This window comes from Psittacula echo (assembly GCF_963264785.1).
Source record: "Psittacula echo genome assembly, chromosome: 5".
NCBI lineage: Eukaryota > Metazoa > Chordata > Aves > Psittaciformes > Psittacidae > Psittacula > Psittacula echo.
Window position 1 is genome coordinate 85,396,910 of NC_137739.1, and position 72,089 is coordinate 85,468,998.

The 72,089-nt window shown below is 48.2% G+C and overlaps 1 protein-coding gene across 1 annotated transcript; it reads right to left on the reverse strand.

Annotated features, from left to right (window-relative positions):
• Nucleotides 1–8,506: 8,506 nt before the first annotated feature.
• PRDM11 (PR/SET domain 11) lies at nt 8,507–35,012 on the reverse strand (the record flags this gene model as incomplete). The annotated part of the gene is made up of 7 exons (XM_080619458.1): nt 8,507–10,671; nt 11,504–12,154; nt 15,943–16,130; nt 32,094–32,161; nt 33,087–33,349; nt 34,245–34,348; nt 34,897–35,012. The coding sequence occupies 7 exons, from the start codon at nt 35,010–35,012 to the stop codon at nt 8,507–8,509; spliced, it is 3,555 nt and encodes a 1,184-aa protein (XP_080475584.1).
• Nucleotides 35,013–72,089: the final 37,077 nt, after the last annotated feature.

The following is a 72,089-nucleotide window of genomic DNA, read 5'->3' on the forward strand; positions in this document are numbered from 1 at the left end:
AGCTGCCAGGTAATGGCAGGGTGTTTGCAATACCTGGCCTGCTCGATGACTTTGAGGAAGTCACTAAAAGCAACTTCTTCTATTGGATCACTGATTTTGGGTTATTTCCACTTCTGAGTCTGGAAATAACCTCTCACTTCCAGTCCCTTGCTTAAAACTGGGGGGCGTTCACTCTGAAATCGAAGCTTCTGCACAGTCCATCACCCATGGGTCTGATGCATCCATACAACGCTTTCCCTTGGACCAGAGCCCTCTAAACCCAAATCTCTGTGAAAGCCAGAATTTGCACCCAGATTTCCTTTTTTTTGGGAGCACCAGCAAGCTGTAAAGCATTAGCACCTTGCAACAGTGGGATACAGCTGGACACCCAACCTATGGATGCTCAAGTGGGATACAGATGGGCACCTAACCTATGGATGCTCAAGTCCAAGACTATGAGCATCCATATGACAGTAGAGCCTCAAAGAGGGAGCAAACCCCTTTTTATGCATTAAACATTTGCTACAGGGCTAAACTGCTTGTCCACTTCATGTAACACGGACTTATCTGCTGGTATCCATTCATTCCCAGGTATCCATGCCCAAGATCAATTGGAAAACAGATCCCTCCCGACCCAGTTAAAGAGCCAGTACTGTTTATGACAGCTTTCACCTGTACTGAAGCTGAAGCTCATCAGTACCATCAGCATCAATACTTGCAGCACGCAGTGCATATACAGGATCCATGCAGTCAGCTGCACTGTTTTGCTCCTGTATGTCCTGATTTCCCCCACAGACACGTTTACAGCTGAGTGAGCAACTAAATGAGCTGGAAGGCGTTTTTCCTGCCTATGTTCCTCTCTAGCTGTGGCAGACACCCTATAGCATGGTTGGCCTAAACCTCTGCAATGTCCTCCCTGCCTGCACTGCCCTGTAAACCCAAAGTGAACCCAAAAGGAGCCAATGTTCTCAGCTTTGACAGTGTTTGGTCAGGAAACACAACTCACAGCCCAGTGCTAACCCATGGATACTCCAACTTAAGATGTTGCCTCTGACACCCATGCAGATTTAGGAGGTACAAGAACCTCCATGTCCAAAATGACTCTTATTTCATTGAACTGTATTAAATGTCGCACTTTTAGTTAAAGCCTTGTGGATTTGGCCTTAACCATAACCTTAACGTCAAAGAATAAGAATACAAAGTTAAACTTGCCCTTTCTTTTAAGGGTAGAAAAAGTCCAACTCCCCCAGGCTTTGGAGCACATAGAGCTCAGGAGAAGAGTCTCCATCCTTCAAATGTCAATGTGTGTTACAAGCACAGCCCACTACAGCAAACAATACCACCACTGCACCCAGCTAGAAAGGGAACTGCAAGGGCACCCATATCCTTAACCATAACCCTTATCCATAGCCCTTCCTCTGGGAAAACAACACTAACCCCCAAGCACAATGTAAAGAATGACCAACCCAACGTGATAAATTTAAATGTTTTTTTATTAACAAACATTTTACATTACAAGGATAATATGACAAAAGGAAGGTTCTCGTGTACATACTATGATATATCAACATAGCTCTATTCGTATCCAGTGTCCTAGGTCCTTTCACACAGGTACTATAAAGCATAGTCTGTAAAGTAATAACATTTTAATGTTCTCCAAAAGAGTGATATTAACATATTAATACATATGTAATAATAGACGTCTAGATATTTTCCTCTCATTTCATGTGTTTGTGTGTGTGTGTGTGGTGGGTGGGTGAGAGATCGTTTGAAACAGTTCAGCAGGGCTGTGCTTGTGGATATGGAGAGGTTCGGGACGAAACCTCCTGTTTTCTGCAAGTAGAAAATGCCTTTTTTGCCAACAGTCGGGTGAGTTTATGAGGATGCCATTGCCTGGCAGAAAAACTCCGTAGCCCTCCCATAGCATTCGGGACATTACAGCAAATGAGACATGGTTCCCTCACGAGGCCCAGCGAGCTTATTCGACATGAGGTGCAGTGCAGGGGGAGCCCCTCGCCGGGCTGAGCCTCCGTGAGTGTCAGTGGCATCCGAAGGAGAGGGCTGGGAGCGAGGAAAACCATCGCTGAGGTTCATGAGGAGCCGGGGGGCTCCCCATCGGCGCTGCATGGCCGGGATGGGGAGCTGCCGGCACGTGGGTTGTGGTGAGGTGGATTACCAGTTGTGTGGAGGACAGAGGCCGGGGAGAGGGCACTGAGGTGTGTGGTAGGGCTTGGGGGGAGCTTGCAGAGCTCAATGCGATACCAGTGTAATGAGTCGTTCCATTCGGCAAGGCGGAATTACAACCCATCCTCTTCCCAGCAGTTAAAACCAACGGAGAGGAGCGCACGGTTGGGTGGACCTGCAAAGCCAGACCTCCATGCCTCCCCTTCAACGCTTAGGGGGAAGCAGCGTGGTGATGCCAGCCCAGCCAGAGGAACCTCTTGGGTTGCCTCAAGCACCAGCCAAGGACTGCATCCCACAGCAGGGTCAGTGTCCTAACAGCGGTTGTGTGAAAGGAGGGATGGAGGGATGAGGCTGCTGTCCCTCCTGCAGGCATGGGCACTAACGGGAGGCTGATCCAGTGCCTGGATCCATCCCCAGTCCCAGCACAGAAACGCCTGTCATGCAAAACCAGGTTGGGCAAGAGGGGTGCACCCTCTGGTGCTTCAGCCTGGTGAGGTCAGCCCAAAGGCCACATGCACCACTGACCCCATCTTCTGCTCAATCACATCATTCCCTTCCCTTCAGAAAAGCCACCCTGTCCCCCACCCAGGCAGGATGCTCACCAGTGAAGAGCATCCATAAAGCCTGAGGGAGCGGAGGGGCTCCTGCAGCACAGCAGCGGCCAGCGGGGCCCAACAGAGCTGCACCATTGGGCTTACACACTCCCATCCTCACTGCTCCGAGCTCGCGGTCCTTTTTCATCCGCGCTCCTCCAGCTCCAAACACCATCCCTGTCACCTCCGACCGCGCAGCAGCGACCCTCCCTCTACTCAGGAATGCCTTGGCTTTCCTGCTGCCTTTATCCCAGTGCGTAGCTGTATCACTGACTGATGCCCAAGAGCAAAGCCATGCGCTCGCTGAGCCTGCCAGCACCAAGGAACACTGGGAACAACAGCAGAAAGCCCCATTCTCACGGCACCGGTTGCCAACCGCATCTGTGCAGAGAGAGCAAAGTGCATATGAAGGCGGGATATGTATCTGTGCAAGTGTGAACACACAGGGCCTCAGCCAGAGGCTCACTCGGGAGGAGACAAGGACACTCAAGCAATTTCCCCCCACCAAGGACATTCCCCTATGACACAAACCTTATTTAGCGCTTGGTTAACATGCCAGCAAGGACACCCCTTGCCCTAATCACAGCAAAGCCCCTCTCCATAGAGTGCTATACACCTAAATGCAGGCCTCAGTGTATGGCTAAAACTATCCCAAAGTCCAAAGTCTTCAGTGTTACGCGCCTTGTGCCAGAACACAGGGCCAGCCTTACACAAGGGTGGTTGAGTCTATCTCTATATTATATCTTTATATCTATTGAAAACATAGAAATATATAAATATATAGGATTTTATTTATAGATATATAAGCATGTGATTTTAATCTTTTTTTTTTTGTACTGTGTGTATATGTACTGGGATGTGCGTATATACAATATATAGACCATATGCATATGTACTGTATACATACACTAGCTTACATGCACACACATCATACGTGTCTCCAAGGGAGACAGGAATTGCATAGGCATTACTGCATTGAATACAATGGCTGGGGGAGCAACGTACCATTTCTCTGCTTTTAAGACCTCTTTCGACAGGGCTCAGAGGGCAGTCTGCAAAAGCAGAGGCTGTTGATGCTTATTTGCAAGCCGGCTGTCTAGGTTGTCTTACCCACTGGTCAAACAAACAGCAATCCTCATGAGATAAGAAAGAAAAGGGACCCCGAAGGACCCCGAGGGCGACCTGGTTGAGTTTGTGCTGTGAGAAAGAGATGGACTGAGCCTGAATCACGTCTGAGGAGTTGTATCAGCAAAAGCACAACAGCACATGGGGGGACATCGCCGCGGTCAGATGAGACCCAAGGCAGGCAACACATCAGGACCCTGCCCATCACGTCCCCTCTCAAGCCCCTGTGGCTCCCATGTGCTTTTGCTGGTATGGGAAGAGCTTTGGTCTCTTGTGAGGATTATCCCTGCTGAGTTCAGCCTCGTGGCCAGAGGGACCCCTGCGGCCACAGGCGAGCCCTGCAGAAGGACACGTCTGGATGTGCTTCACGGATTCCTGCTTCACAGCAGGGTGAAAGAGGCAAGAGCCTGAGCAAAGAGAGGGGAGGGGAGATTGGCAACAGAAAAGCCCACGGGCTAGAAACACAAACCCGAGGGTCTGCAGAAGTGTGCATTATTCACAGTCCAATGCCATAGCAAAGATACAGGGAGGGGGGGAGAACATAAAGAGCTCATCTGAAACAAATTAAACCCTTCTCTCTCTGCAGCCAAAGCAGTTCAAGATGCTGTAAGCAACACATTCAAAACAACCTCCTCTCACTCAGCACAGCAGGAAAGGCATTGATTTAACCAAAACCATGGTGATCTCCGAGCCAAAGAGACTTCCCCATACCTGCTGCTGCCCAGCCGGGCCCTGGGGATTGCAAACAGGGCACAGAATTGAACCTGCTCCTAGGAAAGGCCAGGCAGGCAGGGACTGGGAAGCCAGAGGCACTTTGCATTGGTATTCCTCCCTGTCTTGCTCGTGCTGGCAGTCACGTTTCCATGCACAGCCTATCCATGGGAATAACAGCTACAGATCGGAGATAGGCTGGGAAGGCTAGAGGGAAAGCTTGCAAAGCACCTGCGTTTGTCTAGGACAAAAGCCGGGAATTGTTTGTGTTGGGGGAGCTGGGATGGCTTTTTTCCCCATCCCTGACCTTTCCCATCGCAGGTATCCGTAACATCCCGTGGCAGGGAATCACGCTTCCTACTGATGCTGCTCACTGATGCACACAAAGTCATTTGCAAAAGAAACAAGCACTTTCCCTTTGCCAGCCGAGTGCCTGGAGGGAAAACCAGCACTGGTGCACGTTCCGCTCTGCCATGAGGAATGAGAGCAGCCGGTGAGAGCTGTCACTGAGGATGGGATTTGCAAATGAAGCAAAGGAGTGACAACTTAGAGGAATCACTCCTGGAGAAGCCTCTGGCAGCTCTTACTTGCCAACAAGGCAAGGCACCATTTACTCCCCAGTGGCAACAGCAGAAAGGCTCAGAGCAGTTGTAAACGGGCCTCTCGGGTGGCTCAGCACAAGCTCTGGGGAGCACTCCTGCCTGCAAAGGTGTCTGGACACTCAAGTGTCCCTTCCCTCCATGCAGGCCAGGCACTTTGGTGGGCCCCCGCGGCCACAAGCTTCCACTGCTGCAAACAGCATCATAGAATCAACTGGGTTGGAAAAGACCTTTAAGCTCATCAAGTCCAACCGTTCCCAGCACTGCCAAGGCCACCACTAACCCATGGCACTGAGGGCCTCAGCTACACGGTGTGTGAACACTTCCAGGGACGGTGACTCCAGCACTGCCCTGGGCAGCCTGTTCCAATGCCTGAGCACCCTTTGGGGAAGGAATGGTTCCTAATATCCAATCTAAACCTCTTCTGGCACAGCAAGGCAGGTGATTATTTCCCCCCCTTGCAAAGAGCTATGGAGTTGAGCAAAGAGAAAATGGAAGAAAAAGGGAGGAGGGAAACTGTCTTTACAGCCCCTCTGACGGCCAACACAGCTTGCATCAAACATCTTTGCTACTTGTTTCTTCTGCTGCTCGACAAGGAAGACTCTCCCCCACCTGCCTATTCCCCTCCGGTGCATCCAATCACTTCTTGTCTCCAGCATCTACATTCACCTTGCCCATCTCCAGGTCAGAGACTAATGGAGCAGCAAGTCCATCTTTCTTTTTACATCTCCAAAATGTTAGCTAAGGAGGGAGCCTGCCACCTCCCTACCAAGGAGCAGCTCTGAGGGCTTTGTGGCAGCACCCTGAGCAGAGCTGAAGCACCTTGCGTGGAGAGATCCCTATTTTACCATCAGGCAAACAACAGCCCAAGCCTGCCCAGCTGCAGAGGGTTTAATTTTTACCCCTCTAGATGAACGGGTCAATTTGATCACATCATTTGTTGGGAAGAAAATGCAAACGCCACCGTATTATTTTGCTTGCTAGGTGTTGCGTATTGCTCTGCAATGGCGCAATGCCCTGACCTAGCTCCCAACGTTGCCATCTGAGGTAAGGCAGAGGGGACAGGGAGTAAGTGCTACAGAAGGTATGCGGGGTCTGCTCTACACCCCTTGAACCGTCTGGCCCCATTTTACAGCAAAAGAGGCAGTCAGGACACAAAGACTGGCCACCACTAGTGCTTCGGGTAGGCTCAGTCCCATAGGGATAGAGGGAAAACGCTTCCAAAGCTCTGATCAACACCAGTCTAGCTGTTCCCATGGGATCTGAAAGCTGAGCCAGTCCACAGTGGCTTGGCCACACATCTCTGCCCAGTGCTGGCTGTGTGGTTCTGCTGGGGGCAAAGGGGTTTAGCAGGAGGTGAGCAAGACCTAGGTAGAAGTGCGTGTTTTCCGGGGAAGACAGTGCGTGAACCCTGGCAGTGAAAGTGACTCCGAGAGAGATCGGTTCCAAACATGCTACATCTCCATTGAAAACAAACAAAAAAGTTTAAAAAATAAAATAATATTTTATATATATATATATATTTATATAAATGAAAAGCTATCAACTAGCAGCAACGGTTCTAGAGATATCTTAGCACCAAGACCAAGGGCAGGGGGTAACAGGAGAAAGGAAAGGTTCAGTGTTGCTGATACCACCATCATGTTTCCAAACAACACAGCTTGGCACAAAGCTCATCCCTCTGGGGAGTGAGAACACATCGGACACCTTCTGGACAACATGTTCTCACCCCCACGATGATCTGGTCAGGTTGGTGCTGTCCATGCCACATCAGCAGGGCAAGGCACTAGCATCTGTGGAGTTTTTGCACCTTTTTGTTTGTGAGGGGTTGGGTTTTTTTTTGGTTAGTTTTTCTCTTTTTTTTTTCTCTTTTTTTTTTCCGCTTTTCTAACCTGAAGTGATATTGTGTGAATACCTGGAGCTCGTTTACTGTAGAAGAATAAAACAAAGAAGAACCCCAAGCCCACAGAACAATCTCAATGTGATGGAAGGTGCAAGTCCCCCATTCACATGTCAGCTGGGCTTTGCATCCCTTCGAGAAAGGACGAAGTATTTCACAGGAAGAAGCAGAGCAACCCCTTCTTCCTGCTGTCATCAGTCTGCTGTGCTGTGGAACATGTTACCTTGGTCACAAGAGAATACGTGAACCTTTGTAGAACATCATCCCATGAATATAATCCAAGATAATCTTGCATTGATAGCTCCTGCCACCAAACCGCAGCAGGTTTTTCTTTCAGTCATTCCAAAGGAAAACAAAAGGAAACAGAACAAAACCCCCCACAACAATCTAGGATTATAAAGACATAGTATAAATAATGTAAATTAGAATATACTTTTTTAAGCCTTTGAATCTCAAAGCCCATGGATGGCTCTTGACTCATTGGCTGTCTAGCTTCCACAGCAGCCCTGGTTTTCGAATGAATAGTTGTATATATATATATATTTATCTCCTACAATATAAAAATATAAATGCAAAAAATTTCCCCCTGCCTTCTCTAATTTGCTATTTTATAGTCTGCACATGACATCATGTTAGAATATATGCATGATAGACTGGTACTACTGTAATCAGAAAAGGAGCTGAAAGCCAAGTATTACTCTACAGCCCAAAAGGAAGGAGAACTGAGAAAGAGGCATCACAGTTTTGTTGCTAAATCAGAAGAAAAACCCAAAATCACATGCCCAGCCTCTCCCTCCTGCCAGTAATCTCTATGAGTGAAGACATCTCCCACTCAGCCAAGAGAACTGGATGGAGCTGGAGAACTGGGGACAACAGAAAAGCACGGGATGCTCTGTCAGGAATTAGAACAAAGGCTTGTCAACAAAAGGCTCAAATGGCTCAATAACCGGACTGAACAACGGAAAGAGAGGCAGAGATTCAAACTGAGGAGGAAAAAAACCCCCAACAACCAACCCCAAAACAAAACAACACAAAAAAACCAACCCAACAACACCACGCATACAAAAGAAACCGCCGGGAGGATGAGGCTGACAAAGACCCGTTGTGTAGCTTATAGAGAGTTAGGTTTGAACATGTAGAGTATGGCCCCAGCACATGCTTCTAAAGAATGAAATGTTGCCACCTACACTGCAGCTGCCATGGTTGGAGACACCAGTAAAAGTCTAAACGTTGTCTCAATCTTTAAAACTCTGCTTAGCTTCTATCAGACGCACATCGTCTTAAACTTTTAAACTTTCAGTGTGGGTTTCTCCTTAATATAGATTATATATATATATATTTTATATAATATATCAAAGTTTAGAGTATAGATTAAAAAAATTATTCAACAGCTTTCTGATCTGAGGCATTCCTTCCTAAATATCGGGGTAAAACTCAGAGCCGTGGTCCATGCTCTGCAACATCGGCTTCTGATCAAGGGACGACATCCTGCTCAGCATTTCAGCTGACAGAGCGTAGCTATTGCCCGACTTCTCCTCGAACCAACTATCTAGTGCCCTTTTGCAATCGAAGTTGGCAATGGGCGGCCCATTAACGGCAATGGTCAGAAGATCACTGAGCTGCTCCAGCGTGAGCCGGGAGCGGTTGTTTTTGCGCACTCTCTGCAGGGCAGCGCGCCCCTTCTCACAGCAGGCCGATGAGGTGGGAAGGACTTTGAGGATCTGAACTATTTTATTGAGGAGGGGGAATCTCTGTTTGTATTTACAAATGTGACTGAGCAAGTCTTTAAAACCATTTTTGGTATAATAATCCACCTTGAGTTCTCGCCACTCAATCAGCAGACTCCCGCGCGTGTCCATCCCCTCTCGGCAAACCTCTCTGGAAAAGGATGGGACCGTCTCCAGGTGTTCAAATATCTGTACCATATCCTCCTTCCCATAGCTCATGAGCTCATCAGTGCTTCTGGGCCACGCTGCAAGGTCAAATACCTGACAGGCCTTCACAAATGTCCGGCTACGGGAATCGAACCTTTGGGCTAGGATCACCTGGGTCTTCTGGCAGATCTTTTCTCGGATCGACTGGAATTTGGCTTCAGCCACTCGGAGGTTTTTCACAGCAATGCCATTAAAGCTTTCACGGAAGTTTTCCTCAAACTCCTGCAAGTATTCCCCAGGTGAGTCCGCAAGCCGGCTGATCTCTTGGATGGCCTCCTCTATCTTATCATCCACCTGCGACACAAGAAGGTATTCCCCTTGGAAGACATAGGCGAGGCGTGAAAGCACAGCAATCACATCCAGTAGGAAGTAGATGAGTTTAATCGACTGGTAGTCCATCAGGAACTGCAGGAGGGCCAAGGCAATGGCAGAAGCATCCGCCCTTTGGGTCTGGCCGCTGACATCTTTGAGATGGGCCACAACCTCAAGGTAATCCTTGATTAGAGCATTGAGCACATTCTGCTCGCCGATGATCCACTTCACTGCTCTAATGTCCCCCAAGAACTCAGTCTCTTCGCACAGAGTGGCTGCAGTGACCCTCAACTCGCACATGAGTCGGGGAGAGTAACGATAGAAACTGAGCAGCTGCTTCAAATTGTTTTCCAGCTCCTCCAGGCATGGCAGTTCCTTCCCACTGATTGCATCCAAAATTTCCAGGTGGGGCCTATGTACCATAAAGGGCAGGCAGAGAAGCCAGGGCAAGGTCTTTCTGATTGTCATGAACAAGTTGGCTCTCAGGCTGGCGGTAACGTTAGCACCATCGACTCCCAAGCCAATAGTTGGCTTCTCATCCTGCAATTGTATGCCAAGGCTGGAAAAGGCCCTGTCCAATGCTTGGAGGTAACTGTCTGTTGTTGAAAAGCCCAGTTCCTGAAGAGACAGGAATTCTGTTGCCGGAGGCCCATCGCTGCTTGTGTACTGCACATACACTGCCACAGTGTCTGCAAGCAGGTCATCACTCTGCCCATCTAAGATGATGCTGAGGAAGGGAGACTGTCGGATGCGTTCAACGAGGTCCTCTCGAAGAGCCCGGGCGATGTGATGGATTAAGATTTGGCAGTCTCCCTCGTTCATGTACTGATCCACCACCTTGAGCTCACACTTCCTCAGCAGTTCTGCCAGAGGCCGAAAGTCATAGTAGGGCCTGCCCTCCAGGGCCAAGTGGTAGGCTGTATTGAAGAGGAGGGTCATGTTCCGGCACATCTCTTCTGTCTTCTCCGGGTGCATCCTGAGCTTGTAAAGCTGCAGGCACTTCTTGTGGAGGTTGCTCTGGCTGTGAAGCTTTATGGTGTGTATCTTGAACTGCTTTGAGCCAATGATGAAGGCTGAAGTCCGAGAGGATTGCACTGTGTACTGCCTGCACACGTGGCACCACATTTCATTCAGTGTCGGGGAGTATCGCAGAAACCAGAACTTTTTAAGCCACTCTTGCTTGAAACGCCGTATCCTCCGGCCCGTCGCAGAAGACATCTTGGAAGGCTCATCTGTAGCAGCAATCATGTCATTGGAAACTGATTCATCAGCAGAATCTACCTCTTGGTCATCGTCCTCCATGATGGTGGGAACAGAGATGATGCTTTCTGAAGCTGTAACAAGAACAAAAACAAACAGAAAAGGTATTTACAAAGTTGCTGAGCTAGAGAAGCATCCTACTGGTGACAGTAGAGCATTGCCTGATGGGGCGGCCACAACCTGCCCTCTCCTGCCCCCACAGTGCACTACAGGTAGAATTTGAATCATGGCTTTGAAGGGAAAACAAATCAATGTTTCTGCATAGGAACTTTGTCTCCAACATGCCACAATGGACAGCAAGAAAGAACACTACAGCCTGGCCACTTACACAATACACGGTATGACCCACATATTCCCTTTGGTGAAGGTTCCTAGCTGCTCAACAACACATTCCTGAAGGAAATGAAATGTATCTTCAGAAAGGGACACATGGTTGTGTTAAGGCAATGGAGAAACAGAGAGGGCTTTCCAACAAGGGGCACAGCGGGACATCATTTCATACACAAAGAGCGCACATTTCAGTGTTACCACAGTCATTCAGACTTGTTTGGTAGCCCTTGAGGCACTGCGGAGGGGCTTCCGCTGGAAGAGAAGGCATCAAAAATACAGCAAGCAAACTGTCTGCAATGGAATGTCTTTTTTATTGGCAGTGCATTATCGATTACAATGGCAACAAAGAGCAAGTTGTCATACAGAGTCTTTCCCAAGACAGTGTTTTCCACTGTGCCCACAGCGTCAGCTCCTGGCCCACCCGTTCACAAAACCTGACAGCGAACCTTCCATGGAACCACCGTGTTCACCTGAATACTCAGAGCAAAAACGCTTTAGATGGGTACACAGCACACAGGCATCTCACTACTCTCCTTAGGCAGGGTTTGGAGAACGCTGTTACTCGGCAAGGCTTACCTGTGGGGTCTGAGAATTCTTGGAGCTCAGGTACCTGGGGCGGTAACACGGGTGGCTCGGGTAACTTCCCAGCTCTCAGCATGTCTAACTCAGCCTGCAGCTCCCGGATCTTCTTCTTCAGACGGATGCAGTTGGGGCAGAAGGAGGTGGTGGGGATTTCATGGGAGTTGCCTTGTGCAGAGGCCAGCGACAGCTCCGTTGGGCTGTCTGCTTTGAGTGACAAAGGCTCTTCTTCCTCATCTTCAAGGATTCCCATCTCTTTGGCAGAGCTGAAAGAGGAACCATGAGGGACCTTCCATTCCCCTTCACTCCGGTTTCTGCTGAGGCCCAGGGAGCCGTGCTGCATGGCACTGCCACACCGCTCAAAGATGTCTTCAGCCTGGTATTTAGAAGCTTTTCTGATGGCAAGCGGCGTACTTGTTACTAACTGGTTCTCTTCGAATTTGGCGGACTCCAAAGAAGCCTCCAGGACATCTTTGAAGATGAGGTCAATCTTTTTCTTCTTCGTTTGGGGGTGGGATTCTCCCTCCTCACAGCTGCGCTTGTAGGGGCTCTTCCCTTGCTTTAAGGTGGCGAGCTGGAGCGGCCCCCTCACGTCCTCTTGGTTCTCCATGTTCCTTTCCAACTTTTCTCTCTGTAACCTTTTGTCTCCTAGAAAGGAAAGTGAGGGGTGGGGATTATCACAGGGAACCCAGCAACATCCCTCAATCTAAAACTCAAATAGAAAATAGAACAAAAAGGCAGGCTGAATCCCTGCAGGTCTGCACGTTGCGTTCCAAACCAGGGAACTGACACAACCCAGTGGAAACCAAGGCTTGCGAGAGGAAGGAGCCCTGCTAATGGGCACGTCTGCAAAAACAGAGACAGTTTTGGGTAGCCACAGCGGAGCAGAACCCACACACTTTAAAGAGAAGAGCAACTACAGGCAGCTCGTTTAACCTAAAGGTGTAACCAACCTGCGCTGGAAGAGGACTACAAGGTGAATGACTGATCGCAGTGGAACCTAACGCTCAAAGCCCAAGCACCATTTTGGCTGGCTGGAAGACCTGTGCCTGTTTTGACTTGGTAAAAGGTATCAAGTGTACAGCAGTGCAGCGAGAGATTTGGACCATTTCATGACAACCATGGCACAAAGTTTGCAAGCCCCTTTACTCTCGTTCAGTTTGGAGGCTGCTCTAGGAATGCAAAGGTAAAGGAGTAAAAAACAACCTGCACTCTTAAACCCCAAAGGTACTCATTGTCAACTGAGCTACAGCGGGTGAATGCCCTCCAAGGATGGGGCATCAGTGGAGTCTAAGAGTGTGGCCATTCAGTGATAAAATGAAAATAAAATAAAAGCAACCTCATACAAAGTATTAATTGCTTAAAATAAATGGAATAGCCAGATTTCCTTACCTGGAAATTCAAAAGACGATAGGTTTGGCTCAATTTCCATCATTCTTCTATCTTGTAAATAACTTCAAGCATTGATGGCTTCCCAAACAAGACGCTGCTTTATGCTGATTTTTTGGTTTTGTTTGCTTTTAAAGTGTATTCATGCTTTCATAATTGTTACGGAGCAAAAGCTACCATTCCCTCTCTAAGGAGAGCAACGCTATGAATGCAGAAAAGATGCAAGACTTGAAACAGTTAGAGTAAGGCACTGTAAAAAAGGCTGGCCTGAAAGGCAGGGATTTTGCACTGGGTTTGGAGGCTGGCTGGCAACCCCAGCCTCTTCTGGAGTGAATCCGTAACAACAGATCTCATTTTCAACACATTGATGAGGATTTCTACAGGAAAAGCTTTTGAGCCTTGAGTACTGGTATTTGAGTCTTGGTTATTTCCCCTGTTACAGACTAAAACAACTGCTGGCAGAGGTAGGGGTTTAGAGAAAGGGTTCTTCTTCCCTAGTGATTTTTGACCCCAACCACCCAAGTGGTTCAGCCCTATGGAAAAGCTATAAATCACAAGATGATCCCTCACATTACTGTTCTCCACTCCATTGGTGGGGCAGGTCAGAAACTGCCAACAGAAACAAAACCCTGTGAGTTTAAAGCGTGCCACTTCAAGCATGGGGCTCATCTGCAGGGGATCTGAAGTCTGTTCAATAGAAAGTGACTCAAGAGGTCTTGGTGCTGCTCCCTGACCACCTCCCAGTGCCCTTCCAGCTGAGTTGGTGATGTCTCTTGCATGTCTAGCAATGGCCCAAGTGATGCTCCGTTTAACAACATCCCTGTGCTCCTTTCTGGAACGCAGGGTGAGCCCAACATGCCGCAGGATTCTCCTAGAATGTTCTCCATGGCCATGTAGGTTTCTACCTGAGTGGGTGGTATGGTGGGTCCTGGTGAGCAGATCTTCACTGCACTTGTAGCACAGAGCAGGCTGTGAGTGACCATTTTAAACCACGACACCGTGACAAACCATGACTAAAGGCATGTCTGTGTGGCAGGGCAGGAGCCTTGGTGCCTATCCAGAGCAGCTGCTCCAAGGGCACGGTCCTTCTCTTGCTGTGCTAACTACTAAGCCATCCGGACCACCAACGCGTGCATGTTGTGCAGCAAAATCACTGCAGCCTGGACCTAATCACTCAGTGATGTTCATTAACATAGAAAACCACATTCACACCAATGTCAATTCAAAAGTGGGAATTGCCCAAGTACAGCCATCAAGATGTGACACTGCAAGTGCATAATAACTCTAAGGTGAGAGAGGATAACCAGCTTTGTCAGGACATCTTGTCCACCCCATGATTAAAGAGGAGACACCTTTTACCAAGTCAAGGCAGTAAGAGCAGCTGTGTAATAATATACATGGAAATCTTAATTAGAAAGTTATATTTAGTGTGGCTGCTCCTCTGAGGCCCTGCCATTCTGTGGGTAGGCTTGGAAAGAAATGCCCTTAATTAACTTCAGGTATCAGCACTATACAGATGAAGAGATGCATTAAGAGTTTTTGCCTTCCTCTAAAGCTTCCTATATTGCTGACATTACACTGACCTAAAGGACTGCTGGGTTTGTTCCAGAATGGCTACTCCTTAAGATAAGAACAACTTTTATCCAGGGAGGAATCAGTGTGACAAGAACCAAGCCTCCTGTATGTTGTACACGCACTCAAAGGTTGTGAGACTAAGGAGTCTCTAGCTGATGTCGCGCTGATCCCAAATTATCTCTCTGAAGAAAGAGGAGATAAATTAAGCGAGGAAAATGGACATACAAACACACCGCGGAGATCTCTCTTTCTTATGCACACAATACCAGATGGAGACTGCTAAACAGGCTGCCCAAGGAGCCAGAGGAAGCAGCATGTTCAGAGGTAAAACCTAATGCTGTCTGTAGGATCTCCAGCCTGGCAATCTTCAGGCTGGAAAGTCTTGTGTTAGAGGAGCTCTTTGATCCCTGGGCTCTGCATCAGGCTCTTGCAGCACACACATGACAAGACAACACATGACATGACACAACATAGCACAAATCTCTTTCATGATGTCTATGACAGTGATTATCCTATTCTTCTTGTATACCCATTCATCCATCCATCCCTCCATCCATCCATCCCTCCACCCATCCATCCCTTCACCCACCCATTCATCCATCCATCCATCCATCCATCCATCCATCCATCCATCCATCCATCTATCCATCCATCCACCCATCCATCCATCCATCCACCCATCCATTCACCCATCCATCCATCCATCCACCCATCCATCCATCCATCCACCCACCCATCCATCCATCCATCCACCCACCCACTCATCCATCCACCCATCCATCCACCCATCCATCCATCCATCCATCCCTCCATCCACCCATCCACCCATCCATCCATCCATCCATCCACCCATCCACCCATCCATCCATCCATCCATCCATCCACCCATTCATCCATCCATCCATCCACCCATCCACCCACCCATCCACCCACCCATCCATCCCCCCATCCATCCATCCCTCCATCCCTCCATCCATCCATCCACCCATCCATCCATCCATCCACCCATCCATCCATCCATCCATCCATCCATCCATCCATCCATCCATCCCTCCATCCACCCATCCATCCATCCATCCATCCCTCCATCCATCCATCCCTCCATCCATCCATCCATCCATCCATCCATCCATCCACCCATCCATCCACCCACCCACCCACCCATCCATCCATCCATCCATCCATCCACCCATCCACCCATTCATCCATCCATCCACCCGTCCATCCATCCATCCATCCATCCATCCATCCATCCATCCATCCATCCACCCATCTATCCACCCACTCATCCATCCACTCATCCGTCCATGCCATGCATAACTGGTGACTCTCACCTCGAGGTGCTCTGTGTCTAGAAATACAGCTCTCCTCACCTAACCTGTGCATCACCTATTTCACCCATCACACGTGGTCCAACAAGTGTCTCAGCCCAAGGGGATGAGGGTAGAAGGGTGGAAAGCGAAGAGACTCACCGCTTGTGAGGTTCCTGTTGATGGCCTCCTGGGACATACAGTGCAACCTTTTCATGTAATCCTCACTGTACCAGACCCGCAGCTTCTCCCCAGGGCAGATGTCACGGCAGGCACGGAAGTAAATCCTCTCGCTGTGCTGGAAGGCCATGAGGTTCTGCTCCCTCTCCTCGCGGGAGATGATCACGTACCTGGAAGCGAGGTGACAAGGCACATGTGAAGCACAAAGCTCTCTCCTGTGCCCTCCCCTTGCACCAGAATGACAACCATGATGGAGCCAGAATGACCTTCATAGAGAGCCATCAACACAGCCACACTGGAAAGCATGGAATTGTAAGTAATGGTGTGCAAATTGCCAGATACAGGACAACCACGAACACTCAGGGAACACTAAGCCAATGGGTCCATTTCTGCTGGGGAAGGGATGACAACAAGGTACATCCAACCTGAAGGAGTATCTGCCAGTGAGAGTGACATAGAATCTCACAGGCAGAAATATCTTTGCCTGGTGATGGAAACAAGGACTTCCTGACTCCTCACTACCACTTTACACCCCAGGGACTCCTCCCTTGTTCTCAGGAACATCTGGAATATGGCAGTTTCCCTCAGCCAGTCTCTTTTCCCAAAACACCATCTTCCTTTTTAGTAGATACCAGATTTCCTTGCTTCTCTCCTCTTGGGCAAGCAAAATTCAGATACTCAGGACGGAAACATGGACATCTAATGTGCATGGGGGTATTCACTGGTTGTCCAAAAGGAAACCAAGAACACACCAGAACTGGAAGGTTTTGTGCTTGGGCATTCAGCAGGGTGGGACATAAGAGTACAATCAGTCCTGCAATTGGAAACCCCAGCACTACATTGGGGCATCTCTTTGTAGTGCTGACAGAAGACTGCCTTCTGGGCATGGGATTTATCTTCCTGATTTAAACCAGCTAGATTTCAGCTCAGCAGAAATGTATTAATTCCCACTCCAAGCAACTGGCCTTCTGTTCACTTGCTAAGACAGATCTATAGCTAGGATCACATCATTTGGTCTCATACTCCTTGTGTTCCTGTTAAGAGAACATTAAAAAGGCTTGGTAAGACTGGTTCCAGCTGCTACCAACATGAGCTCCTAACACCCACCCAGAAGCAGGAGGAGGCCCCATCATTGCACATACAAGCAGATCTGAACAGTTCACGGCTAAAAGCTTTTTCTTCTCTTATTCCATTTTCCTCTATTACTCTATTATTATTATACATGTATTATATACTCCCTGCTGCAATAACATTAATGAAAGCGAGTGGCACATGGCTCCTCCGACATCTGCTGCTACGAGTCCTTGCCCAAACATTCTCTTATAGCTCACAGGAATGTCTTTGGCTTAAGAAATCCAAACACTCTCCCCTTCTCCAGCCATGTGCATGCATACACATAAGACACAAGCCCACCTGCACATGAGCCCACTGACACACAAGGTCACAAACTTGGTGAAGCTTCCCACAAAACACCCAAAACAAGCCTGCAGTGTCTCAGACCACCCATTCTGGTTTTAACGTTCAGCAACAGTGCATGTGCCTGCCATCAGCTGTATTTTTCCTAATGTGAACGACGCAGGATGCTCCGCAATCTTCAGTCATTATCAAAGCAGCAGGCTCTGGCGCTGCCAAAATCAGCCCAACATTGGCTTTGGTTAACCCTTGTTTTACTTCTGAGCACAAAAGGCACTTTTAAACCACCAGTCTGTGTGTGTCTGAGAAGGAAAGGAAGCCTTGAGCAGCGCAGTGGGAAGGAGGTCCTGCAAGAGCACACAGCTAGCACTGCTGGGCTGTCACTTCTGAGTGTTAGCCATCAATACAAAAGGTGCATCAGGCGTTCAGAGATGCCTGACAATACAACCCTTGAGATACAGCAACTTGCTACGGTCAGCCTGGTGCCCAACAGCACAGGAGATCCTAGAGGATGCTCCCCCTGGTCCGAGCAGAATGCCAGGATGCTTCCACCAGCTAGAGAGAGACCCTGCATCTGCCCTGCATCCCACTGCCCAAACAGAGCAATGACAAGATGAAGCTGCCCCTGCAAAGAAGCCTGGTCACCTGCACAGATTTATCGTAGAATCAAATCATAGAATGGCTTGGGTTGGAAAGGACCTTAAGATCATCCAGTTCCAACCCCCTGCCATGGGCAGGGATGCCTCACACTAAACCAAGCCGACCAAGGCTCTGTCCAACCTGGCCTTGAACACTTATCACCCTGAGGTGGCTCACAGCTCCTTAGTGCAACACACAGGGCTCACATTCCCACAGTCAATGGCACTGAATTCAATGGGCAGTGACAGGATGGCCCAGTGCATCCCCATCAAAGTGCATGTGACAGATGTACAGAATCCTCTAAAACACAACTCTGCATGGGAAGGGCAGAGCACGGTTTTGGGTGGCACGGTTTAGTGTGAGGTGTCCCTGCCCATGGCAGGGGGTTGGAACTGGATGAACTTAAGGTCCCTTCCAACCCTGACTATTCTATGGTTCTATGATTCTGTGGTTAACTGTAACTGCTCCCATCAGGGCTCACTTTAATGAAGTACTTATTTAAGAATGAGCATGCTTTTCCTGTTCGCTGCTCTCTTTGTGCCTTCAAGTTTCTGCCTGAGGAGTGTCCTTCAGCTCTGCTGCTGCATCCTGCAGCTCTGGACACATCCTGGAGCATCAGGGAGCTGGGAGGAGAGCACTGCTGATTTCACCAGGAGGTACGTAGGAAGCCCTTAGCAGAGAGTAGTGGAATAATCCAGTCACAAACATGTTTCTTGACTGCTTCTGGCAGCTGGTAACTGCTTTACACTCCTTGAGAGGAAGCTTTACAACTGTGATACTTCCCTGAGGTAACATAAAGAGGGATGAGATCATCCACATAAATGAAACCAGTGCTGCTCTGCTGACCACAGAGGCACAAATGACACAGGTTATAAAGGACTGCATTAAACCCAAATGCACCTGCTGGCTTAAGGTCTGCACACCACGGGTTGAGGATGAAGTCACAACATTAAAGAGCAGCCTGCTTGGCAAGGCAGGGACACAAACTGCTGCTGAGGGCAGAGCACAGGATCTGCCTTCACTGACACATCTTCCCGAGACCGCAATGCTCACACCCTCAGCCACCTTCCTGTGAAGGCTGGGAAGCAGCCAGTCCCCTCCCGATGCCAAATACTCAAGCTGCATCGAGACAGGATGGCTCCCTTAGTTCAGATGCCCCGGCCACAAGTACTGCACACAGACAGGCATGGCTCTGCTTGTGTAGTGAGTTTCCCTTGGACCACGACCCCTGGAGAAGGAGCAGGATCAGGATCACTGATGGAACAGACCCAGACACCCAGAGCTGCTCCTGTTCCTGCAGGAAGCACAGCCAACAGCTACAAATAGATCACTTCATGTCCTGCTTAGTCCCTCGGCCAGGCTCAAGACCACCACAGATTCTTGCCCAGGCTACTCAGGACCAGCCACTGCACCAACGGAGACCATTAATGACCCATTTGCAGCTAGTGGGGCTTAGATCCACTCCATGGCTATGGGAGACACAGCGCCTTCCTGTTCAGGGCCACCTTTCCCATAGCCCCTCCAGCCAGCAGCACACTCAGGACACCCAATAGCCAGGTTTTGGGATGGCCCAGTGAGCATGCCCAGGAAAACACCAAGGTAATGAAGAAGCTCAGGCTCCTGCTCACCCAACTCCTCCCCATCCAGGCTCTGCCCCATGCCTACCTCAAGCCCCTGTGTTGCTCATCCTCTGGCTTGGCCCTGGTGGTGCTCCACTGATGCTCTGCCACGGCTGAGCACCACAGGGAAAAGGCCCTTTCCAGGCCATTCACTGGCTTTTCCCAAAGCAGAGGCACGGCAGGAGATGCCACACGAGAGCTGCCACAAGCCCAGGCAGATGCCATGAGGTGCCATACCCACAAACCCTACCCCAGCACCTCCAGGAGACCCCAGCATGTGTAACAGGTTTATCACCAGCTCAGGCAGATCTTATAGGAGAGAAACAAATGACTCGGCAGCTGTGTTAAAAGTGTTATATATTTATTGCATTCTTAACAAAAATACTTTGAAAGAGATAATTATTTTTCAGCATGTACAAGACATGGAGATACTGAGGTTGAGCACAGCAGTTTCCTTTGACACAGGCACTTACTTCAACAAGTCAGTTAACATGATGGGTGCAGGAGGAAGCATCCTTTGCAAGCCAGTACAGACAAGCCACTCCACTGAGGGGTCTACGCAGGGCAGGAGACACTTCCCCAGAGCTGGGCCAATCTGTGATAGTCCACAGGGGAAACTGGGGGAAGACATCAGGCAGTTCACAGCACAAGGTCCTTTCTCCTGACCAGAGCCCAGCCTTTGGGGGTTTGGATGGAAGGCTGCACATCCTGCACCAGGATGCTCTGTCTGAACATGTCTGTGTGGGCAAACTGATGGCAGCAACACCACCAGCTCCCTCCAGGGCCTCCTTTGCAGACCTGAGGGTTCCTGGAAGGGATCCCCCTGGACAACATGCAAGGAACTTATCCTATCACAGTGCATCCATGGGAGAACATCAGCAGGGACCAGGTATTATAAAAATATAAAATACTACTTTTACTATATAGCAGCAGCACTCTATGGACTCAGCCTTTAAAACATATCACCGTTTTTATTTCAGTTCTTTGTGATTCATAAATTAGATCCATTTCTACCACCTTTCCCAACCTTCCTTTCAGCTGAAGGGAGACTGTGACTTTGCAGAATACACGTTATAACAGAAGTAAAACAACATCCTCTGAGGAAGGTGAGCAAGCACTGCCTTTGTCTGGCACCAGCACTATGAGGAATGTCCTCTGTACAAAGCCAGCACAGGTCATTCCTCGGAAAGCAGGTTTTTCTCCTTGTCAGACCTCTGCTTCCTTGAGCAAACCTTTTACCACACCACTAAAAATAAATTACTTGAATCAGGATTACAGAACAACTGAAAAAGGACAAGCAGGAATGCCTGACACAGCAGACATCCAGTGAACTTCCCAGGAGAGAAGCTAGCGCACTATACTTCTGAAAGACAGCCCAGATAGATTCAAGAAGATCCTTCAAGACCACATAAAGCCATCCTTCTGCTACCCTGCACTGCCTATGTTCAATACCTGCTGAAGTTTATACAACTTTTTGGCCTAGTCTGTAGCCCAGACATGGCACTGAGGGTGGGCATTCACATTGCCTGCAACCCACCACATACAATAGGACAGCCTGGAGAGAAGCAGCGTGCTAACTGTGTGCTAACTTGGAGCTTTTCCCTGCTGGAGCATATCATGGTAATAGAACAGAATAGGATCAACTAATAGGCCATTTTTGTTTTGCAGGGATGGAAGGTGCAGACGTGCAAATCAAAGAGACGACAGACATCATGTAAAAAGGTGCCACATTCTCACCACCTGAGATAGCATTATTCAAGCCTAGTTTCAGAACTGGGGCTGTACATGGGAACCTCATGCAGCACTAAAGCAATTCTAATGTTGTAACACAGTTCTTCCTTGCATCTGTATTGGGATAGCAAGCAGTACAAAACCAGCACGACTAAGACTTTCACCTATGTAGCTGTCAATTTAGCTTGTAAACTCTTCATGAGAGGAGAACAAAGTACAGATCCCACTCTAAGTGACACTGAGTTAGTGCAAAGTAACTGTACTGAAGTTGACAGAATTACAGCGATACAGAACCAAACTGTTCCCAAGGTCAGAAGAAGGCCCTACATCTTCCTTGTTTCTGTGCAGTCTCTCACATTTTGGGGAGGGCGAGGTGGTTCAAAACTGAAGCTTGTAACAAGCAAGGAAACAATACGGTACAATTACCTTTAAATGCTGTCACACTATGAATAACTGCAGGTAGGGGTTTTAGACTGGAGCAGACAAAGATTAAACTCTCTGATGTAAGTTCATGTGGCACTGCAGGATCGAGGCCCATGCCGTAGCAGCCCTTCTGAGCAGTCTAAAACCACACAGCGCCCAGACCTGTCCTTCTGGCCTCAGCATTGTGCCTCCTTCCCTTCCCTGCACAAGCTCTGCTTTACATCCCTCTCCCCAAACCTATTCCTAAATCACAGTAAGTCCTGGATTACCCATTACTGCTGGTAATAATGACAGTAAGAGTCTTTAGAGCCATAAGGATGTGACTCTGCACACTACATATAATAATTTGCAGGAAGATGATGGGAAGGCAGTAGTAGGGTAAATTTGTTGGTTGCTTGCAAAGGGAGTTCTGTAATATACTGTCTCAGTAAATAACATTTCACAGGCACAAGAAGAGATCAAGACAATGATTCCTATTGCATCTCTTCGTTTATAGAGCATTCAAAGCATGGGGAGCCCAGCGAAAACTCCTAATATCTATGAATAGAATGATGTCCTACATTCCAAGCTCTATAAGATTAAGGATTCCTCTTTGCCATTGCAGAGGGCCAGCCCTACTATTCAGCTGCCACAATTCATACTGCTATTAGCTAGCAGGGGGATGGACTGGTTGGGGTAGCTGCTGACCTTCCCTGCAGAGTACTGATACAGATGGAGGGGCCACAGGAGCATGCAGCAGCTTGAGGAACAGGCACGCTTCTCTACTTTATATAATGCAGACTAAAGATGGTATTTTCTCTTCCGTGACCTGGTAATCCGTGCAGGAGGGGTCTGTTTTGGGGTGTTTTGGTTAGACTCTGCACTGAGCTCAGGGGGCTGTTTTGAGGAAGCTGCTTGAGGAGGAGAGCCCTGCATAACACTGGGATCCTGCATCCTATGGGAAGCCTGGACCCCATCACGGATTTCCGACAGGGTCTGGCACAACTGGCCAACCTGGCTGGTGAGGTCAGCCATGCTCTGAGCGACGACATGCATGCTGTCTGCCATGTCCCTGTGAACAGCCACCAGCTCCTGGCAGAACTGCCTGAACAGCTCCGTTTGCTGCATGTGGGAACGGAGAAGCTGGCGGTCAAAGCTGGAGAGGGGAGGGCTCTTTGTGCAGGAGCGTGGGGGTCTGCAGGACGAGGTGGTGTGTGGGGATGGACAGTGCAGCTCCTGCCTTTGGCTGGTGCCTTCTGAGTGCTCCGAGGAGGAAGAAGTGTGGAGAAAGGAGGGCCCGGAAGGCTGGTTGGCTCCTGCACCGGCCCTCTGCAGTGATGACAAGCAGTGTCCCTGAGAAGTGCCTGGCATCTCTTCATCTTCACCAGCTTGAATAGAAGAGAAAACATGGATTATTGATGTGAATCTCTCACAGCTCTCACTTCTGTTTCATGGTATCTCAAAGCACATGGAAAAAGAGTTTTTCCCTCCCCTCCCCAGTCAGCCAGTTGAGAGAAGCCTGTAGCTCCCGATGCATAACTCAACATGCACGTGCTGCAACATTAGCATCTGGGTGACAAGCTTAGCCATAAGAGGCCTCAAGAGCAGGCGAACCCAGTCAACCAAGGAGGAACCCAAGCTGCCAAGGTACCCTGTATATAGCATTCATTGTTCATTACTAGAACATAAATCCATTTCAGACTGTAGCAATGAATCCCTTCCCCAAAACCATAAGTAGCTAGAACATCTTGGAGGGACAAAGGCTTCTGGCCTTTGGTCCAGTCTCTGAACACCCTGACCCACTTGGTTCCTCATGTCAAAACCCTGCTCCCATGTCATTTCTTACATCCTCTGAGCAAAGCATAGATGTAGTATTAGCTGCTCATGAAGTCTGAACTGCAAAGCCACTATGTGGCTTGGCATCACTGGCATAACCAGGCAGTCAGGGACAGCAGCAGCAAAACCCTGTATTAATAGGGCAAGTATACTTGATGCAAAACCAAACCCAAAGCAAAACACCATGGGGAAGTTCTCATTAGTCTAATGATGTGCCAGTTCACAGGTACAGGCAAAAGTAAGAAGAAACAATACTTCACTTGTTGCAACTGCCTCCTTGCACAAGCTGTATTCATTTTACCTGTGAAATAGTGCAACTGGCTTCCAAGACAGATGCAGAGAATGACCAAGTCCCACTTTGTTCTTGAAGACTTTTGTCCTTCTTTCCCATTAACATTACTTCAGATATAAGACCTAATGTGGTAGGACAGTGCCACCCGTGAAGTGTTAGTTGGCTCTCTTCCCAAGAAGTTATCTCCTCTTTCTCTCCTCTGTTATCCCTAGAAGCTCGGAGACCACCTCTGAGCTGGACCTCCACACAAGACAACCGTAAGTATGCAAGTGGGGAAAGAACCTGCAAAAAGCAGGTTGTGTTTCAGCACTGGAAGGTGTCTGAGAGTTGTGGTGTAAGAAGATTAACTTGGAAGGCAGGGCCAGGAAGAAGAGAGTCATCATCTTCCTATTTCACAGCACTTGCACTGAATCTTCAGAACACTAGTGAGAAATCATTAGTGGCCAGGCCTCAGAGCATCAACACCAGAGAGCACTAAGCCCTCTCAACAGCCCTCCTAGAAGATGGTTACCATGCAGTGATCCATTAGTAACTGGCACATGATTCTCAGCTTGATAGCATTGCTGTTTTATTGGGGTGCATGCAAGATGAAGAACTCCTAATCCTTTACAAACACTTCTTCATGAACTGAAGGTAGTTGCACTTCAAGATGTTCCCTCACTTGTAAGATTAGTTCAGACTTACGACCCATTAAGCAAGTGGAATCTGAACAGCATCTACCCTTAGCAGAAAGCATGGAAAAGGACTAGATAAACAGAGAAAGATGATTTTAACTTGGAAACAGCTTTCCTTCAATCCATCTCAACGCCCCACCAGAGCAGGCTGTCCTGAAACCAAACTCAGCAGTAAGGACCTGGCTTGACAAGGCAACCCAGCATCTCACAAACCACACACCGCTCCTGTGGCGTCACACTGAGATATGCAAGCATAAGACAAAGAGGTGTTAAGGCAGTGATACTTACAGCTTGTTGACGGGCTGTCAACCACGTCCAGATCCACTCTCCGGAAGCCGTGCCTCTGGCGTGTCGAATGCAGTGTGGACTCGATGGCTCTCTCGTGGGCAGTCAGGACGATGGCCGAGGGCCGCCCCGCGCTGCCGGGGCTGGACAGGGACCTCTGCATGAAGGCCAGTTTGTCCTTGGTCCTTCTCTTCATGTCGTCCCATCTGTGTTTAATGTCTTTCACAGACCTGGGCACCTGGCTGACTGATGTGATCTGCCTGGCTATGCTTTCCCAGATCTTGTCCCTGTCAGCATGGGATAGACGCATTGTCTCCCTCCCAAACAGCATGGCTTCATTTCGGGTCACCTCAGTGACCAGAATGTCCAGTTCTTCCTTGGAAAACTTGGGCTTCCTCTTTCGTTCAGCCATGTTCCTTGGGTTGAACATCCCACAAAGCACAATTGGGTAAAAGGGAATCAGCACAAAGCATCCCCCTGCAGCCAACCACTTGGCCAGAGCAGTGCTGGGGCACAGGAGTTGGGTGGGATCCAGCTCCCCCCCCAACCTGCAACAATCTCTGAGTTTTCCTCACTTGCACCAGGAAAAGGCACATGATTTAAGAAGCAATTCCCAAGCTTAAGGAAAAAAACACCAAGCGACACTATAGTGTAAAAGCTTCAGCTTTACAGTTACAATGAAATCTTACACTTTGTCTGATGCCCTGGCTCAGTTGTGAGGATTTCAGCACAGCCTCACATCCCCTGCTGCAGTTTGTGCTCAGGAACAAGCATAAGAAGTCACAACCACGGTGGTGAATTAGCTTCTAAGGTGACATTGCTCAGAAATGAGCTCTTGAGGAAATCTAGAGGCCTGAAGCGTATCCTATTGTTCTGCCAGGCACAACATGCAATGGAAACATTTACATCACCCTTTCTGTTAAAACTTGCAGGATGTCATGTAAGGGCTACATCAAATTGGGATGTTTTACAGGGGAGGGAGATTCCTACTAGACTGAGGGGCTATTTCTGCAACTTGCTTTTCCTAAGGAAAAGTCTCTTCTTCAGCACCAGCAGTACGGCACATCCAGCATTCATCCGCTCCACTACAAACCCTTGTTCCACCCAAATGGTTGTCATTTCCCATTGTTCTCAAAAGGAATGAGGCCACCCACTTGTTTTTCCTGGCTAGGCTTTGCTGTCACTGGTGCTGACAGGAGCCTGTGCTCAGTTCGTGGTGCTTCAAATCAACAACTCGCAGCCTCAGCCCATTGAGAAGAGGAGGCAGCATCCTGAGAACAGGCACTTCTGTCCAAAAGGGGAGGGTGTTAATTCCTCCAGCCACAGTCAAAGGAAACTTTAAACAAAACATTAGTCCTAACTGTGGCTTTTTATTAGGGGAAGAAAGGCAGTGGCAGATCTATTCAACAGAGAAGGAGAAAACAGACTATGTGAACATCCAGCACATAAACAAGGTGCAACTGCGGACAGGAGAATAATGCACACCCTGGCCAATGCTGTGTATGAGCATGGAGAACAGCATGGAAGACAGCAGATGCCACAGAGGAGCAGAATTGCTTAGCGTATGCCTTGACTTGAATGATAGCAAAGAGAAATAAAATGCCAAAATGGTTATTCTAGTGCTATACATTAGAAAAGACTTGCTTTAACACATCTTAACACAACTGAAAGCAGGGATGTTGGGAACTATTTTGAAAGAGGTCAACCTTTTTGGTCCTCACATCATGTAGTTCTTAATATGTTAAAAGGAAGTTCTCAGCTAGGAAACTATATCAGCATGGAGTTATGGAGGAGAACACAACATTCATAGAATCACAGAATGGTTTCAGTTGGAAAAGACCTTAAGATCATCCAGTTCCAACCCCCCTGCCATGGGCAGGGACACCTCACACTAAACCATGGCACCCAAGGCTCTGTCCAACCTGGCCTTGAACACCGCCAGGGATGGAGCATTCACAGCTTCCCTGGGCAACCCATTCCAGTGCCTCACCACCCTCTCAGTAAAGAATTTCTTCCTTAGATCCAATCTAAACTTCCCCTGTTTAAGTTTGAACCCGTTACCCCTTGTCCTACCACTACAGTCCCTAATGAAGAGTACCTCCCCAGGATCCTTGTAGGCTCCCTCCAGATACTGGAAGGCTGCTCTGAGGTCTCCACGCAGCCTTCTCTTCTCCAGGCTGAACAGCCCCAACTTTCTCAGCCTGTCTTCATACAGGAGGTGCTCCAGTCCCTGATCATCCTCGTGGCCTCCTCTGGACTTGTTCCAACAGTTCCATGTCCTTTTGATGTTGAGGACACCAGAACTGCACACAATGCTCCAAGTGAGGTCTCACGAGAGCAGAGGGGCAGGATCACCTCCTTCAACCTGCTGGTCACGCTCCTTTTGATGCAGCCCAGGATACGGTTGCTTTCTGGGCTGCGAGTGCACACTGCAGCCGGCTCATGTTCATTTTCTCATTGACCAACACCCCCAAGTCCTTCTCTGCAGGGCTGCTCTGAATCTCTTCTCTGCCCAACCTGTAGCTGTGCCTGGGATTGCTCTGACCCAGGTAAAAATACTTCCTGAGAAGTTGGTATAAGCAAAGGCCTTGGCATTTTTCCCACTTGCCCCTGTTTGTGATGGCCCTGCGGGTATCTCCTCAGAGATAGGTTACTTCCAGCATTGCTGTGACCCAGCAGAAGCATTGGGATGCACTCATGTGCTTGTGGGCTGCAGACTAAGAACCTACAGAAAGGCAGAGTGCCCCTTGTCAGATATCATTCTGGTTTCTCCTTAGTGCTGTCACACTGCTGCTTAATGAATCTCACTGACACTGCTGCCCTCCACTGGGATAAGTGTCAGAAGCTGTTAACCTTGGTTAAAGCTGGAAAAACAGTAGGAAACGCTGCTCAGATCAAGGCTGGGAGCTAAGTGCACAGATGCATTTCACCAGAACAAATGTAAATGCATCCCTGAGACACTGTTGGTGGAGCTTTATTTATGGAGAGAAGATGGTAATGAAATGATGGAGAGCCAGCAAAGGACTTGCTACAATGACCTCAAGGGGATAATAAATAAATAAAAGGGAAAAGGAGTTCTCCCAGCTGAACACTGGAAGGAGGCAAAAGGCCACAAAGAACACTGAGCAAAGGAACATTTACTGTTTGATTTTTATTACATTCAGCAAAACTGGGCTTCGTGTATATTCTCCATGGTCCCTACAACCAGAGTATCATCAGTGCCTCCATGTGGTGGAAACAAACCTTCGCTGACAAGCTGCTCTGGTGAAAAGGGGTAACTATTTGCCAAGTGCCCCTGGACAGGGGTGAGCTTGCACAACCCACGTCTCTCCAGATCTGGTCAAGAACCCCCTCTTCTAAGCTGAACCTATGGCTGCTCAGCAGCAAAGCTGCCCCCACGGGGAATCAGAGCCCTTTTTGCTCTTCCCACACAGGGTATTCCATTAAATGCACGTAGGACAATGTGTGATAGACCTGGATATTTAGATTTGAGGGTTTCCACTCATTTACTCCAGCATGAGTTGGGTCTAAATGATTTAAGAGAACTTAAGTATTCTAATAGCTAATTCACCATGCAAAGAGTAATGAGTTCTGGCCAGTTGTAATTACAAATTCAATTAAGGTGAGGTTCCCAGCAAGCACATTAACCTCCCCCTTATAAAAATGCAGACAGTATTACTGGCAGAGAGATCTTTTCCCCTCAAGCATTTCCTCTAGCATGCAGAATGTCCCTAGGAGCAGTCACTGATACCTGGACGCATCTCTCTGGAGATGCTGTGTGGGTTTTATCAAGCTGTGAGGCTGTGAATTCACACCTCAGCCCAGGTCAATATGAAAGTGCAAGACAGCGCAGCTATTCCTTTAAAAACACATGTGATGCTGTAACTATGAGGACAGGGAACACTTACTGATCATCACCCCACGAAGACATCGACCAACTCCACTCTTCTTGGCCTCTAAGAAACAAGCATAATACTTTTTCCAGGGCTCTCCAGTAGGTTTTTTACAGGGATCACAGTGCTGCAGTACTTTAGGATCCCTTTGCTCTGCATAAACTTTAGTAATGGCTAAGAACATTTGCTCCCCTTGCTGCAAGGTAACAGAGAGCAGTTTATGAAGTTCGACAAAATGACTTGTGCAGATGCTGGTGGCTTTAATGCCCTTAAACACATGGGCAGACACCATAACCCTGACTTTTAAAAGGTCCTCTGAAGTCAAACCAACAGCTTAAAAGATCTACTTATCCCGCTTTGAGCAGGCTGTCGGAGCACCCAACCAAAGCTCCCTTCCAAGCTCTATTATTGTATGAAGATCAAATCACACACATCTCCATTATAAGGAGATAGGGGAAGACTTACAGAACAGCCTTGCTCCCCATAACCTCTTTTGTTACTACATCTGGAGGGGAAAGGGGCAGAAAGGAAGGCAAAGGAGAAGCAAGTAAGGAAGTCTTGCACCAGCCTTTCCCCATGGGCTGAGGGAAAGGATGAATCTGAACTGTGCCAAAAGCCTGAGAACTCAGGCAATCACATGTAAGAAGGGATATAGACTATAAGTGCCCCAACTAGCCTGGAAGCCCCACACATGAGGCACTTCAGCAAGGAAGTGATAGATATTCAGAGGGATGTTAACTGGACTTCCTGAATTACGTCCATTTTTGGTCTCCTCCATTATGTTTTTTTAGAGTTCTCAACAACTGAATTAAGAGAAATTCCTCAGAAATAACCAGGAACAACCAGGCTGGTTCTACACAGTCCTTCAGAAGCCCCAAGAACTCCCATTAGCAGCAGTTTATGGTCTGTGTCCAAGCAAGTACCGATTTTGCTTGAGGTCTGCTGCAATCCATAGTAATTGGTCACCCTGATGCCCCAGAAAATAAAACCAGAGGAAGACGTCTGCACACATCCCTGCAGGTCAAAGCCATGGAGTTTCATAAAGTATTGGAAACACACTACTCTGCACAGAGATGAAGGGTGCATTATCTTGTGCCAAAGCCAGCTTAGAACATGCTCCCAGCATCAGGAGTTTGTGTCAACTGTCTGAGTAACAAGGGAAAGGGCAAGAGGATGTTCCCATTGCCATGCCATCTGCTGTGCTTTGTGCTCCTTCCTCCCTGTCATCCACTGCCCTGGGTAAACAGCCACTTGAAACCAGCAAGTGCTGCAGAGCACACACTGTTCTCAGCAGGAACATGAAAATGGACTCAGATGTGGTAGTCAAACAACAAAAACAATAGCCAGATCTACAAGAAGAGAGAGGAGTCAGCCCAAGCTGCCCTCCCCTTGCCATACCCACCTACCCAGAGGGTGAGTAGATCTGCTTTGCAAAGTACTCCATCTGTGAGTGATGGCAAAGACCACCATCTGAAAAACAAAAAGAGCGCTGTCTACAGCGTCCTGGCAGTGTGGTTTCTGTGGGTAATCTCCATGACAAATGTCCTAGCACAGGATACCCAGTGCACCTCTGTTTCAAAGCTGGTTACAAACAAAACCAAGGCTTTTTGAGGATTGCTATCTCCATCTGTCAGATTCCACATTATACTGCTATTAGAAGCGATTTTCAAGAGTGAAACCAGAAAGATCAGTAAGACCGGTACAGCCTGCACAGGTCCTTTGATACATCCTTTCCCAGAAGAGCTGCAAACATTCCCTTTGCACAAGGCCATAACCTCCTTGCCTTTCCAGGTCATACAGAATGGCCCAGACCACACTCAACCTGAGACCTAACCATGGCAAATACAAGTTCAGACAAGAACACTCTGGTCTTTGGTACTGGGACCAGGAGTAGTGCCCGTTTAAATCCAGACATCCAGCTTATGTTCATGGCAGCAAGAAGAAGAGTTCATCACTGGATTTTTCCTTTCCAAGACCATGTTTCCCTCTGGCTTCTTTATCATCCAGATCACACAGAGATCCAGATCCAAGCAGAAAAATCTCACTCTGATTTTTGAACTTTGTATTCTTTACCTCAAGATATATAGAATCACAGAATCAGAGAATAGTTAGGGTTGGAAAGGACCTTAAGATCATTTAGTTTCAATGCCCCCAAACCTATCTGTCCACTGTACCACTGCCTCTTTTTGGGGTGACAACTCCAGCCTCAACCCAGGTCTAGCATTTTCTCTCATTCAGTAATGAAACAGCTGGAATTCTTACAGAAAAATGAGATTCTTTGCTGAACTTTGTGAAGGTAGCGGTCAGAACTGCTGCAATCCATGTGAACACTCACATGGAGCAAAAGTGGTGCAACCACATTTGACCAGCAAGGTCAGGCTTGCATCCACCTGCACTTCACCCCCTCTCTTTCCTAAAACCCAACTGAAAATCCTAGACACCCAAGCCAACAAACCAGTGAATTCTCACGTTCTTTACTCTTGTATGAAATGCCTTCTTGACAACAGCCACTTCCAAAATTCACCCCCGAATAAGAATTGGTCTGAATGTGGGACAGGCTTCAGTGTGCAATGCCCCATCCTGGTGATGCACCATACACAGGAGGCACGCCAGTGCTCTGCCTCTGTCTCGGGAGGCTGCAAGAGTGACCTACATCCTCTGCAGGTACACGATAATACCTGAAGCACTGCATTGTGGTTAAACACGTTCCCTTACTGCTGCAGTTAAACCAGAGCCAGCCCCGCTGACTGGTATTTGAGTTCTGCTCTGCTGGGTCAGCAGAGGGAGTGCAAGAACAAGCAGCATTTCTGCATTCAGAGCTGAGGCAACTCACTCCATGTTTCTCCTAACACACTAAAGCTGCCACTACCCATGACAGCCACCACTGACAACTGTTTCAAGTGAAGCCAGAAAGAAGACAGGAAAAGCACCTCTTCCAATGTCCATCAAATGGGAAAGGACAAAAAGCCCCAAACAGAATCAAATGGTATCTTGGGGGTAATGCAAAGCATTTTGCAAATAGCTTAACTAAAAGTTAAAAAACCAAAACCAATGGAGTTAGACCTGTCAGCATTCGAAAGAGTGGACAAATAGGATCATCTTTATCATTTGTCCTCATTCCAGAAAACAGCCATCCTCTATTCACACATCCTTGTTTTAGTCCCTGTCATTGATGTGCCTCCAAAGGATTCTCATCACAATAAACACTGGAAGAGCACAAGCACACCCTTTACAGAAGGGGCAGTGGCATTTTGGTTTGGTTTTCTGTTACACAAAACAAGGAGTGTCTGATGGCCTCTCTCTGGAAGACAAAACCCTACAAAGGAAGGCAGAAGAGAAATGGACTCACCTCATCCAGTTTGCTTTGGTTTCATCTGTCCCATCGATGGATTTGTAGCGGTTGTTCTTATCAACAATCTGTGAAACAAGAGAACAGATGGAGTATGTCAACTAGCTGGTCCAGACAGAAGGTGTATCACTCTCAAATCACTGCTTCAGTTTCTGCCTTAAGTCGGGACATGAATCTCAGCCTTCCTGGTACTACAGGCTGTTGCCCTGGATACGCGTGTGGAGGCTACTCAGAACTAAGAGGCATATCCTATGCACAAATGTAATACAGAACTATGAATGCAGCCGAAAAAACTGCCAACAGTCCTCAGATATAGAAGATTAACTCCCCTTTCAGCACAGGGCTGAGACACACATATATTTTACAGACAGAAAAGCGTGAGCAGCAGTTCAGAGCAGCAGCTCTCAATTATTTTCCCACCTATAACTCAAGTCCTGCATCTCCTAATAATTAATACCTGTCCATCTTGTGACATCTCTATGTCGTAGGCTAAGCAAAGCCTGTAGTACTGGGGGAAAAATTATGGGGTTTGGTGCTGGAGTCTGCATATAGATCACCTCCTGATGGACTGGATCTCCTCTCTCCTGGCCTCTTGGGTGACCTACTCTGCTCAGAATGGTGTGCTCCATGCCCATGAGAGAGCTCTGCAATCTTTACAGTCCTTCCTCTATCTTCAAAGTAATGACCAGAGCAGAAAAAGGTATTGGAGGAGCCCCAGGGGTTGAGTGGGGATGGAAAACACGGCCAGGGGGCAAGAGAAAGCAAACTCTGCTTCCTACAGCCAATGAACTTGGTGCCATGGCACCTGGCCTCCTTTCACTATCTATACCCTTAAGCTGCTAATAATTATGGCAGTAGATGTTTGCCTACTGCCCATGTGGGTCAGCAGATCTTCAGAGATGGGGGAAGATGGCTACGATTTGGCTCCACAAGTCCCCCAGCTCTGAGCTGAATGGCTGGGACACCACTTCACTGGGGAGACAAGTCACTCACCAGCCATGAGAAGAATCCTGCAGACTTGTCCTGGCTGGACATCTGCCCCTCGTACGGCCCGAAGATGTGCCCTTTGGGGATCACCTCGTTCATACAGCGCACGTCGTTCTCCCCATTGGGCTCTTTCACCACCTCCATTCCAGGCGGGATGGTCAGCGCTGCCCGGTCAGGGATGCCAACAGGCACTGGGGTGTCAGACACGAACACTGGGGGGCCATGGTTCGGGCATTCATCCACAAAGTACTCCTGGCAGGACTCACAGACTGGGGGTGTGAGGGGACAGGGGTTAGGTTGGGCAGACGTGATGTCTGTATAAGCTCATGCAGCTCGCAGGACACACAGTACTCAGGCCAGTGTGCCCCAGCTCTCTCCAGCCTGGCTAAGCCCCTTTCCCAAAGCCTGGCCTCCATGCAGGCACTTCACCAACTGCTCACTTGTTTCACACCCAACTCTCAATAAGGGCTCTGTCCCGACCCACGCCTGCCCAGCCAATGCCTGCACCTGCATGAGCCCTGGTGTCCTACACAGATTCACCACCAACAGCTACACACAGGGAAAGGTGCCACCACAATCTGCACAGACAGAGGCTGGGGGCTCCCTGCACATCTCTGGATAACAGCAATGTCCTCAAGCCGAGAGTCTTGATTTTCCCACACATCAAAGGGGAACTAAACCAAACAACCCTGAAAACAAATACCCTCATCATACAGCCTTTATTCAGTGCTTGGGAGAGAGATAGCAGCCCCAAGTACTTGCCCTGTGTCCAGATAGGGACTCACGCCTACAGTCTGGTATTCTGTAGGTATGCCAATGTAACTGCAACCAACTTTGTTTCCCAGAATATAGGGAAAAGAATAGTCCCTTCACAGTTCCTGAATCTAAGCCTTTGGGTTTTGCAGGCTCCTGGAGTTTTCCCTATGTGTGTTTTCATGTTTCCAGCACACTTTCCACTCACCTCCCTACTGCTGCAGAGCCCCATGACAGACAAACTGATTTTGTGCAACAGCTTCCTAGCAAATGTGCTGGGGGAGCACACAAATTTGCCCCAGCTTTTTTGTCCCCTGCTTCCCACCCCAAAGCAGCAGGGCACCAACTAGGAAAGACCAAAGCCTATGCAAGTGGCAGCATTGCTTTTTCCCTCACTCACAAGACACTTACACCAGAAATCCACCTGCTGAAAGCTCTTGGTCATGATCAAATCCCGTTTCCCTTTCAGTTTCTTGGGTTCCACCTCCATGGACTGTGGGTCAGGCCTTCCAGAGCTGGGGAGGGAACAAGAGAAAGATGACATTAATTAAGATGACCAAGATGCTGGGCCTGCACAGAGTGAGGAGCAGACGCAATGGCGCCTGATCAACTCTCTTAGTCCTGACACCTACAGCAGAGAAATGACTCCACTTGCTGTCCAACCTGCCAAAAGCTGGTACCTGAGATGGCTTAAGGCTCAGACTACAGCAGGTAGCTTCAGCTGCAGCACCTCCATGCACGGATATAAGGACAAATTCCTTCGTGGAATGGTAGTCAGGCACCGGAACAGGCTGCCTAGGGCTATGGTGGAATCACTGTCCCTTGAAGTGTTCACAAACTGTGTAGATGAGGCCCTCAGTGACATGGGTTAGTGGTGGCCTTGGCAGTGCTGGCGTAACGGTTGAACTCTATGACCTTAAAGGTCTTTTCCAGCTTCACGTGGAAGGGTTTTAATAACTTTGAGAAGTTCAAGTATATCCCTCGCAACCAACTTTAAACTCCGGGGGGGAGGAGGTAGACAGAAAGGGGTTAGAGTGCATGGGACTGAAGCTCAGCCACGTACCAAGGTTGTCCATACTCCTGGTCCCGGTGCGGAGAGCAGGCCTCTGTTTTTATTGTCACCATCTCCCCTAAGGAAGCCTGGGTCTGGATCAAACAGTCCTTCAAGTTCTCACTCATGTTCTGAAAGAGAATGAAGGGAGGGAGGAGAAAAATGAGCACCCAGGAAATGGCAGCCTTCCTCCCCCAGGAAACCGCAGCCTTTCTCCTCTGGGATGCAGCAGCAGAGCAAGTTTGCACCAAGAGTCACTGTCATCATCTGGGGCACAAGTAGATGGAAACCCCTTCCCGTGCTGGGGAGGAAAGAGCAGTTCAGTCGCAGGTCAGGTGAAGTGTGTGAGACACCATGGAGCAACCTGAGGCACGGGGAATCCGAAGTATGCGCCACAGCACCCATTAAAAATGTCATGCAAGGAATTTAAGACTGATGAATGGGATGTGTTATGGAAATACAGAGCACCACTACCTCAGAGCAAGTGTTTGGAGGCTGAATGACAAGAAAGAGGAACGCAGGTTGTAGCATGAACCAGGATCCATTTACAAATACGATTCTATGATCCACCACTTGATTCTATGGTTCTAATATAACATATACCAGTTCCCACCACCTCTGCAGATGGAGCTTTCATTGTGCTCCGTACACCTCTGACAAACAGGTAAGTGCCCACAGTGCCCCGCAGGACTCCACCAAAACTGCACAAGTCATGCTCTCAACCTTCCCATTCCTCCCAATGACCTGACCTGAGCTACCACAGCCCTCCCGGCACACAGGCTGCTGTAGTGAAAATGCCTCTCCCTCAGCTCAGTGCAAGAGCCAGGAACCACTTAATGATGTCTAAGGACAGCAAACTCCAGAATGATAACAATTCCCTCCTCCCCCATCACGGGACGGCGCTGAAGAGAAAATACTGATAAAGCAAATGATGATAATTCTGAATTGCTTGAATCAAGATTTTTGGAAGAGCCATTAAGCTCCACAGCATCCCAGCTTGACACAAGGAACAGAGCACTGCTTGCCTCCCCATTGAATTCATCTTAAGACTCCCTCCAAGGCACACACACTGGCTGCCCTCAGGCACCATACCAGATTGGACAGACTTCACAGCTGCTGTCCCCAGAATTCCCTGGGATCCATCCCTCTTTTCCATGGCCACTGCTCAGTGTCATGCTCTGTTGTGCTGCATACTCATAGCACCCAATGGAGGGGCCTCAGCAGATGACCAGACCCCTTCTGTCAGGGGAGACGGAAGAGCGCATCCTCATCACAACTCAACCCTGGACAAAATCCATGTTCTGAGGCCACAACCCCCTGAAGACAGGAACTCCCTTATTCCACACATGGTTGTACAGGAGTGAGCACCATGGAAGTCTGGTCTGTTTGTGCCCTGTTTACAGCCAGAAGGAATGCTATTCCCAGCCTCCTCTTTGTGCCAGGGGATGAATGATTAGTTTTTCCAGCCCAACTTCTCACATGTCAATGTGCAGCCTGAAGGACCTTAATCGAGCCTGTATCGAGGAAGCACTAGTTAATATTCATATAGTGCTCTGAAATCAAAGCGTAAATACAATTAGATACAGGCAAACACAGACACTTTTGAGCCTTTACAAGGTGCCCAAAACAAGACACAGAATTACCACAGCCAGTAAGAAGGAAAGTGATAGGAAGGGCAAGGAGGGACTCATTATTCTGCAATGCTGAACCCCTGGCCTGCACTCTCTATAGAGGGAAGCTCTCCAGTCATGGCCCCATGCACCAGCCGCTGTTGCAGGCAGGGAATACCTGCCCTCCCCAAAGGAGAAGCCTTTCCCGAAAAGTCTGCAGTAAAACAGCTCAAAAGGCAAAAAGCAGCAGGTGGGGGAGAAGGAAATTATTAAAACCAAGAAAAGATGGGTGCTGCCCCAGAGCTGGTTAGCTGCGGGGCCTGCAACAGTGCTGGCTGCGGGGCAGAAGCTCTTGGTCAGTAAACCAACCCATTTGGAAGCCTGGTAGACGAGGCACCTGGAGGTAAAACACTCAGAACCCCCAGGGCTTCAGTAGGAAGAGATGCAGACATCTGTCTCTGAACAGACAATGGCTTTTCCTTTCCTACTCTTCCCTCCTGGAGATTCCTGTTATGGAGCAATAGAGACCCTGTGACGATGCAGTGCGACCTCCTGCACAAGGCAGGCCACTACGCTTCCTCTAGTGAGCTCCTTTAAACTACAGTGTGCCTCCAACAAGGAAAAAGGGAAAAAGAAGAAATCCAGTGTTTATTTTACAGGCAGAGCTGCTCATTTCACTGTATGCCTTCCCTCCCCTCTCACAGTCCTCCCTGAACTTATCAGCAACATTCCTGCGCCAGCACCGGCTGCAGCACTCCTGCACTGATGGGAGCAGCACCTTGCACCGCGATAACACCCTCCCTGCCCTGCTCAGGATTTCCACGTTCACATCCAAGCACCCATTTACTTTCTGGCTGTTTTATGTTCTGAACAATTGTGCTGCTTTAAGAGCCCAAGCTCCTGCAACAGCTCCCTCCTTCCTGCTCTGAGACTTGGCACCTGCATTCATACAACTCCTTGTAGTCCCACCCAGCATACATGAGATCACAACTCCACCACTAACTTGCCTCTTTTCATTACTTGTGACTTGCTTTGACTTTGTGTTGCCAACAAACATAATCCAAATTAACTTCTGTGTTTTAGAATCATAGAATCCCAGACTGGTTTGGGTGGCAAGGGTTATTACGATCATTCAGTTCCAATGCCCTGCCACAGGCAGGGACACCTTCCACTAGAGCAGGAAGCTCCAAGCCCCATCCAGCCTGGCCTTGAACACTGCCAGGGATGGAACATTTACCACTTCTTTGGGCAACCTGTGCCAGTGCCTCACCACCCTCACAGTAAAGAACTTCTTCCTTATACCTAACCCGAATGTCCACCTGTTTAACTTTAAACCCATTACCCCCTGTCCTCTTACTACAGTCTCTGATGAAGAGTCCCTCTCCAGCATCCTTGTAGGCCCCCTTTAGTTTTCCTCCAGGACAAGAACAGACTTCAGAATCATACAATCATTTAGGCTGGAAAAGATCTTCAAGATCCTTGAGTCCACCCATAAACCTAACACTGCCACCACCACTCAGCCATGTCCCTAAGTGCCACATCTACACATGTTTTAAGTATCTCCAGGGTTGGTGGCTCGCCCTCTTCCCTGGGCAGCCTATTTCAGTGCTTGGTAACTATTGTAGTGAAAAATTTCTCCCTAATATCCAATCTAAACCTCCTCAGGCCCAACTTGAGGCCATTTCCTCTCACCCTACCACTTGCTACTCAGGAAAAGAGACCAACACCCATCACTTGATTAGAATCAAGCCAAAGAAACAATTCCCACGTGACACTGCTAGAAATACACTTATCAGCAACGGCTCTCCTTTTGTCACACTGTGACCTTTCATTTAGTCAGGTTTTCATTTATTCGTCAAATATTTTGGGTTGGAAGGGACCTTAAAGCTCATCCAGTTCCAACCCCTGCCTCGGGCAGGGACACCTTCCACTAGAGCAGCTTGCTCCAAGCCCCTGTGTCCAACCTGGCCTTGAACACTGCCAGGGATGGGGCAGCCACAGCTTCTCTGGGCACCCTGTGCCAGTGCCTCAGCACCCTCATACTGAAAAAATCCCTTTCTTCTATCTAGCCTGGATCTCCCCTTTTTTGGTTTAAAACATTACCCCTTGTCCTAGCGCTACAGGCCCTACAAAAAATCCTGCTCCATCTTTCTTACAAGCTCCCTTTGAGTGCTGAAAGGCTGCTCTAAGGTCTCCCCTTCAGGAGCCTTCTCTTCTCCAGGCTGACCCAGCCCAGCTCTCTCAGCCTAACTCCAGAGCAGAGCTGCTCAAGCCCTTGCAGCACCTTTGTAGCCTCCTCTGGGCCTGCTCCAACAATGCCACACACTGAATCATTTTAGATGCTTATTCCAATGACCTGTGGCACAACTTCACTGCATTAAACACGCAACACATACCAAAGCTTTAACCTTTATCAAGCAGAATTATAGCAACATCAGAAAATCAGACAAAAACCCTACTTTAAAAAATTTGAACAGGCTGATTATTACAATTAACACCCCCAAATCATGACCAATCCACCCCCTATCTGCTATTATGTTATTTTACTGGAAGCCAACATCAGACTGCCAACTGTTCTAGCTTGCCCAGATTAGGCTTGATATTAGCTTACTTGTTGGCAACTAACACACACTTTTTTCTCAGTCTAACTCATTACATGTGTGTGTATATACATTTTAAACCAGCGTTTATGGCCCAGAGAGTGTTGCTCAGCAGCCCTTTTAAAATCCATGGATGCAACTTTAAAACGTACTCAGTAGTAGCTGCTGTTTGGTATTCCCCCAAGCTATTGCTACAGCAGAGAGCATTACGCTGCGGCTGCAACTGGTACCATCATCCAACTTTTCTACCAGCTACAGGAAAGGAACCTCTGACATTTCTCCAGTTCCAGGCACAAGCAGGTGACCATGCTTTCAGGACTGGTTTAGCTTCTGGTATGTTTAAAGTTGGTTTTAACTTTTGCTAATTTCACTGCCCATTAGGTCCCTTTTCTTGCCCTTTCTCCCCCTCTTTCAGTTTCCCACTGCTACAAGAGTCTAGCTCACATTCTGTACTTTACACTTCCTCCAATTCATTGCTCTTTTCTCTTTTTTGGGGGGCAATTTTTAAAGCTGTGTTTGTGCTAACACCTAAATATGACGATCCTCTGAAGGTTTCAGACGATGTGGAGAAGCACCATGTAAGCATAAGCAGAGCAGGCTCCTTGGTTACTGCTGAAGGTATTTCAGTGGGTACTCGGCCTGCTACGTGCATGCCCTTGTGCCTACCAGGACAGCCAGTCCTCCCAGTGCCACTGTGCACACAGCCTACTGCAAAGTCATAGAACCATAGAATGGTTCGGGTTGGAAGGGACCTTAAAGCTCATTCAGTTCCAACCCCCTGCCATGGGCAGGGACACCTTCCACTAGAGCAGGTTGCTCCAAGCTCTGTCCAACCTGGCCTTGAACACTGCCAGGGATGGGGCAGCCACAACATTTTAGGATGATCCCTAGGTGAGAGGGATGCTGTGAAGATCCAGGTGCTGTTTGCATACAACACCAAGTCCTCTGGACACGAGCATGACTGCTACACATCCCAAGAGGCATCCCTGGGTTCACAGGCAGTGCCACATAGACTCACCCACTTTCTTCACAAAGTAGGTAAGGACCTGTCACGTATCTTCATGACACATGCAGTGCCTTCACCATGTTGCTCGCAATCAGAGAAGTAGAAAACAAAAGAACATGGGAGCTGTTAATCTCTAATGCAGGAAAAAAGCATCCAAACGGGGTTAAGCATGAACAAACCTGTGAATTCCTGTCTCTAAGTATGCTGCCTTTATCATTGCCCCTCTTGTAGTTACTAGTTAACAGCCTCAGACTCTTATCTGCATGGATCAGCCTCCAAAACAGAGCTTTAATTTTACATTTTACTGGCACATTTCCCAGATTGGGACATTCTTGCATGTGAAACAGCCATATAGGAATCCATCCCCTCCTCAGCACACAGCTCCTCCACTCAGTTTCTCACTGCCGCCTTTCTGGAGGTCATCCCCTCTGCTTTTAAGAAAGATCTTGTGCAGCTTGTAACATGTTTTAAAGTGCAGGCCCATGGTGAAAGATGGACTTGAATTCATATGCTTCTTCTACAGTTGCATATTATTATCAGAAATAGGCATCCAGAACAGTCAGCTACTGATGAGACAAGAAGGCGGAATAAAGCAAAGCATTCAGGGCTCTGAGCTCCCCCCAAACAGCCATGAAAGACCCAAACTGACTGCTCTCCTCGAGGTGAATTCACTTACCCAGGTCCTTGGCCATGCCAACCGTATCAGGTCACTATATGAAGTACCAGCTGGCTACACAGCTCATGCTCACCACCAATGCAAACACCAAGAGATTCCACAAAATAAGAAGGAGAACCAGTTTGCCCAGAGGAGGACCACTGTCCATGGACAGAACCAAACCCATGCTCCACTGGGAAAAGAGGTTTCGCCTTGACAGTTGTCACAGTGCTGGCTTAACCTTCCCCCTTAATGTTCCTGCGAGCAAAGCTGTTCTGCGTCCTGAATGCTGGTGTCAGGGAAAGACCTGATGACCTCTGTCTCCCAGCTTGATGCAAAGCCAAGGCTCTCTGACAGCCACAGAGCAGGGCCGAGCACAGTCTGCCCAGCTGGAGACAAGCTGGGTTAGTCACAAATTCAAACTCAATTAGTGGAAATTACCGGGCATGGACGATGTAGGATTTGAGCATCATGGGCTCATTAGGACTTGGTTAAATCATTGCCAATTACTCCACTACAGTCAGTAACTGTAAATTCACCAGAAAAGTAGGAAACATTTTGAGTCTTGAATTCTGAAGGCACTAAAGAAGGTCAGGACTACAAGAAACATTCAAAACCACAGCACTTAAACCCATTTTACTGCAGAGAGGGCTGAATGTTCTCAGTGGTTTCAATGCCTTGCTCAAGACCAACAACTGACACGACAAACAACATCAGGGTGCCACAACTCTATGTTCCTGGTGTCATCCTGACTGTAGACAGGCTGAGGACAGGGAAATTCCTGTTTGCCAACCTGGAACTCCTCCTGTCATTTCAAATGGATGTAAGATGTGTTCACACTGTCACTCTTAAATGGTTTATTGGCAACACGTCATCAAAACCTGCCATGATCTATTTCGTGACAGACACATTTCAGAGGGAGAAGAAGGAGAAGAACCTCTGAAATAATCCCTGAACTAGTGTTAAATTTGTCTTACAGTGGCTTCTAGCAAAGGTGGAAAATGATGCTGATTTTACAGGATTTGACACAAAATTCTGTATTATGGCCAGCTGGAAGCATTTGCCCTTTGCTGACGATTGTGCAGTAAGAAGCTAGTATAATATAATCCCAGACTGGTTTGTTTGAAGGGACCTTAAAGCTCATTCAGTTCCAACCCCCTGCCACAGGCAGGGACACCTTCCACTAGAGCAGGTTGCTCCAAGCCCCTGTGTCCAACCTGGCCTTGAACACTGCCAGGGATGGGGCAGCCACAGCTTCTCGGGGCACCCTGTGCCAGCGCCTCAGCACCCTCATAGTAAAGAATCATGGATCAGCACATGCCCCTGCAAACCAGGTACTATTTGGTGCAACTACATTAAGCGTTGAGTAAGGACTCAGCACAGCAGGATGCTGTGCATGTAAAGCTTCCATGAAGCCTTAAAGCCTGTGAAACAGTGCAGTATGCCATGGAGCCAAGGCAGCGACTTACTGCAGCTTGAAGAACATGCAAGTGACTTGCACTTTTTAAATATATTAAAAATAATTCCCTTAAACCGGAAACTTCTTATTTTGACTGTGTTCAGCTCCTTGCACTGATCGCACAGATTCACAGTTTGAGGGTAGAAAGGAGAATTAGGTCAACCTGACTGATCCCCTGTACGCCACATGCCCTTTAGTCTACAAACAGGACAAAATCTCCATCCAAGCCTAGCAAGGGGAAGAGAAGCCAACACTTTCTCAGAAGTTCATTTCGACTGTTAATCCCAACCAGGGACATGCTGTATGTGGATCTCTCTAGTTCTGGGTACCAGTCAACAGCTCTTTCAAAGGGCTCTGCAACCCCAAGGGAAAGGCTGAAATACCCATCATGTTGGGATGCTGCTCTGTGCGGTTAACGGCTGTAACAAACCTCACCATCTTTGGTCAGTTGCACTTCTTTGCCTTAGGCTTCTTCAACATAATATATACCTACATTTACAAAGTTAAAACACACACAAACCAGCAGTGCTAAGACAAGGTACTGTTACACCACCATTTTTCTCCCCAAGGACAGAATAAGGGTGTAAGCAAATGCAGACGTAAGCCTTGTTTCTTAAGGCACTATTGAAAGGTGTTTAGACAGCAATAGTGATAAGCACTGAATAAAAACACATACATAGCAGAGCCCTGGATATGCACCCATGCAGCATCTTCTCAACTTCCCAACAGTTTTTTGTCATTCTTCTGTGTAACTCTTCCAATATTCTCTGCATGACTTCAAGATGCTGGCACCAGAAAGCCACGCTGGTGTCAGACTAAGCTTGAAGTAAATACAAGGATTACAGACATAAAACTGCCTCCTCACTCTGATTCATTACCTCCCTGTTTGTATGTCCACAATCAGAGTCATCTTTTCCAGCTAGGACGTGGCACTGAAGCTCCCTGAAACCACTTGCCCATTCTGACCCCTACATGGGACTGCTCAGGCCTCCCTTCACAGATTTCAGAAGACACCTTCCCAGGTCCATAACTCTCCACTTGTCTGCATGAAAATGACTGTTTCAATGGCTCCATTTACCAAACAAACAGCGTAACTCCATCCTTCCCTTATCAATAGCTGTATTTCACCAAACTTGTTTCATCGATACATTTTGCCAGTGCCGAGTCGGGGTTTCTTCTGCATCACTGAGGGAGTGTGAGGCAGAATTGGCTTCTTCCCTCCCCTCATTTGGAGGGAAGGATCATCGAGTCCACTTCTTTGAAGCCACGGTCTCCACATATCATGTTGCAAAGACTCTTCTGTAAAATGATCAAGCTCTAGCTTAAAATAGCTGGATTATTTGCTCCCCTCATCTAAGGTGGCAATGCCAGAGCCTTGATCTTTTGATGCTGAAAAATGATTTTCTACGTTCATTTTAAAGTCAATACACAAACAGTAGATTCATTAGTGTGCTAATACTGTCCTTTAATTCTGAGTATCCTCCACCCCCCTTACTGTTTTTACTACCACTTCAGTTTATTTACTGGATGCAGACTATCAATCACTTTGACTTCCTAAAACACTCGTATTTTATTGATATTCTATGGCATCAGATATTAGGTATTAATTGTGTCCTCATGCAGTGAATTAACTGCCTTATAGATCCAAGTATATCACATCTACGGATCTTTCTTTAAACCAACAAAATCTTCTAAACAAAATCAGATCTGTTGGAGAAGTACAAGACGCTTTCCATAACATCAAGTTTGAGGCATGAATTATTATATATTTACCCAGCATTAGCGTCTTGCTACCCAATCTATCATTTCCAGAACCATCCCAACACAACCACTCTTCCAGTATCCTGGATTTGCTGCGATGCACCAAGAATGATTAAAGATGAACATCAACCAGCAAGCTAGACACCTCCTCCTGTTTATCTAGGGCTCGCTGTTTCAAGCGAACATGCTTTTTCCTAAGCACAGCTTGCCAGCAAAACTTTGCTTACCCACAGGACCTACACAAAGCGACTCCTATGCAGATCCCTGGATCTCTACTTATAGGGCTCAAGTTTTGGATAATCAACTTATTGGGAAAAATTTCTTCACAGAGAGGGTAATCATGTATTGGAACAGGCTTCCAAGGGAAACGGTGGAATCACCATCCCTGGAAGTGTTCAAAAACCATGCAGATGAGGCCCTCAGCGATGTGGGTTAGTGGTGGCCTTGGCAGTCCTGGGGTAATGGTTGGACTTGATGATCTCGAAAGTCTTTTCCAACCTTGTTGATACTATGACTCTATGATTCTCCCCATTCCCTGCTGCTGGTCCAGGCAGCAGCCTCGATGGCAATCAAGCACGCACAGCTTAACAAAGGGAAGTTATCTTTGGGTCTGGAAAAGTCAAGTTTTTCATCACTTAGATGCCTTTCTAGAAAGTAAAGATGTGAATTTAACGCCCGTATCACCTACTCCTCCACGGACAGACAAAAAGGCTGGAGCGAGGAAGCACTTGGCTGAGCCACTGCAGCACGCTCCTGTTCTTCTGCTGTGCTAGGAAAAGCCACAGGAGTGCCTTTCTTGTTTTACAAAGCACGTGCAGGAAACCCAAGCCACCCCAGTGGGGTCCTGCCAGCCCTGCCACACGCCTGGGACCCTGCCACATAGCACTCAGCACCCGCCTGCTGCCCAGCCACCCACTCCGAGGACCCCTGCGCTTGTGCCAGCCTGAAAATGCCTTTGGGGGAGCGATACCAGTGGTTCGTGTATGTGAGCACTGACAGATGTGAGGAAGAAGGGAAAGGGAAGGCGTAGGGGGGGGTGGGCAGGAAGCAAACCCCAGACAGTACTTTCTAAATAGCAGATGTGGCTATTCTGGCTAGCAAAGTTCCACTTTAATTTCTAACCAACAGAGATGGGAAATGATTCATGAAAAAATCAACGGGATAAAATTAGCTGGAAGGCAGAGAGAGAATTCACGCGAGCCAACAGTCATGGGCTGCAGTGCCAGCACTACCAGCCCTGCCTGGCATCGCAGCCTCCGGTGCCCTTCAGTGACGGGCACCCGGCCAGCAATCAGCTCCACATATATTTCCTTAGTGTCTAAATTAGCCCCTCTGGAGAACACAATCCATCTTTTAACAAGACAGCCTTTCACTCAAGGCTTTTCTACAAGTTCCAGCTCTTTAACTTTTAATAAAGAAGACTACCTGCAGTCGTCTTGATTTTTTCTTGCACTGGTGAAGGTGTAGTGGTGCTAGAGGAGAGGACAGGACAAAGTGACAGGACACCCAAACCATTCTATGACTCCAAGACCCTGTGACAGGCTTGCAAACGCATCTGTAACCATGGCCAAGCTAAGCATGACATTCAGACCGTCTCCCCGAGTCAGAAAGCTCAGTGCATTTCTTCTTGTTCTGCATAAAGCCAATACCACACCCAACAGTGACAACCAAGCGTTTGTCAGCCTTTACACACACTAGTGGGTTTAAGTAAGACTGCTCTTAAATTCCGTCACATAAAAAGCACAACCCACAAAACACAATTTCACCCCTGATACAGCCACATGACAGAAAGTTTCTTGAGCAGATGGTATTGCCTACAAAGCACAATCCAGAATCCTGTATCCCAAAGGCAGATCAGAAACTCTCACCCCGCCAGGTCACCTCTGGACCTCCAGTAGGCACCTGGTTATTGAGCAATGCCCCATCCCACCACTCAACTCAAAAGCCAAACATCAAACTATAAAGCCTCTACAGCACCCAGGCAGGGTGTCTCAGCAGCTGGGGGATCCCCATATAAGTGGGACCTATGGGTACAGATGCAAAATAAAGATAAAAACCTGCTTTGGGAACATTTGTCTGGTTGGTGCGTGTTCATTTCTGTTGAATGATGTTACATTATGGTTCCTCTATGTTTTTTACAGTAGTTTCACTCTACTTGGGTATCAGAACATGGCAAACTTTCTCTTTACTTGTTCAGCAAAAAGCGGAAGAATATTTGGGGGAAAACAAGAAGACAGGAGCAAATCATATTTTCCTTTGCTTCAAAACTCCTAAAACCCTAGCTCAGTCCTTTAAAGGCACTGGTGAACACTCCAGGCAAAACAAGAACAGATCAACCGTTCCATAAAATGCAGAGGAAGCAAAAGCAAAAGCCATATTTATTTCTCCTCATTTGTACCCTCTTGCAGGCCATTAGGGAGATAAGATCACACAGCACAACAGACATTATTCAGGTCTGGTAAATCTGTCCACAGGTTAGGGGTTCACATTACACAGCTTGGATGAGTACTGGCTGAGCATGGGTCATGCTGACCCTCTTTTCCTTGGGGCGGGCAGCAGTCCAGATACTCCCAGTGTCCGATCTGCCAAGAAATCAGATATCCGTGTGCTGAATTCACCATCACTGCCATATGACCTGCACATTCCCTTCCATACAGAGAGCGGTGTTCAGACCCTGTGCATCCTAACACAGCGAACTACAACAGATTTCCAGCCAAGCATTCCTGGTCCATTCCTTCAACCACCCCCTGTGCACCTTCTATATAAAGGTATTGGGTAGAGGCACCAGAAATACCTGGTCCTCTACACTGTGGACGTTTTTAAGTACTGATTAGCAGAAGCATGGAAAGATCCAAGAACTCATTCAGTTTCAGTCTGGAAATAAGAGGGAGCACATCATAGTGACTTCAGTTGTGCAAGTCACTGAGGAACTACAACAGATTACTGACCTCCCCAAGAGGATCATAGAACAGTTAGGGTTGGAAAGGACCTTAAGTTCCAAACCCCCTGCCATGGGCAGGGACACCCCACACTAAACCATGTCACACAAGACTGCATCCAACCTGGCCTTGAACACTGCCAGGCATGGAGCATTCACAACCTCCCTGGGCAACCCATTCCAGTGCCTCACCACCCTCACAGCAAAGAATTTCTTCCTTATATCCAATCTAAACTTCCCCTGCTTAGTTTGAACCCATCACCCCTTGCCCTACCACTACAGTCCCTGATGAAGAGTCTCTCTCCAGCATCCTTTGTAGGCTTCCTTCAGATACTGGAAGGCTGCCATGAGGTCTCCACACAGTTTCTCCAAGCTGAACAGCCCCAACTTTCTCAGCCTGTCTTCATACAGGAGGTGCTTCAGCCCCTGATCATCTTCATGGCCTCCTCTGGACTTGCTCCGACAGCTCCATGCCCTTCTTACGCTGGGGACACTACAACTGCAGACAGTGCTCCAAGTGGGGTCTCATGACCACCAACCACCAGTGAAGACCACACCTAAAGAGGGTATGTTAGCATCAGATTTAGCTGGAGCTAGCTCTCAACAAGTCCAGGACATGCAGTAAGTGGATCCACCTTTCTGGAAGTAGTGCATTAACAACAGCAACACAGCATTAGCTGGTGGGATTCTGCCCTGAGGGTCAGGTACCGCTGCACCCATCCAGCAGTCCTTCACCATATCATTTAGGAAGAGTTTCTCAAGGAATGAAGCAACTTACACACATTCTGTACATACGAATGTTCTCCCAATCTTGATGGGAAGAGAAATTCAGGAATTAAAAGGCTTCTATTCTTCAAAAGCTTATTAAACTCATTCAAGCTCAAAAAAGATAGTATGTGTGCCTAGGTATGTACATAGGACAACTCTAGGACATATTTTATTGTTCACAGTGACACAAAAATACACCCATGTGCCATCAGTATTGACTTTTCCTTCAGTCAGTTTCCAAGTGTTTTCATTCATTTCTCCTGAAGGGACAACAGGACTGGACTCTGCAAACTGTGGCATATTTAAGATCTGCATTAGCCTTTCTGAGCAGAAGTCCTCCAATTTAATGAGAGCAGCAGACCACATGAAGTACTCCAGCAGCCTCAGAACAAAAGAAATCAAAGTAAAACAGAACAGCAGCACACACACACCTCCTCCAGACATGAAGAAGTCAAGGTTTATCCAAATGAACGGTGTAAAAAGGAACATGTGAGGAGTGGGAAGGTAATCCCAGCTAAACTTGAATCTATTTTCAATGAAGATGCTATATACACTCAAGTCTGCTCAGCTGCTTGAGTCTGCAGTTGAAGGACCACATTTAACCCCACGCAGCATATTATGATAGAGTTTATATGATATATTTTCAAAATAAAGCTTCATTGTACTGAAAAGGAATGTACTGGGCAATATTTCACGTCAGTTATCAGCCTGGAAACAGCTGATGTCCCTGACTAACATCAGCTCCAATTACTGGCCTTCAACACTCTGGGGCCACAGAAGCTGTGTGCCCACAGTGCCCTGATCTGCACTCAGGAGCCTGGAGCCAGCCCAGGGATGGCCCCTGGCTTGGGGACCAGCACAGGATGCTCTCAGAGTTAGCTCATTAAAGCTCAACAAGACCCGGCAGTGTGCACTTCAGCCCAGAAACCCACTCTGTCCTGAGCGGCATCAAAAGGAGCATGAGCAGCAGGTCAAAGGAGGTGAACCTGTCACTCTACTGTGCTCTGGGGAGATCCCCCCCACAGTCCTGTATTCAGCTCTGGGGCCTCCATCACACGAGGGACATGGAGCTGTTGGTGCGAGTCCAGAGGAGGCCACAGAGATGCTGTGAGGGCTGGAGCAGCTCTGCTCTGGAGCCAGGCTGAGAGAGCTGGGCTGGGGCAGCCTGGAGAAGAGAAGGCTCCTGAAGGGGAGACCTTAGAGCAGCTCCAGTGCCTAAAGGGGCTGCAGGAAACCTGGAGAGGGGCTTTGGACAAGGGCCTGTAGGGACAGGATGCTCTCAGGGTTAGCTCATTAAAGCAATTCTAAAGCTGCTGAGATAATTCCCCACATCACCTTCCATGCATTTTCACCTCTCTGTCCTCATATATCAACCAAAGTACCCACAGCTAAGCTTCTTTACCATGAGGGTGTTGAGGCGCTGGCACAGGGTGCCCAGAGAAGCTGTGGCTGCCCCATCCCTGGCAGTGTTCAAGGCCGGGTTGGACACAGGGGCTTGGAGCAAGCTGCTCTAGTGGAAGGTGTCCCTGCCCATGGCAGGGGTTTCGAACTGGATGAGCTTTAAGGTCCCTTCCAACCCAAACTATTCTATGGTACTACAAAAGCCAACCTGCAGCTGACAGCGGCACAGGCAGCCGCACTGAGCCCCAAGAGTGCCAGCCCCAGCAGGGCTCAATGCCAACACTCGCTTGGGAACAGCAATCCCTCCTCCAGGACAAGTCACTACAGCTGGAGTAAAACTACTCTTGCTGAAAAGCCAAAACCTAAGGGAGGAGAGAAAAAAAGGGGGCAGAGAAATGAAGCCATTTATCAGAGCGTGCTCAAATTGGACAGCTCTGCTTACAATACCCTTGTGATGGGCCCCTTAGTGATGGCTGTCCATGACCAAGGGTCTGCTGTGTGCAGTCTTCTGCAGTACGCATTACTGATCTCTCTCTGGAGGCTGCCAGCTTCTGCAGCTTAAACCTTAAATTATATATATAATGTTTTTACCTTCTGACTGCAGAGAAACTCTTGAGAGTCTGAAACCCCAAAGTGCTGATTTGCAGGGACAGGAGGCCTTGGAACAACAGCTCTCAAGCATATGAGCTATCCTGCTCACACAAACAGACCAACGTGACCAGGAAGCACAACAGCAAAGCTTTAAGTGTTGGTATTTTTAATTGCTTGATGTCTTGCAGCAGAAACATGGGTTCCTGCAGTTATGTGTAGTTTGGGATGTGCCGTTTTCCCTCCTTGCTTTTAATCTTCCTGGTCTTTTTTATTAGTAATGTAGTGCCTATCACACAGTGGGCATTTCAAAGAAAAACTTCTCTAACATGGGATGCTTGTGTTGCCCTCCTCACCAGGCTTTTCCTCCATCCACCTTGGATGCTCTCACATTCCAAAGAAGCCACAGGACTACTCTGTGTTTTCCATCACTCTTTATTTGGCTTATTTTACCCACAAACTTCCTCCCTTTCCGAAGCACTTTTCCCTCACCTTCCTGAAGATGCCAGGCAGGGAGACACGAGCCTGTCTCTCACCTTGTTCTCTCTGCTTTAGTTTCGGAAGGTTGGATTTGCTCTGGAATCCACTTGCAAAGGTTTAACTAGCAGGGATTCCTGGAAAGCAACATTTCACAATGCAGCTTCAGAAGGAGCATTGCTGTAGAAGCTTTATTTAAAGACACCTTCAGTAGCAGAGAAGAGGTGACAGGGAGAACAGAGCCTGTGAAACTGAAGCCTTCTTTAACCCACTACTGCAGAGAACAGTGCAAGAGAAGGCACTAAAACTGTCTGCAGCTGCACAGGAGCTCAGGTCGAAGAAACATCACCCGCTATGACAGATCTTCAGGCAGGAATGCTGTACAGAAGCTCTTGCAATGAAATACACCACCAGCATGACAAGGGGCAAGACGAGGAGCAGAAAAGTCAGCGTCCCGTGGGAGGGCTGCCCACCGGCTGTCAAGGAGGAATTCTGCCACTTGCTCAGTGCCAATGGACATCGCACATGCTGAGCCCCCTTCATCAGCTATGCCTGTGCCCCAAGCAGGTTTCAGCCCCGGGCTCTGAAGGACCTGTGCTCAGGTGAGAATCCACAGAAGCCAACGCTGATGCAAGAAGACATGCCAAGCATACCCAGACGTGCTTCCAAATGACTCCAGATTTCTTAAAATGCTAGAAAACTGCAATCCAACCTGAGGAATAAAAGTGATGTTTTGCTTGTTCTGGCCTTCTTACAAAAAACAGTTGTTCATAAGTCTCAGATACATGTTCTCAACGCAAAGCAGGCATCAAAAGTTTCCCACTGTGTTCATAGAAGCATAGAATGGTTTGTGTTAGAAGGGACCTTAAAGCTCATCCAGCTCCAACCCCTGCCACAGGCAGGGACACCTTCCACTAGAGCAGCTTGCTCCAAGCCACGTCCAACCTGGCCTTGAACACTGCCAGGGATGGGGCAGCCACAACCTCCATGGGCAATCTGTGCCAGCACTTCACCACACTCACAGGGAAGAGCTGATTAATGTCTAACCTAAACCTCCCTCTGTCAGTTTAAAGCCATCCCCCCTCATCCTGTCACTACATGCCCTTGTAAAAAGTCCCTCTGCATGTCTGCCTCATGCCAGTGGGAAGAAGAGTCATTACTTCTTACAGTCACTCAGCCTTGTATCTTCAGACCAAGCTTTAGCACCTTATTTCTTCCTTCTGGAGGTCTCCCAGTTAGTCTACAGTACTATTATTTGACTGTCAAACAAAACAAAACACCAAATCAAACAAACAGCATTTTGTTTTGGGGGACTATGTTTAGTTTCTCCATGCAAATTTTCCCAACGTCAGCAATTGGAAATAACAATTTTAAATATGCTACTCCAAAACGTCATGAATTTTAAGAGCTCCGGAAGTGGTTGGTAGCACTTGCAGCCAAACCAGCAAGAGAGAGGCCCTGCTAATGGCAAATTTAAGAGTAAAAGGTAAAAGCATGTATTTCTCTTGCATAAACGGACACAGGGAGGGGGAAACTAAAATAAACACCAGCTTTGCTTGGGAATTAACCAGCATGAGACAGAAGTTATGAAAGGGAAAAAGTGTATTAATAAAAAACCCCAACAAGCGGAAGGATAAAGTGTACACCGTACTGTTTATAAAAGACCAAAGGCCTGTCTTGCCTGGGCTTGTCCCTTTTCTCCTCAATATACATACTTTGATTCCTGACTCAGGGCTGCAACCTCCATTCACTGAGAGGCTTGTGGCACCCTGATCACAAACCCAGCCTGCTGCAGCAGGAACCTTCCTGCTTTGGGCTCCTCCAGCAGTGTCCTTAGTATTCAAAACCAGGGATTATCCTCACAGTAACCCTTTCCCCTTAAATTGTCAAGAAAGCACCAGCAATTGCTACCAGCAAGGCTCATGATGAGGGAGTCCCCCACAAACTGGCCCAGAAAACACTGTGCTTCATGCATGGCCCACAAAGATGCTACAGGAGCGAGAGGTCAATCTCCCCAAATCAGCCAGCTTCACAGCAAGCCAGCCCTGGGCTGGGAGCTGCAGGATCACCCTCACCTCCCACGGACAGCCTGAGCGAACAGCAGCTTTAGACACTGGGTGCTGAGATGCTTTTCCCGTTCCTGGGTTGGGGCAATCCCAAGCACAAATACAGGCTGGGCAGAGACTGGAGGAGGACTTGGGGGTGTTGGTTTATGAGCAGCTCAATATGAGCCAGCATTGAGCACTTGCAGCCTAGAAACTAACTGCGTCCTGGGCTGCATCAAAAAGGAGTGTGAGCAGCAGGTCAAGGGAGGGGATTCTCCCCCTCTACTGCTCTCTGCGGAGACCCCCCTGCAGTCTTTCGTTCAGCTCTGGGGCAACAGCACAAGAGGGACATGGAGCTGTTGGAGCGAGTCCAGAGGAGGCCACGGAGATGATCAGAGGCCTGGAGCAGCTCTGCTCTGGAGCCAGCCTGAGAGAGCTGGGCTGGGTCAGCCTGGAGAAGAGAAGGCTCCTGAAGGGGAGAGCTTAGAGCAGCTTCCGGTGCCTGAAGGGGCTGCAGGAAACCTGGGCAGGGACTTTTGACAAGGGCAAGAGGCAATGGCTTTAACCTGCCAGAGGGGAGATTGAGATTAGACATTAAGAAGAAAATTCTTTACTATGAGGGTGCTGAGGCGCTGGCACAGGGTGCCCAGAGAAGCTGTGGCTGCCCCATCCCTGGCAGTGTTCAAGGCCAGGTTGGACATGGCTTGGAGCAATGTGCAAAGTGTTCCTGCCCGTGGCAGGGGGCTGGATTTGGATGATTTTAAGGTCCTTTACAACTCAAACCATTGCACAATTCTATGACCCCCAAAGCACGAGGGAACAGCGGCTTCCTCTGGTCCTGCTTCTCCACATCACAGCATGACCGTGTTTGCTCAGCATCTAGCCAAGAGCCAGGGCAACCCCTCAGCATCTCCCATAGCTTCTCAATGCCACCATCCTTCCACTGGCCACACCAGCAGCCCCAACACCCAGTCGCTTTGCAGACTCCACGTGCCTGAAGAGCCCCACATCACCCAGCCACGCACTAAGCCACTATTGTCAGAGGAGGAGCACCTTTGCTCCAAGCACCACTTGTAAGAGGCGAACACACATCATCCGAATACTTCCATTTCCGACTGCAGCTTGCGCTTGAAACCAAACAAACTGCGCTACCCTCATCAGGCACGCACGTCCATGGTGGGGTTTATTACACAAGGCATTAGAAAGTTGAAAGAGTCATTTCCCTTTCCACTTTCATTGCTTATAATCTCCGTTGAGTGCATGAAGGGAAATTTAGGGGACATAAAGCCCAGCCTGGCTCCACTGATCTCACAGGGAATCAAACCTCACGAGCAGGACCGGATCCAAGGGGGCTGCTGGATATTTGGGGCTCCTCGGCTGCTCAACAGAACACTGAGCAGCACCTGCAGCACTGGAAAACAACCCTCTCTCCATCAGGTCTGGGTGGTTTTTAAGCTGGTTCTGCCAGTTCTCTTCTCCTTAATGAGAAGCATTAATCACTGGGAAAAGAGGAAGCAACCCTGAGCCAACAGTTTTGCCCACAGGCCAGTTTTCTGTTTGTTTTGGTTTTGGTTTTTAAGGGATCTGATACGGGATGCTGGAGGCATCTTCCCTTCCCCTTTGGCATACACCAAGGGATATACGAATTGGGCTTAAAAAATATAGGTATAAAAATCATGCTATTAGGGAGCGTCGGCAAAGAAGCCAGAATGAGTCAATAAGTTAACAGGGAAAAAGGCCAAAACCCATGAATTTGGGGGAGTTTTTCCACACGAAACACCCTGGCTAAGCGGCGCAAGGGCAACCCCGCAGTGGCCCCGGGGGATGCTGCAGGAAGGGTTCCGCTGCCGCGGGGCGGTTCCCACTGACCCGGCTTTCGCCCCACTCCGCTGCGGGAGCCCCGCGTCCCGGCCCCGGCCGAAGACCCGCCCGCCCCGGTGCTGCCGCGTCCCGCGGGCTCCCGCCGCCCCGCCCCGCGTTCCACTGTGGCTCCAGCCCCGCCTGCCCATTGGCCGCCGGCCCCGTCACTCACCGGCCCCGTTAACGGCCGCGCGGGGAGCGTGGGGGGGCACACACAGCGCTGAGGGGAAGGGCGGGCGCAGCCGCGGCGCGGGCGGGAGCGGCGGGGCCGGGTCGGGCCCAGCACCGCAGGGGAAGCGAATGGGGGGGGACCGGAGGGGGGCAGCGCTACCTGAGCCCGCGGGTCGTGGCCGCGCTGCTGGCAACCCCTCAGCCGGGCACCGCTGGGCCAGGCACGGCTCAGCCGGACCTTCCCCCCTCTCCCGCCCCGCCGCACTCCGCAGCCATTTTCGTGGCCACCTTGGCTACCAGCGGGGCTGACTCACCTCGGCGCTGCGGGCGCGGGGGGCCCGCCTCGGCGTCGGGGGGCCCGGGGAGGGGGAGCGGGGAGAGCCCGTCTGGCTGCGCCCTCCCACCCTCCCCGCCGGCCCCGCTGGCTAGTCCCAGGCGAGGACGGGTCCCGGGGCCGGGCCGGGCTCGGCGGAGGCGGCGGCGGCGGCTCCCTCCCTCCCGGCCGTGACCACCATCTTATTAGCACAGGAAATGACATGGAGAACGGAAGAGAGGGGCGTTCGGGGGCCGAGCCCGGGGACCCCCCGAACCGGGGGGAGGCGCCGCCGGCGCGCCCGGCCCGGCCCGGCTCGGCCCGTCGGGGCTTTCCCGGGGCCGCGGTGCTCCCGCCTTCCCTCCGAGCACCAGGGTGGAAACAGAGGAGGGGATAGAAATAATAACAACAAACCCCAAAAGCCGCACAAAGCAAGGGGAATAAAAGGGAAAAGCCGAGCGAACCCAACCCGGTCCCACCTCCTGCTCCGGAGCCGGCGAGTTCCGCGCGGAGCCGGCGGCGATCTGCGGCCGGGGGCTCGGGGGGGGCTGTGAAGGACAAACCCCGCCGCCCGGGCGGCCCTGGGGCAGAGCGGAGGGGAGACACCCGCGGGGCTCCCCCCCGGGCGCTGCCGCAGCCACCACCTGCCGCCGCCCGGCAGCCGCCCGAGAGGGACCGGGAGCGGGATGGGGCCGCCCGCCTGTGGGGACGGCGCTAGGACGTGCCCCGGGGCTCCGCTGCTACCCGGGGGGAGAGTCCGAGTGTCCCCCGGGTGGCCCCGCTCCCCCCGGTGGAACCCCGCCGGTGCGCGGCTGCGCTCGCCCATTCGGAGCCTCATGCCCTTGTGCGAGCAAGGAGTGGATGTGGAGTACGCGGTGTTTGCCCTGCGCTTAGAGCAAGGCTGTATTAACTCTTCCCCCCCTTGAAAAGCAATCCACCCAACGGCAATAACAACAACCCCTTCCCCCGAGCTCCGCGCAGGAATTACATGAGGGATGACAAAAAGTAGGCATAATTTAATAAGCGCAGGAAGCATGTCTCACCAATAAACCAAATTCTAAATAAAACCATCTGCGAGCGTTAAATGCGAAACAATGCGAACTGCTCAGCTGCTTTGCCAAAAGAGGCGCAGCAGGGGGTAAAGAAAGGGATGGATAAATAGCCATAATTTTCCAGTTCCTTTGGTTGACAATGGGCTTGTATGCAAACAGGGCAGTGGTGACAATGTGCATGCTTGGATACTTGGAGCGTATCCTGAGAAATACCCTTTTCTGCAGTCCCAAGGGAAAAGAGGAATTCTTTCCCAATATCCACCACCCTGAGGTGCCTACTATGAAAGAATGGTGTGGAGCGGAGAAAAAGCAGCAAGGGCACGAAGTAAAACAGGACATAGAGCAAAATAGAGGCCCCACTTCTGCCATCCCTGAGCTGCTGTCACCGAGAGCTTTGGGGGTGGCAGGACTTTGGGGTCTTGATGCATCACTTAAGTGAGCAGAAGATCATTTGTCTGGCAGAACAGCAAGGAAAAGGCTATCAACTCGGGTCCAACACATACTCACCTTGCAGAGGCACGGGTGATTATTCGGAAGTTTGAACCATTGGCCAGTTTTCCAGCTGTGATGTGCTTTTTTGTTCCTCGTTTCTAACCTCTGGGGAGCAGAATCCTACTTGGAGGGTAAGCGTGCTGTGTAATTTTACTCCTAGTAATCGCAGATAGATGGACTTTGAGGCACTTGCACTTGCCTGGGAAAGGCATACCATAAGCTGTCAGCACCTTCAGACTCCTCAGAAATATAGAGATCCTAATAGAGCCGCCTTAGTTTGCCGTTTCTGTGTGCTGAAATGTTTGAGAACACTAAACTGGCAGCAAGTACGACAATGGGCTTGTAAAGATGATGGATGAATGAACTGAGAGGAAAAATAATAATTAAGAAAACAATAAAAATCATGGAAGCAATACAAGCACATGCAGAATGGCATGCTAATTTGGGGTAATAGTTTGGTTGGAGCTGTTGTAGTCTAAAGGCTGTAAGAGCGGGCTCAAAGGGAGGCATAAAGCTTTTATTTATAAAGAAAATTAAATATGTACGTGCAGTATAAATAACAGCTATTATGTCTCCTTGCAAACACGGGCATTCTAATTTATTGGGAGTTGCGTTGTCTTAATGTGTGCTTTTTGTCTGTATGTATTGAATGGATGTTTTGGGTTTGCGTAGTGAGGTTTTGGTAGCGGGGGGGCTACAGGGGTGGCTTCTGTGAGAAGCTGCTAGAAGCTTCTCCCATATCCAATAAAGTCTGTGCCAAACAGCTCCAAGATGGACTCACTGAACCCAAGGCTGAACCCATCAGTGATGGTTGGTAGTGCCTCTGGGATAACATAATTAAGGAGGGGGGGGGAAAAACCTCCACAACAGCAATTGCAGCAGGAGAGAGGAGTGAGACTGTGTGACAGAAACAGCTCTGCAGACCCCAAGTTCAGTGAAGAGGGCCAGGAGGTGCTCCAAGCACCAGAGCAGAGATTCCCTTGTAGCCTGGTGTGCAGACCACGATGATGCTGTGCCCCTGCAGCCCATGGAGGTCCATGGTGGAGCAGATTCCCACCTGCAGCTGCTGAAGGGGACCCATGTTGAAGCAGGGGAAAAGTGTGAGCAGGCAGAACGTGTGATGAACTGGCTGCAATCCCCATTCCCTGTCCCCCTGCACTGCTGGGGAGGAAAGACCAAGAGAAACTGGGAGTAAAGTTAAGCCTAGAAAGAGAAAGGGGTGGGAGGAAGGAATTTAATACAAATTTATTAGTAATGAATTAAGCTAATTTCTCCAAGTTGAGTCTGGTTTGCCCATGACAGTAATTGCTGAGTGATCTCTCCCTGTCCTTATCTCAACCCACAGGCCTTTCCTTATATTTCTGTCTCCTGAGAGGAAGGGGAATGATAAAACAGCTTTGCTGGGCACCTGGAGTTCAGCCAGGGTCAACCCACAACATCAGGCAATAAAATCCCAATGAAGAAGATTTTGTGTCTTTTCTGCGTTGAAACTCATTGCAGAAGGAGCACAATGCAAACTTGCACTGTCTCTCAAAAACATGACTTTTGGGGCTTGTAGGATCTTCCTCTTTCTTAGCAAACTGCCCCCTCACTTACTAAGAAAGCATAGGATTAATTAATTTAAAGAGTGCTTCAGCACTTTCGCCTTGTGTTCCTCCGTCACTCCATCACCCACAGCAATTCATCTCTGTCTGCCTGGCTCTCAACAAACAAAATGACAACAACAGATAGGAATGAGGTAATTAGGAGTTGATGTTCCAGTATTAAGACTGTCAAATCTGCTGCTCCATGAAATGCTGGATAATGTCCCAACGAGGCAAAAGGGTTCTTCTGCTGCTTTTAGCCAATGATATAAAAAATAATGCATGCAAAAGTGGATGAAACAGAATCCGGCTTGTCAACAGCTACGCTTAAATGGGCTTCAGAGCGCAAGATACTGGGAGTCAGCAGGTACCTCTGCCAGCTCCGATGTCCGATGCAGCAAAAGTGACGGCGTGTAATGAGCATATTATTCCCTAAAAACACCCGGAGGCTCAGGTGCAGCACTGCAAGAAGAGGGAAATCAGGACCCATGCTGGAGGTGGGGCTTTAGGGGGCTGCCTCACTTGGCTGTCTTCAACAGGGTGCCCAAGGAAAGGTAGAAAGCATTTGGGTTCTTCTGCAAGCCGATGTACAGAGCAGCCATCACATTACTAAATATCCTGTTGCTTAAGATTGTCGGCATCCTACATAACCACATCAATACCAGGAGGCGGGTCTCTGCTTCCCAGCCTTCAAGGAATGAGTTGTTTGAAGCCAGACTGCCTCTTCCTCCAGGAAAGGTTGCAAGTAGAAAGGAAAATCTTACTGCCATTACCCCGACAACTCCTTCCTTGCCCACAAAAAAGATTGCAATCTGCAGGACCATCACGTTGATGCTCGCAATCAGTATGAAGTTAGTTGCCTGTTAAGTCTGTTATAGCAAGTTGGAAAGTTTCCCTAAGAAAATTAGGAACGTTTCTCTTCCACACTGATGGGCTGTTGGATGGTGAATCGGAGTACAGATTTTTCCCTTTGAAAATCTGAAAACCTCCCACAAAAGAAAAGAAAAAGGAAATTACATGACTTGAGAAGGAAACTCGGCCAGAAACCCATAGTAACAAATGACTGCAGCAGGGTGGGACAGGCCCTGAAAGAGGCACAGGGGAAGAGCTCTTTGAAGAGCACGTAGCTGTGCAGGGCTGCAGCTTGTGTTTATTTCTGCTCTACAATAGAAGTAGTGATGACCTTTACCCAGCAGTGATCCATCTTCTTCCTCATTGTGCCCTATGAGTCTTTCACTATTATAAGCAGGAGAATATGAATGCTTTAGCAATGCCATGCTCTCCATGAATTTTATGGGTGTCTCTGGGTTAAGCCTGATGAACAATCCCCAAGGAGGCAGATAAGCATTGCTGTGATCAACTGGAAAGCAAGAAAGGGCAGAGGAGGGCCATGAAAAGGGCTGGAGCAGCTCTGCTCTGGAGCCAGGCTGAGAGAGCTGGGCTGGTTCAGCCTGGAGAAGAGAAGACTCCTTGAGGGGAGACCTTAGAGCAGCTTCCGGTGCCTGAAGGGGCTGGAGAGGGACTTTTTACAAGGACGTGGAGTGACAGCACAAGGGAGAATGGTTTTAAGCTAAAAGAGGGGAGATTTAGATTAGATACTAGGAAGAAATTCTTCCCTGTGAGGGTGGTGAGGCCCTGGCACAGGGTGGCTGTGCAGCTGTGGCTGCTCCATCCTTGGCAGTGTTGAAGGCCAGGTTGGACGGGGCTTGGAGCAACCTGCCCTTGTGGAAGGTGTCCGTGGCAGGGGGTTGGAACTGGATGAGCTTTAAGGTCCCTTCCAGCCCAAACCAGGCTGTGATACTACAAAACTTCTGGGTGCAACCTTCTCCCTTTTTCTCTCTTCTCCAAGACCTGGAAGTTGTGCCAGCATCTGCTGAGCTCGTCTCAAGAGCTAAGTGGAGCCTGCACACCCCCTGCTGCTCTCGTGCTAAGGAGAGAGGAGGAAAAGGCACTGTTAGGGACAGTGGGGAGGGTGGGATGATCCTGCCTGGGGTTTAGATGACTATATGGAGCCAGGGAGGCCTTCTGGCTGTATATAGTTATATATGGCTATATATAGCCCAGAGCTATACAGGAAATTGAGGCTATGGTGTGATGATAAAGATGCTGTGATGCAGCAGGTAGATAGATCAGCAGGCATGATCCCTTAGGCTTGTACTGCTGCTCTCTCTGAGCTAGCTGGCTGGCTAATCCAGCAGAGAATTAGCCACCAATTGCCAACACCAGCAACAGGAGGTGGTGGTACCATGCTGTCATGCAGCAATAAGCCATTGGCACAGCCTCAACATCTGCACTTCTGATGCAGTACTGGCTTTGGGAATTCCTGCTCTGTGATGGGTGGGTGCTGCCATGGCTGCCCAGCCCCAGCCATGCTGACAAGGCTGTTTGTAGAGAGTTGAACTGGGTTAAAAATAATCCATAGAAACCCCCAAGAAAGCTGCTTATTTATTATAATATTGGTGCATGCATGTGGATTGCTTTTTACCCAGATCAGTGCCTGTGGCTTTGACTGCAGCGACAAATAGGCACTCAAACCATAGCCAGAAACCCAGATCACCTGCCCAAGACCATCCTGATCCTTTAGGGCTCGATGAAACACATGCAAATAGTGCCTTTTTCAAACACTGAGCTTTGAGAATTTGCACTGGTGTGTTTTTAGTGGATAATCAGAAGTGCTTTTCCATATGAAATGGTCTCTCTGTAGCTGGCTCAAAGCAAGGAATGTCTCCACTCACAAGCACTTCAAAACTCAGTGGTTTGTTTCTAGGCATCCGTCACATGTTTTGGCAGTCCATAGGAATGTGCACTTCTGTATATCACAAGCAGCTACCCTGCCTTGAGCCAAATAACTTGTGTTTAACTATAAAGCTGTCTTTAAGAAACAGTTCAGCTCTGACGAAATGAAGAGGTGAAGAATTTATCTTTCCGTTTGTCCTCACCCTCCTCATTATGAACATGGGCTTGGATTCTCTGTATGAATTTGGCTGCATCTACCCTGTAGCCACTCGGTCTTTTTATACTTTTCTTTATACTTCATTCTTGATATTTTCTTCTTGGGAAGATTTTATATATGCTGTACTCAACTCAAATTCTTCTTTCTGGCTAAGTTAACAAATGGATCTCTGTAAACCTCTCAACAAAAGACATTTTTACCAGTCCTTCATTGTTTTCCTGTGAACCCTGCTCAGTTTTTCAACATCCCTTTTAAAATATGATTGCCTGAATGGCCTCTGGCAATCTAGGATGCACCTAACGAAAACACACAGATTTCTTCTTTACAGCTATGCATTCAGGATCACCCTCGTATTTCATTGTATCACGACACTGAAAGATCTCCATGAACTGTTTGTCCTTTTAACCTTTTCTAGAGCTGCAGTTACCCAGGGGATGTTCCACCACTCTGTGGGAATTGCCCATGCCTGCACCACTGCGCATGGCACCGCTTGCAAAACTCCTTTCTTGGCATGCTTCTGACATCAGGTACCCTCAGATCAGATAATGCAGCACCTCCTCTTCCCTCCTTTGCTAATCTTGATGATTCACCTGTGAATTTTATCAGCAGTAATTTTATATTTAACTTTCTGGTCACTGATTAAATTACTGAAGAGGCTGGATGTAAATGCTCCTTCTTAGAAACTCCTGCCACATCACTGCCTGTGTTTGCTGGGGATTCTCTGCTGACAATTTGGATTTGAGATCTGAAAGGAGCCAGTTATTAATCCAGTTAACGGGTGCATTATTAATATAAACCATGCTGTTCTGGATGGATTAAAATGTCACCAGTACTAGCTCACCAGGTTTCTGTAATGCTGGCAATAAATATGCAGTTTATTTCTACGTCAAGGATGCAAACTCCTTGCATTGGCCTCTAGGCTGGAGAGGAAATAATTCTTCTTTTATATAGAGCTACGTGGGTTTCATCTCTTCAGGATACACTGGGTTTGAGTGCATATCCCAGTGCTCCAAATGCAGCTCCTTCCATGCAGCTGGCATAGCAGTGCCTCTCCTGACCCATTGCCCAGGCTCAGCCCCTGTCCAGCTCCATACTAGGTGCCATTCAACAGCCCTTGAGATTATGTTTGCTCCTGTCCAACTGCACCCTGGGATGTATGACCACAGCACTCCCTGCTCCTCTGTCCCATGGGGCCAGCACATTGCGGAGAGGAGACCTGGCGGTGCTCTCAGCTCCCCACAGAGATCCACAGCACCATCTGTGGCACTGGAGGAGCCCCAGATGCTGCTGTGTTGTTTTCTCAGTTGTATAAGGATGTTTATCAGTTCATTACTAGCTATGTATCTATTGCAGTACCTTTGAGGCTGAGCTCCTGAGCAGGAGCAGACGCAATCTGGGAGCAGGTTGTCATTGCTCCAGCCCAGGTCTCGCAGTACATAGTTCTGTTCTGCATCAACCCCTGCAGAACCCTCTACCCACTCATCTTAACAAGGAGTTGCGGCTACTCCATGCTGCCTTGGGAAGGATGGGGGACCCCTTTGCTGCTTGCTATTGTAAGAGAGTAGCCCTTGTCAGGCAACTCTTACAGTCTGACTTTAAGGTAGGTGGAATGCCTCCTGCAGACTTCATATTTCATTGTCTTGAGGGGGTAGCAGGAGTGTTGCACTTCCAATAATGCTAACAGGGTATATTACAGACAGCCTGTGCTATAGTTATCTACTAGTTGATGTTATCCTCAACAGGCTGTTTCATTAGGAGAAGTTAATTCCACTGCACAACCAGAGCAGAGAGCTCCAAAGCAAATAGATCCAACAGATATTTGCAGGCGGAGCCTCTGCCATTCACTGCTGCACCAGCGGATTTTGTTACCAGCACTACCTCATGAGAACACGAACTATAAATCTCAGGGTTCTCTCTTCCAAATGGGAGACTTGTAGATCAAATTTAACTCTGAATGCCAGTTTTATTTAAAGCAACCCAATTAATCTACATCAAATAAATACTTCCGTGTGGTTTTGAAGTCCTAAAGGAAAAGACTTTTGTAGCAAGTAATTTACCTGGTTTTTTTTTGCAGTTCAAACCATTTCATGCTGTTATAATGCATCAGAGTCAGAAAATCATTGTGATTGAAGTTAATAATACAAAGCAAAATGACTGTCCAGACGTTATTGTCTGAAATGAGAAGAAAATTGAGTATAATTATAAACCTTCGCCTTTTTTAACTCATCTCAGCTGTTGATAATAGCATAATTGAAGATAATCAAATTGCTTTGTAAAAAGAGCATTCACTTAAAGGGCAGCACATTGCACTTAACTGTAGCATTGAAGAATGCGAGGGAGAAAATAGCCTTTAATTTTGCATTAAGAACAGGATCTAAAGAAAGACGGTGGTAGGGAACTCGAGTGATGCCAACTCTCATGACACTTGGTATTTTCCTTAAAGCTTCTGACTGCATGGGTTTCTCAGCTTTCATTTTAAAAATAGTGCTTTCTTGTCCTCTGGTTAAGAGGTTGCAGAAAGCCTGAGCTTATGTACAAATGATTTAAAGATTCCTAAGCTAGAAGTAAATAAAAGAGGCAGCTACCCCTTTGTTATTACCTGAAATAGCAGGATTTTAAAGCTAATTCTGACTGCCCAGTAACTGGCTTTTCTTTTCCCTGGACTCTGCAGGCTGGCAGCACTCCTGCCTAATGGCTGTGTATTTCAGTCAAGAATCACCGCCTTGTGTTCTGTGTTTAAGTGGTACCTGGACATCCAATACCTAAAAAGGCCTATAAGAAAACTGGAGGGGAGCTTTTTACAAGGGCCTGTAGTGACAGGACAAGGGGAATGGCTTTAACCTGCCAGAGGGGAGATTGAAATGAGCTCTTAGGCAGAAGCTCTTCCCTGTGAGGGTGCTGAGGCGCTGGCACAGGGTGCCCAGAGAAGCTGTGGCTGCCCCATCCCTGGCAGTGTTCAAGGCCAGGTTGGACACAGGGGCTTGGAGCAAGCTGCTCCAGTGGAAGGGGTCCCTGCCTGTGGCAGGGGTTTGGGACTGGATGAGCTTTAAGGCCCTTTCGAGCACAAACCAGTCTGGGATTCTATGGTTGCTCTATGCCCTTATTGTGGTCTTTCAATACTTAAAGGGGGCCTTGGAAAGATGGAGAGGAGCTTTTTACCAGGGCCCATAGAGATAGGCAAGGGGGTAACTGTTATAAGCTAAAAGCAAGTAGGTTTCGTTTAGATATAGTGGGAAAAAACATATCTTTTTTATGAGAGTGATGAGACACCAGAACAGGTTGCCCAAAGAAGCTGTGGATGCCTCATCCCTGGAATGATCCTTCTGTCGTGATTGACACGTACTGACTTAAAACAATTTATAGTCTTATGCAGAGGCATCTCTGGCAGTTTCTAAGCATTTCCTCTGTGGTTATTTCCTTTGCATCTAGCTGGTTTTCAGTGCCATTTTAAGGCACATTTTCACCTTTCTGATTTCTTACTTGATATCCTTATTCCAGAGACAAGCTTGTATTATTTACTTAATTACTTGAGGTTTTTATAACCTGATAAAACTAGAAAATCTGTTAATTTCTCACAGAATGCAGACATTGCTTTTGAATAAAAACCTGTTTTCACCTTTGCATTTGTCAGACACGTGGCTGCTGCTGCTGCTGCTTTTATCTTTGGAAAAGTAAGAATTAAACTAAAGGATGTCAGAAAGTTAATTTATGCAGGACCTAAATTAAAAGCAGTTTTGTTTTGGGCTGCTGCAGTAATTTCATTATCAATTCCCACTGGGTCACTTAGTTGCCATCACTACCAACCGACAAAGCATGAAGGAAGAAATGTAATGTTAAACGATACGTCCACTGGCTTCATGCTCCATTAGGAGCACACTTATGTTTGCCAAATAATACAATATATTTTAAACAAAAGTGGGGTTTCTTCAGGCTTCCTGAAGACTATGCAGGGAGAACAGCAGCTTTAGAGCAGGGTCTTGCAGGCTTTCTCTGCAGCTCCTCCTTCAGCTGAAGCACAGGAAGAGAAGTGTGGTATTCCTCCCACAATGGACAGCATTTCTGTTACCTTGAGTGTCTCAGCCATTGCAAATTGATGTGTGTCTCTAATCTAAAGTTGTGTCTCTAATCTAAGGTTGTGTCTCTAAATATGGGGGTTCCATATTTTTCCCGTCAAGGAAGATAGCTCCTGAGGAGGGAAACCAAGCCACAGCAAGAGGGAATTGTCAGCTGGCTTGTGTTAATGTAGCATTAACTTTTTCTATGTAACTGCAGCAAATCAGAATCACTTCTCTTGTAAGTTCATAGAATCATAGAATATCAGGTTGGAATAGACATTGAAGATCATCTAGTCCAACCTTTCCTGTCAAGATCATGACCTAGACTACATGTCCCAGCACACTATCCAGCTGACATGTAGCAGTATCCAGTATTGGGGAATCCACCACTTCCATGGGAAGATTATTCCCATGGCTGATTCTTCTCATTGTGAACAATTGTCTTCTTCTGTCCGGTTGGAATCTCCTGGCAGTAACTTGTACCCATCACGCCTCATTTATTCCATGTGACTCCTTCTGAAAAGGGAGTCTCCATCTTCTCTGTAGCCACCCTTTGAATACTGGAACATGGTGATAAAGTGTCCCCTGAGCCTTCTTTTCTCTAGGCTGACAAGCCCAGCTCCGTCAGCCGTTCTTCATGTGGCTTCCCTGTCCTTGGATCATCTTCATGGCCTTTCTCTGGACCCTCTCCAGCCTGTCCACATCTTTTTTGCATAGCAGGGACTAAAACTGAACCCAGTATTCCCGGGGTTGCCTGACAAGAGCAGAGCAGGGTGGGATGATGACTTCTTTGTCTCTGCTATGATACCCTTGTTGGTGTTCGGCAGCACCCTGTTGGCTTTCTTTGCCACAGCAGCACACTGTTGACTCTTACTGAGCTGCTTGTCCACCAGGAGCCTCAGGTCCCTTTCCATAGAGCTCCTCCCAGCCAGGCAGATCCCAGCCCGTGCTGCACTCCTGGATTATGTTTTCCCAGGTACAAGGCCTTACATTTGTCTTTGCTGAATTCACCTTATTCTCTACTCTTTTCCTGCCATTAACTGGCTCAGTGCAAGAGCTGCTCAGAAGGTTTGACTGTCCCAGATACCTGACCAGTAAATGGCTATCAGGACATAGCTAGTTATTTGGATACTGATTTTGGTAGCTTTATACTACAACACTGTCATTTTATACATCTCCCACTATGCCATATGAGCATCTAATATGATTTCTGATGTACCACAGTCACTGAAGTGGTCATTCTGGTTTTAGAAATAGGAGAATATGCACTGTATTTCATCAGTGCCAAAATATAACCCGTATATGCCAAAATAGGCCTGTACTACTTTACATTTTAAGTTGTATGGTTTTATTTGTCAATTTTCACTACCACAAATGAGTTTGGGGCAACATCTGTATCCATGGGGATATAGATTCATTATCTACTTGGCTTTTCTTCTTCCGTTTGACTGCTTTCACAGGTTTGCTGTCCGGAGCTCTGTTATTGCACTGCTTCTCCAGCAAGGGGCATGGGAGATCTTCAGCTGAAGCCTGAAGCTGCTTCACCGTGGCTGGATTGTTGGCAAAGCTGTTACTTAAAAGTCCAGAGAGTGCATGTTCCTGTGCATCTCTGAGTCACCCAGAAAGTCAAATGGATGCTCAAGATACATTAGCAGGCTACTTCCGTGTGCTACCTACCCCATGCTATCGCTGTGTCCTGGGTTCAGCAGTAGCAGTCATTTTTTCTCCTTCTTAGTAGCTGGTGCAGTGCTATTGTTTTGACTTTTGGCCTGGGAACAGCGCTGATAACACCGATGGTTTTAGCTGTTGCTAAGTCATGTTTATTCTGACCAAGGACTTTATGAGTCTCATGCTCTGCCAGGGAGAAGGGGAAGCTGGGAGGAAGCAGAGACAGGACACCTGACCCAAACTGACCAAAGAGATATTCCATACCACAGCACGTCATGCCCACTATATAAACTGGGGGCAGTTACCCGGAAGGGCTAGATCACTGCCGGGGTTGGGCTGGGTATCGGTCGGCGGGTGGTGAGCAGTTGTATTCTCTTCCCTTGTTATTTCCCTTATCATTATTATTATTGGTGGCAGCAGTAGTGGTTTGTGTTATACCTTAGTTACTGGACTGTTCTTATCTCAACCTGTGGGAGTTACATTCTTCCGATTCTCCTTCCCGTCCCTCTGGGAGCGGTGGGAGGAAAGGGGGGTGTGTGAGAGAGAGGCTGCATAGTTCTGATTTACCGGCTGAGCTTAAACCATGACACGCTGGCACCAATGTGAGTCAAAAAACTCATGGATTTGGAGTAGATGTGAAAATAAAGTATTCCTCTTTCATTGCTATTTATGCACTTACAGGCTTCCTGGGTACCTGTGGTGGCATAACACATCTTATCTTGTAAGTGTGTATCGTAAAGTCCCATTTCACAGACACTGGTACTAAGGGATGATGTCTTTGTTGTCATTTCTGAGCAGCAAGTTGACCTCTGTAGTCTTATAGCAGCCTCCCAAAGCAGTGTCAACAAATACAGCAAAAGCCATGGACATTCCCACTCTGGACGTTTCATGGGAGATTTCTTTCAGTTTGTCCTTCCTCTGTGTCCTTCCAGCTCCCCAATGACACACTTGCACTGGAAAGCATCCTCACTATATCCAAGGACACAGGTATTTGCTACCTGCTTTCTGGTTGCCTTTACATGTGCTCTCAACAGAGCATAGTGTGTATAGCTCAAGCCTGGATGATGCTGCAGGGGTGACGGGTAACCTCCAAAAGGGCCACGCATCTCTCCGCTGTGCATTTAGAAACACCAGGCTTGGTGGCTGCTCTTTCTGTAGCTTCAGAAAGGACAACTCGGAGCAACTGCTGAGATTGGACACACCATGCAAACATGGCAAGAGAATTGGGAGCGCTGTGGCCGATTGACTTTCTCTCCCTCAGGATCAGACCTATTGCCACAGTTAAGTGGGATGGATTTCTCACTCTACTGGTGCCTCTGAAACAGAGGGATTTGTGTTGCTTCACGTTGGGCACTGGTGCTGCCTGAGGTTCAGTAACCGCTTGCGTTTAATCTTTCCTTCAGAAGCTGACAAAGCTTTTTCCCTAGGCCTGTGTTTATCTCTCTGCCTGGAAAAGCTGATGTAATGGGTAGATAAGTCAGCCCTCAGACCCAGGAGGGAGCAGGGAACCTGCACTCAAAGGGAAAAAACTCTATTTGGAGCTTGACAAGAGCAAGTATCAAAAGAAATAGGAAGTGAACTCATATATGAAAGAGATTGATGCATATTCTCTAGTGGTGCTGCACACATAAACACAGATTATTTCCTCTCAGTGCTTTGGAAACTTGATGTTTTCTCTGTTCTGTGCAAGTATATTAGCATACCTCTACATGCAGCCTTTTCAAGTGGCAGCTCTTCCATCATCAGCAAAAGCTACTCCCAGCATCATGGAAAATGAGATGAGGACCATCTTCTTTCTCATATCTGGGTGCACAACCTCTGCCTCTTCTGTGGCAGAATCCATAGTAACCATATGCTGCCTAAGGGGATGGTCACTAGGGATTCAACCCAAACAGTGGGGTAGAGACAAGAAAGGATTAATCTCATCTGTTTGGAGTTGCAGGCTAAGCAATGAAACTGAAGGCAACCTATTTACCTGTATTTATCTTTGGTTTAATCATTGGGCCCAGCTCCAGACATCCTGATTTATGAGGGACCGTGCAAATAGATACCTGGGAAAAAGGTGGCTGTGGAAGAAAAAGCCTCATCCTTTTACCTTGCAAGGGTAAAGATCTCCAAGTGACTTGAGAACTGTCCAGTCTCAATAGCCAGAGGAAGAAGTGGCACCAGATTTTTGGCAGTTCCCAGAGGTGCTTGTGCATGAGCAGCTCTCCAGCCAGTAGAGACTGTGCACATTGATACGGGCTGCTTAGGCTTTCCTTGGTAACGGAGAACCAAAGTCCCAACTTGTCATCATGACCATGTCCTTCTCAGGGCACACACTGCTTCTGCTGCTGGCTCAGATCATGCAGTGCTTAAAAACATCTGCCTTCTTCAAATCCACCTCAGGAACATCTTCAAACAAGAAAAGCTTATTTGAAGAGCTGCTATGGCAGAAAAATTGCCGGCTTTTCAGCTGCCCACAATTCCCAGGAATTGCAGGTCTGGCCAGGATCTTGCACAGACACATGGAAGATTACTCCATGCAGATGACAGGGGAGAGATTTATGTTAGGTGTATGGAAGAAGCTCTTCCCTGTGAGGGTGCTGAGGCGCTGGCACAGGGTGCCCAGAGAAGCTGTGGCTGCCCCATCCCTGCAGTGTTCAAGGCCAGGTTGGACACAGGGGCTTGGAGCAAGCTGCTCCAGTGGAAGATGGTCCTGCTCGTCTCTCTCCCCTTGCCATCCCATCTATGCTGTAAAAGTGCTAATGGAACAATGCCTTCCTTGCAGTTTACAGGCAATTCTCAGTTGTCCCAAATTTTTACTTAGATTTGATATTAACCATTTAGAGAGGTCTTCAGAGAGCTTTTAGAAACCTTTTGACTGTTATCTAGGTGTCCTAATTCAGAAATATTCATCTCTAGTAAAGGATATTCAACAACTTTTGTAGTTAATGTAGAATAGAGTAATTCAAATAGAGTAGAATAATACATTACTCTCATAGGATATTAATATGCCACCTAGTTTCTTTGAGAATACAGGAGATAGTTATTGGATACTGCTGTTTTGCTGGGTTTTTTTGGTGCAGGAATATTAGATACATCATTATCTTCATCTGATAAAAGATCTAAAACAATTATAGGATTTCTTTTGTTCTCAGAACATTTCTATCCACATTAACCATCTTCATAGTGTTGAGTCACACTTCTTCCAGCTCCCTTTAGAGCCTCTTCATCCTTTTTCATGCACTTGCACAGGTACTCACAGACTCCCTATATGCATATTACTGATACTGTCTGTAGAGCTCCCCTCAGTTAAGATATTTTAAAGGCACAAGTATTGTTCAGCTGCTGTAAAGCTATGGTAACTTACATCAAGGGAAGGTGTGCTTCTGCCTTAAACTGCCACTTTTCCCTTGTTCATCATTTGTTCCTCATAATTACTTTCTCTTGAAGGCATCAACTGATTTTCAATTGTCGGGTAAGGACTGTAATCTGTACTCTTGCTATGAATTTGACCTAGTTCTGATCACATGTAATTTGATGGCACTTAGACTTTCATCTCCTGGGCTAAATTAATCCCTGCTTCTCAGAAAAAGGCTTCCCATTACAGGGATTAGAGAGCACATGGTGCTGGTGTTCACCTCTGGCCATGCAGGTTTAAGACTTGGCGTGGGAGCAAAGGAAGCGGCAGCAGAGCCTGCCTAGCTCAATCCATGCCATGCGTAGCTCAATCCATGCCATGCCTAGCTCAATCCGTGCCGTTCCTAGCCCAATTCATGCCATGCCTAGCCCAATTCATGCCATGCCTAGCCCAATTCATGCCGTGCCTAGCCCAATCCATGCCATGCCTAGCCAAATCCATGCTGTTCCTAGCCTAATCCATGCCATGCCTAGCCAAATCCATGCTGTTCCTAGCCTAATCCATGCCATGCCTAGCCCAATCCATGCTGTTCCTAGCCCAATTCATGCTGTGCCTAGCCCAACCTACTCTGCATTGGCTACAGGCAGGGCTCAGTGCGGTGCTCAGCATCACTGGCCCATCCCATGCTGCTTGGAGGTTTGGGAACAAGTTATGCAGGATGTGGAATAACTCTTTAACACTGCCTATCACTGTGGTCATCGAGTCCTTGACACCTACTCCATATACTGCTTCTTGCAGCAGCCAGCTGTGGGCTTGCTGTGTCTTCACTGCTCTCTTTGCAGTAGGAGGAAGGAGTCATAGACAAAGAGATGTGGCCAAAATCACATAGGAATGATGCAGCAAGTCTTTTTCCCATTCCAGCTGATCCCTCAGTCTTGGGCTGCATAAACATCCTCCTTCTCTTTGCATTCCAGCAGCAAGAGGATCTGTGCTTTCTCCTCCTGTCAGCGCAAAGCCTAGTGAATACGATGAAGTCCTGAGTGGCTCATTTTGTGGCAGCACTATAATGTGGGATGATTATTATCTTGGGAAGAGAGGAGGAGGCCTAAAGAAGGTGTCTGAATTATTCAGCTTTCTATGCTGGAAAGAAAGCCATTCTTTTCTGCTTCACGGTCACCTACTGGAATGATGATGGGATTAAAATGGAAGTACATTTTGGCCTTTACAATTCCCTGTTCTTGAGGAACAGAGGCTTGGATGTGCTGTGTGAAGGAGCCTCCTAATATATGACCCAAACTAGGATGGTTCAGCTTTCTGCCTGTGGTTCTGCAGGCACATGGAAGCCCATGGTCTGCTCCTGTGGGACCCATGAAAGGAAGCAAAGGAAAACTAAGCCTGTGTAGTCCCTGTGCAGTTTCTGCCCTGGTAACTGAAGATATTTAGGGGCCACAGATTAAGACTGGTGGAAAAGTGTGAATCTTTGAGTGGAAAACACTGAAAAATGGTCCTTTCTTTGAGGATTTAAAGAACTGTAAGGAGGGGCCAGCCTGCAGGGTGACACCATTTCCTTCTCAGGAATGGAGGGGAAGGTTGTCTTTGATGTGATCCACTTTCATGAACAGTAAAGGGATTTAGAAGCAGCTTTGCCTTGCTCCTACCAAGTAAACCTCTTGGAGAAGGTGGAGGAAAGGGAAGCATTTATTGCTGTGGGAAGCCTGCAGGCTAATAGAGAGGGATGGGGCTCTAGCAGGAAGCAACTCATAAAACTACCCTCGGCATTAACAGCACATTGCTCCCTCCTGAGCAGTTTCCAGCCTGAAGAAGCTCGGAGTCACCTGCTGGGCTGGGCTGAGCACCAGGAGCATCCCTGCCATGGTCGGACTGACTTCAACAGGACTGCTCCACAGCCAGAACAAAGCCTCAGCATCCCAAAGGGAAACTCGGGGGTACACCGGCACTATTCCATTGGCTGCAGCTCGAGCACATCACAGAGCCTGGCTAACAGTACCCAGTAGAGGTTTGTGAGTCCGATCTTGCACATGGATGACATGAGAAGTAGAAGCAAAACGTGGTTTCTTGATGTGGAATTCTCAGCAGACAATCAGTTCTTGTGGGAAATACAACAAACCCTTTGATGACTCACTGTTCCGGATCTCTTTTTTTGATGATATTCAAAGCAGGCCAGGGGATTTATCCACACAGCTCCTCTTAAAACTGCTGCATGAGGTATGACCGCATTTCACAGGTTGCTTTGAAACCTTCAGGCCTGGATTCCTCCAAAAAATGAAGCAGCCCAGCTGGGATGCTGTGGTAGGAGCACTTGGCAGTGGTCCTCAGCCCCATCCCGCCTTCCCATAGAATCATAGAATGGTTTGGGTTGGAAAGAACCATGAAATCATCCAGTTCC